Genomic DNA, 72,089 nt, shown 5'->3' with positions numbered 1-72,089 from the left:
GTTAGTTAGGTGCAATCCGCAAAAAATGCATTCAATGGTAAGAACTAACTCTAGACTATGAGGAAAAAAAAAAAGGTGACAGAAACAAAGCATCAGCAAGATTCCAGCAGGGTTTGATTATTCACAAAACTCAAGCGCAAGGTTATTAATTTGGACAGCAAAGGACTCATTCACAAGTCACTATCTCTCTAATTCCAAAAACAAATTTATATTTGGATCGATTTTCTAAGAAGTAACGCTAGCCAGCAGTACTTTTTTCCTTTCCACTGATTCACTGTAGCTTTTATTTGCCATAAATTTTGGGTTTGTTTAGTCATTTACTTCATCTGCTATCTGCCAGACACTGCTGCTTTTGTTATGAATTATGATCCATTTTTGGGATAGCTAGGCATTTGCAAACCTTTGTAAGTTAAACTAGGGAGTAAAACATTGGTAGATTTGAAGTAAAAGCCTAAACTTGTGCAGCATGAAAATTTTCCGACTGATTTTTATACAGGTGGTTTTAAGTTAAATAATTAAGAACAACATTGTTGTGCGTATTGGGTTTTTGGAATTTTGACCCATTTAGCCTTTTCCCATTTCCATAAGGAGAAAAATTCCAGAACAAACACAAAATTAAGTTTGAGTCATCTAAATCTAATAAGCACTGTTGTTGAACGGTACAGAAGGCTCTGGTCCCAGGAGAGGAGAGGCCATTCATACACTTTGACATCAAAGAGCTTAACTGGAAGTTGGTGTTAAGTCGACTGTCACTGTGGGTATCAGAAAATATGATGATGGCCTGTGAAATATGACTTAAATAGCCTGTATCCTTACCATCTTAATTGAATAATTAATGATGGCAGCCTGATAGGTAATAAGAGTAAACACAGAAATACCGTAACTTCATGGTTGATTGTTTTAGATGTAATGTTTTGCAAAATATTACATTTTTCTTTTTATCTCTTGAATTGTTAATGATAGTAGAATATTAAAAAGTAATCAGTACTATACATGGTTTTTGTTCAATTATTATTATATAATAAAAAGAGATGTATCATTGTAAATATTGACTATTATTTTTTTTTTAAATTTGGAGAAAGAAGATTCGAACTCTATTCTTTAAGTAAAAAAATCATGTATCAATCAATAAATCAAATACTCGAATGCATTTTAACTTATCATTTCTTTTGATGATATTTGATTATAAGCATAATGATATATATAAAAAATAAAAACAACTAAAATAAATAAAATAATTATATCACGTGAATTACTGTAAAAGTAATATAACATAAGTCACAAAGTTCATATGTTAATTTCATTTATGAGATTTTTTGGAAAATTTGGTTTGATATCTCGAATATAGAGATAGTTAAAAAATCTTTCTTCTAACCTTTCGTTAAAGTATGAGTGATTTTTTTTTCGAAAATTTTCTTTTTCATAAAAAACAAGCGAGGGTGTCACGAAACCCACTACTACACTACATGTTGTGGGTAATGTGTTTCTCTTGTTATGCGCATATTACTCTTACTAACTGTTTTCAATATGCACGTGTTTTTGTAATATGCGCATGTTACGCCCAAATTACCATTCTTTTCTAGTATATAAAACGTTTTGACAAGTTTATCAGTGTGACACACTAGAATTTCAATATACTCCCCTCTAACATATCCTCTCTCTTTATTCTCTTTCCAAGTGCTCTCTTTTACTTATTCCTATCCAACGTGCTTGTTCTCCACTGCTATGTCAGTACACTTTCTCTAATTAATTTGTATCCCGCACCTTTTGTTATAAGTGCTCAACACTTCAAATGCATCGCACTTTATTTATTATAATATTATATTTTTTTATTGAAAAAACCCTTTACAATCGCCAATGTTCAAATTGCAATAATTTATATAATATATTTTTTTATTGAAAAAACCCTTTACAATCGCCAATGTTCAAATTGCAATAATTTATATAATATATTTTTTTCCAAATTAGATGAAAAAATTATGAAAAGAAAATGCAAGCACAACTTCATTAGTCCTTCAAATGTATATAAAGGAGCTCCCTTTGATTCTTAAAAGAAAAGAAAAAAAAAATGACAGCAAAAATGAGGCGTTTAATGAATGCATAAGTCCAAATCCAAGTCTCCAAAGCCTAGGATTAAATGCACAGACAGCAACTTCCAGACTGTTTTGGTCGTATTTTCCGTGAAAAACGATTTTCTTGGAAAATGGGGTTCCTCCATTAATGTGTCATTATCTCACTAATTACCATACAATGGACCATGATTTAATGGGTTTTTGAAATGCACGTTGTTTGGTTTCCTCCAAGCTTTGGACAAGTAAAAGCCTGCAGAGCAAATGGCTACGAGGATGAGTTTGTTTGTCCCAAGCACAAATGATCTGGTGCAGATGGATCCATTTTTGGCACAGACACCTTCATATTATTGAATAATACCACCACCATCCATTTATGAACTCCGAAATGATAGAAACACTAATTAAATCATTGGAGTGGATTATAAAATTTGATATATACATATTATCATAAATGTTTGCGATCCATCTCAAAATCAAACAAAATATTAAATTAAAAATATCTTGATATTAATAATATATAATTGAGCGTGACAAATTATTATCTTCAACATACTTAAATTAAGATATTTTCTTAATGAACAAGCTTGCTTAATTAATGTAATAGCCTAACAGGTGGATAATCAACATCTCTCTTGAGGTACGTGGATATATTGATTTTGCAACTCCAACAACTTTTGATTTTGAAAAATCGAGAGAGGAAAACATGGCAAGAAATTTTGGGCCCGTTGCATTAAATAACTACTTTTCTAGTGCTTTTCAACTCACTGTCTTCTAGGCCAAGTCAAATTCATAAATACATGAATGGAGAAAAGCAGCCCGCTGCCCTCAATATCCAAGCTAGGATCCTATTTTGTTCTAAATCTTACCCTAGCTTGTATTAATTACTTTTATTTTACTTTGCTAAGTGTGAGGATTTATTTGTTTTTTCAATTAAAAAACAGAGCAGGGCACACGGTTTAGAAGCTTCGGCGCTGAGAAGAATCTTAGGCTATCAGCCCTGAGATTGAAGCCGAAATTCTTAAACATTGAGCGTTGACGATTACGTTATTTTTATTTTATTCGGGATTAAAAAAAAATCATATTGAAGAGCAGATCTTTGGATTCTCACATGTCTTTAAAAAGTTGTCATTTAATATTGTTCCTAACTTTTTATTGCTTTTAAATTAAAAGGCTGGTGAAATTTATGAATGCCATTTAATTACCACTTGAATGATGGATACACCTAACAAGCTGCAATGGTACTGCTATGAAATTTGAATTGGCCGCTAAAACTAATTTTCTATCTTTATTTCTGCAAAGCTTAATAAATGACTTTGCAGAGTTGCAAGAGTTTTCCCTCTAAACGAAGCTCGGAGAACTTGGCCAATTACACCCTATCAAAGATTTTTCTTTTTTTTTTTTTTTAAATTCACCATATTCAATTACAAAGTCTAAGGGAGTTTGGATATCTATATATATATATATATATATATATATATATATATATATATATATGTATGTATTTAACATTCTGGATTACAATACTATGACAAATCTAAATTGTGATACTTAAGTAGATGATCAACGCGTGTTTTATTTTTGCTTTAAGTAAATTAATAATTAATAAATGCGGGAAATTAGAGCACCTAAAGTGTTGAATCCTTGTCTTTATTTTCATGTATGAAAAATTGATGATGTGCAATACATGAAAGGGCACGGCGATCCTTCTCTGTGTTAGTGTTGCTTAGCCTCAACGTACACTAGCTAGCAAGTACCAAAATCGAATATACTATCTAATTGAGGTACATGATAGATTGCATCTCAAAAATAGATTATAATTACGTAATCTAGTGGTTTATGTTTTTTGTTTAACAAATTTTAAAGGGAAAAAAAGGAATGTAGAAAAATCAATAACAAGTGTAAATCAGCAGACATGACATATGTAAATTTGATAAGAATCACAAATAGTACTATTTAAGGAAACACTGAATCATATATCACTTTCAACGATAAAATTAAAGGAATGACCAAATATCTGGTTTGATAATACCACGGCCCGCTCCTCCCCTTAGTCTTACCACCACTCCTTTTCCCTCATGGCAGCGACATTCCCCTTCCCTCACTAGAGAATATGTGCAAATCTTGTTTTTTCTCATAACATTTAGTTCACTCGAACGAGAAATTAAGCAAGAAAAACAAAGCAAGCAGGGCCTATTCCCATTAGGCAATTCCATGAGGAGCCCCACGCTTGCTTTGTTTCTTTCTTGCTTCTTCTTTTCTTTTTTAAGGAAAAGGATATTAACTTTTTAATTTGCTTTATCTGAAAATGTTTCTGGAAGCCATTAGAAAGCTGAGTGAGTTGCATGCAGGAGGGAGGCCTTTCTTTGTTTTCATTCAGAAATTTTGGAGCTGCTTTTTCGGTACATATGAGGAACGCAGGAAGATCCCACCTTTGGGATTTTTTTTTTTACTTTTTTTATAAAAGATAAATTCCTGCATGGTTGATTATTTTGATTCTCAAAAATTAGGAAAATATATATTCTCAAATTTGTAGGTTAGAAAGATAATATTGCTGCAGCTGCAAGGATACGAGTGTAGGACCATGCCGAAGTCCGGGCTGGAATTGTACCTATCAGATGATAATGACTATCCATTTTGAAATCAACGGCTGTGATCTCTCCATCGTATGTCAGGATTTTCCCAGCACACAGGGGTACTGCCAGGTGAAATGAATCGAATGGTGCATATTGCTCAATCGTAGACGCAACACGTGTGCTGATTTTGTTTGGCAGATACCTAGCTATCATCACCCTCTATCTTTTTCCCTACAAGATTTAGAAGGAATGCCTAAAACTTGAACGGAAAATTTAAAAATACAAATTAAGAGAAATGTTAATCTATATATAGCAATATTAAATAATAATTTAATTATCCCTATAAATATCCATTAACCAGACTCTTAATTCAGTTATTAGCTAAGATAAATGCATAAATTATCCCACATGGAAATCAGGAGCAGAATACCGTTGATGCAAAGCTCTGGTAAATTTTCTTTTAATTATTGTTATTTTTTTTAAAAAAATAAAGATTGATTACTTTTACCTTATGATATAAAAAGTTTGTCTCATGTTGATGACAGACAATGTTATGTTCTTTCATTAAACAAAAAGGTTTCCCAAAAGCAGAAAAAACAAGCTTGAAATTGCATGGAAATTTCCCTGTACTCTTAAAAGTTGTATTTCCATTAATTGCGGAATGCAACATGATGGCATGTGCATTGTCTAAACATTGGTCTGGACTAGTGTTTGGTGAGATAGAAACAAGGGGAAAGAAAATTTAAGAATGAGAAAAGAATCAAGAAAAGAAAAAGTTCACTATCATTTCTAAAATTTAGTGGGTATACACAATATTTTCCGATATTGAATCAAACATCTAAAGATGAAGAAGCATCATCTTTATCTTCAGTGATCTCCTTTTCTGCCTCTAATAATGAAGATAAACAATGACTGGTGTTATCAATCTCTTCCTCAGCTTCTAATGAAGATACACAAGGAGTTGTTGAAGAATCCTCAGAGGAAGAAGAAGTGTAAAAAGATAAAGGAGAAGAAGGAGAATGAGAACAATTGGAACAACAAGGAATTGCCGTAGACGAGAGAGCAAGACCTACAAGCAAATCAACGAAGGCACCAACGATGTAGCCATGATTGCTTTTACCATTTACTCTCAAATACCAACACAAAAGCTCTTCAAGACCTCCCCAATCTTTTAACCCGTGAGCTTCCACCATTTCTTCCATGGACTTCCTGAAATCCGCGAATGGATCTTGAGACTCCATTGACAAGACTACACTCTCTTTAAATGGTAACCCGCTTGGCTTAGCCTCTTCCAGGATTGAACTAGTCTCTCCTGGCTCGAAAAACAGCCTCTCTGACCTTAAACCACGAATGACAGTCTCAACAGGATCACCCCCAGACTCGTCAGATGCTGTTGAAAAGCTTGCTGATTCAGAGGAGTTGGAGAACCATGACTCGGGCGTTTCAGCCTCAATGATGGCGTCCAAGTAAGCTGAGTTGATGGTCTTGAAGAGGCTGTCATCTGTTCTGAAAGAGAGAGTTCTGGGCTGGTGACAGGAAGGCCATGGCCAGGAGGATTTTGCTTGTATGGTGTTCTTGGAGAGGAAAGGGAGCTTCATCTTCTTCCCCATGTGCACTTTGTTTTTGATATTGGTTTTGTATGGGAAGGACGTTATGATAAATACAAAAGGAGGGGGCCGGTGTTCATATTGGGTTTTGGAGTGTGAAATATGTGAATTCTTTTATGTGGCATTAATGGGTCAGTCAGAGAGCTGCGGGCTGTGGGGAGGGAAGATTTAAAAGGGCTTGATGAAACAAGTGGGAGGAGAGAGACAGAGAGGAGATTGGTGGGGTACTCTCTCTCTCTCTCTATATCTTATACGTCTATTAAACTCAATATCATCTTTCAAATTTATTGTTTTTCAGTTGAACTCATTCAATACATTATCGTACTTCTTCCACTCTGTATATTTGATTCCGATTGCTTCAAACTCACGAATCCAAAATTTATCGTCTATGCAGCCAATTTAATTTTATATTAGACTATATTATATTCTATTATTCTTATTTCAAGTGCAACAAAAATCACTTTGTTTTCAATTTTTTATTTTATGATAACATATTATTATAATTATCTTTTTATAATTTGGAAGTGTTATAATTTTTTTTAATTATCAATACTGCAAAACTTTTTTTTCTTATACCTACATAACCAAATAATCATTCCTTCATGAATTCTCCTTCAAAATAAATATATTTTTTCAGAGTATTATTTGGTATTTCTCTACATAGACCAAATTAATTTATCCGTAGAAAAAAAATACTTTACCATAATGACAAACTATAAAAGATATAAAGAAACCAATTAGTCACTTGAATATTTTAAAGTTTTGAAAGAAGACGGTGGTATCATCCCTTTGTTTCTTCAGTTTGTCTACGTTCTTCTTTTACTTTTATTATATTTTATAATTTTTATTAGATGCTCAAAACATCTGATGGAGAAGAAGACAACTTTTTGGTTTATAAATATTGATTTTTCCGTTGTTTTTCAAAATTTTAGTGGAACTTATATCAATAAATTAATTAATTATAAAATCCAATATTTATATAGTATACTTTATTATTTTGCAAAACAAATCACTTTTTTTTGTTGTAATCATACCTTTCCCCTTTTCAATATTTATATAGATGCTACACACATTTTATTTTATTTTTCAATTTCAAGTGGGGACAAAATATAAAAAAAATAATACTAGAATTTTAACTAGTTTTTATAAGATAAGAAAAGGGACGTTAGGATTAGGAGCAACTGCCCACACCCTGTGGGGCTAACCTAGCTAGCTAATTAGCATGTTGTCCTTTCGCACGAGTGCTGTACTCTCACAAGTCTTTAATTAAAGGGGTGCTTAATTTGGGATAATGAGCCATTAAATTAAACCACAACACTAGTTATTATAGCCATTGGCCTATACATGTCTTTATTCTCTTTTCTTAACCTATAGTGACAAGTTGTAAATCAAACCCCTTGCAACTATATGGATGATAAATCCCAACTAAACCTTCATCATTTAGCAAATAAGCATGAGGAAAATTAGCTGTCTTTCTCAGACAGCTAAATTATAATTAGTCATAAATGCTCAATATCATAGGGAAGAAGATAAGGATGGGGTAGCTAATAGGGAGGCTTTGTTGTAACGTCCGGCAAATGTTTTGTTTGTTGGTTCGAAAGGGAACAAAAGGGATATACCCCCACCTAGGAAAAGTCTTAATGAGAAAGAAGGAGGTGTGCATCTTTACATGTCCTAAGAGCAGAAAAATAATTACCCGCCCCCAAATATCATATAGCATGCCATACACATATTTATTACATCAACATTTAAATGTTGGACATTTAATTTATAACTCATAGTAACATAGCTAATGGTCATTTCAGTATTTGAGCTTGTTACAGAATTAATATATATATATACACATATATTTATGCGAGGTGTCTACATATATAGAATGTCAAATATCTAATTTGGTATAAATTTATAAAATTAATGTCTCTTATTTTTGAGATTCATATAGTCGTTGTAGTAAACATCAAATTAAGCTACATATGTAGACTGCTTTAGGCCAAAGCTAGACAGACATCAATATTTGTTGTTGCAAGCGTATTTAATTAATGCAGGGTTATTTTAATTAATTTATATATGTTAACATTATGTTGCTTTTACCCAAAATAATTATGTAAGCTTTTCTCTAGACGTCGTAGGCTAATATTTGTCATGTCCCTAGGCATATCGACAGTGTGCAAGATGATCAGAGGCCATAAATTTTGTCTGCAGTTTTGGACTGCTGTTTTATTGCTCTTAAAGTCCTTGAAGCAAGGCATTTTGAGAAATTAAGTTACATGGAGTGTATTTGGAGGGAAAGAAAGCAAAAGTTCAAACCAACTTAAACAATAAGAAACAAAAATAATAAAGATATATGCTGGCAGGTATGGGGATGAGAATCATGTGTATGTGTAACTCTCTGTCACGTGCTTCCTTCTGCTTTCCAGTGAAGAGATTGGGACCTGAGAGAGACTTTTCTTTGTTTCTTCGCCATTTTATGGATTGCTCCATTATATCTTCTTTACGGTGAAAAACAGCCAAGAAAAATTAGACTTATAATATTCCAGCTTCAAACTTTCAACTCTAAACTTCGTATAAATGTACGCCCGAAGAGAAGTAAACAGATCCATTAAGAATTCATTCCATGTGTGATTTGCCCTCCTCCATCTCATCTTTCTAGCCCACAATTATTATTATTATTATTATTATTTTTGCAATTAATCTTCTAAATAATTGTAGGTGAGATGTTCAATATATATATATATATGTTATAAATGCTTAAGTTGTATTCTTAATTGCTATTAAATTATATGGCCTTGTATATATCCCAAAAATGGCACTTTAAATGTTAAAACTTTATCTCGAGTTGGAATTTTGAGATAAATAATATGAGATTTATATATGAGAGGAGAAAGAGTCATCTCTTATTGTGTAGTTCAAAAACCTTTACTTATTAAAAAATTTGACTTCACACATATTTATGTTTTGGTTTTTATAAATCGACTCAAAGTTATCTTTTATTTTTTAAATTATTCACCATTTTAATTATTTGTTTTAAAAATACTTAATAATTCTTTCTTGTTTAATTCTACGTATATGTACAATCCAGCTCAGTTACAGAAATAAAATTTTCAAATATACCCCTGTCATCTTCATCTATAACCTGAGAATTTTAATAAGACACCTAAACACCTCAACTTGGACAATAATAAAGACCTAATCATGAAGACCATGATTGGGTGGATGACATGATATTATATTATGTACAATATTGTTGCATAAATATGCATATCTATATAATCAAAGGGGACCATATGCATGTTCTATTTAATCTTATTACTGGTGGTCCATTCCCAAAACTTATCCATACAAAATCTCAAGTTGTAATGATGAAACTTACTGGTAGACGTTTTTAACTGATAGTAAGGTCTGAGGCAATGGAGGATTAATTCAACAGAGTACAAAATAAGGAATGGATACCCCACTCTGGCCTCTGCCATGCTTCACACACAACTCTTGTGGCTTGTGGCGCTACCTTAACTATGCAATTTTTGTTGCTTCTGTACTCAATAATCCTCCTTATGCTTCTGGTTTGCTTTTGAAACCAATTGCATCAAGCGATGGAGGGCACTAATTTCTACCCTGAAACCCAAACAATATTTTGAGCTAATTCTCAATGGCTTTCCAAGCAACAAGATATAGGAAATTAAAAGAGTCCAAAATTATGTTACTGGAACAAGATATCTGAAAAATAATAGCACAAGCTAATAGCAGATTGAAGTATGTTTTATGCAAAAAAAATAAAAACCAAGCCCTAACATTGCATTCAAATGGATGATAAATTCAAGATATTATCGTGTTCTAAAAAGGAATTACTCTTAATAATTTTTTACATTCGATTGAACTATCATCATCATGGGTAGATGACATACGTCCGCTATAGATATCAATTTTTTGCTTGATTTAATGTATATTATTATTGTTATTGTAAATGATCTATCAAAGTTTTCTCTTTCTTTTTTTTTTTTTAATGAAAAAGAACTATCAAAATTTGTAGTCCTTCAATTAAAAATCTTCACCTAAATTAATAACTTTTTATTTTTGACCGCATGACAAAGAACGTATAAAATGTTGGAATGTCGTAAATTGCGAATAATCCAATATAAGATGATCGTTTTCAAAGAATATTACGATGTCTGACCACGATGTTTCTTGTTTTTAGTATTTGTAGTGGACCTTAGCCAAATCAATGTTTCTACGTCGTCTGCTTGACCCTAAGGCCTAATGGAAAACAATTTTATATAATAATTGTAGACATTTCATTTTGTTAGGGCCTCTTAACGAAATTTCAAAATAATGTGTTCGATTTATTTATTTATTTTCCTTTGTTTTTCTAAATTTGATTGTACTAATTTCATTTTGGGCTTTGAGAATCCAGTTTATTAATTGGCCCAAAAGCCCAACTCATTAATTGGGTTTAAAGGCTCTCAAGGGATATTGGGCCATTTGGATCTTGGGCTAACAAGCCCATATTGAAATATCATATCAATAATAAACAAATAAAATACAAATATAAATGCAAAAACAAACAAAAAATAATAAAACAAGGAAAAAACAAAGAAAGGAGTCCAATTGCCATGGCAACTATCAAAGCCTCTGATTAGGCATGGTAATTTTAGACATAACACATTAACATGACACGAGAAGATACGAAGTTAAACAGGTTTGGATTTAAACCTTAACGTGTTTCGTGTTTAATCGTATCTGACACATTTAAGACACGAAAATTTTAGTATCTTAACGTGTCAGATACGAGTAACACATTTAAAACACATTTAAACACTTTTAATTAATCGTATTAGTTATATTATCTTGTTTAAATGTATAAGCGTGTTTAATCGTGTTATCGTGTTTAAATGTGTATACATGACACGCTTATCAACTTGTTAAAAATTAATACTTAAAGGTTGTTTTAGCCTTACTTAAATAATTTTAAATAATTATTTTAATAAGATTTTTAAATTTTATAAAGATAATAATGTAATTATGTCATGCCTAAATCTTAATTTTAAATTTTGTTTTGTTATATTTGATGTTCTTGTTATTTTGTTTTGTTATAATTGTTTTTATAATTATGGATTTTAAATTTAAATAATAAAATTATATTTAATTGAAAATATTTTTATTTAATCATATTAATTGTATTAATCGTGTTATTAATCGTGTCGTGCCATATATTGACACGTTTAACAAACGTGTCATGTCGTGTTATATGGTTATTAAACGTATACGTGCACGTGTTTTAGATTTAAAATACGAATAGTATTCGTGTCGTGTTCGTATTTAATTTTAACGTGTTTTGTGTTTAATCGTTTCTGATACGTTTAAGACATGAAAACATGAATTGCCAGGTCTACCTCTGATAAAGATCAAAAGCTCTTAACCATTCACCTAATGGGGGCTAAACATCCATAGCCCTTTTTTTACGGTAACTGCCCAAAGAAAGTTCCTAACAATTGTTTATGATTATTTCACTAAATGGATGGAAGTGAAGCTTGTTGTCGCAACCATTGAATGGGTTGTAGACTTTTTGTGAAAAGTAGTAAAATGTAGGCTTGACTGTCTAGAACCATCATAGTTGACAATGGACCCCAACTTCAGGGATAGAAAATCTTGAAATTCAATGAAAACTTTCATGTCATCTTCATCCACAATTTAGTTGCACAATTGTAGTGTAATGAGCAAGCTAAACTGGTGAATAGAGATATACTATCAAGGATAAAGAAGACATTAGAGGATGCCAAAGGCTTATGCATCGAGGAACTGCCTAAAAGTTTTTAGAATATCTTAACTGTTAAAATCTTGGAAAGATTAGGGTTTTTTGGTGCAAATAGGAATTAGATGGGATTCAAGGAATTGACAAAATTGATTTTAAAATGAGTTTTTCAATAGACAATATTTTTAAAACTTTTTTCGCCTCCACCACTCGGTATGTAAAAAGAGAATTATGCGAATAGTCTTAGGGATACAACGAAGCCAACGTCTAATTTTGTATTTGCACTTTATGAGAGTAGACCGCTAAATATACTTGAGTGTTTGCAAAGTTGTTTGGCCTTAGAGTCTATTTTTTACAGCAAGTAGATTATAAGGAATTTGAATTCTTTTAATAGATGATGGGAACTCAAGTGTTTATGTTTTTTTTTAAGAACATAACACTTATATCTCTCTTGATTTTTCTCCTCTTGTCTTATTTGTTTTAGTGTGTGAAAATGGTTAGCAATAAGTCCTTTATATAGGTTTGTAAGTGTCTTTTCTCAAAGACACAATCCTTTCATCAAAACACATTTTTGTCTTAAAGACCCTTTTAAATTTTCCAAGATACAATTTGAATAAAGGTATTGTTTCAATAATTATTTTATGGAAAAACAACTATTTATTCCATAAGACATAATCTTTGAGCTACAATATGAAAAGTTAACTTTTCATATACAAATTTTTGAGTAGTGATGTTTTTCTTGTTGTCTCATAACTTTTGGATTTTAGAGGTATTTTTTCTAACTTATCACTTTATTAAGAGACATAACTATTCACATGAAAATATACTTACAATCTAATAGTCACACTATGTGACATAACCTTTGAGCTAAGATAACTTTTCATATGAAGAGGCAACCCTTTATTTTAAAAATACACCAACTATCCCCCACCATTTTCAAAATTTTCATATGCCAACAACTTTGGGAATCTTACGCATAAATGAAGGTATCCTGTAAATTTGAACCTTCACTTAGTGAGTGTGATTGGTTCTAGTCTGAATTGAGTGGTTGATCAAGAATTGAATCATTAATTCTTCATTTAACTAGTCAGGTCACTAAACACACACAAGATTCCTTGCTCACTATGTATCTAGTTTTGCCAACACTTTTTTTATGACCTTGTGCTTTGCATCTCTTCATGAATGCTATCAAAGTCAAGCCTTTAGCTCCTAGAAGTGGCCACACTTCCACTCACATAGGTAGCCCCTATCGAAAATACCTCATAATTATAGTACTTTAACATATACATATTCTGGGTTAATTAAGAACTTTTGTTCAACCTTACTTTACACATTACGAGAACTAAACACTATGCACATCTGGATGGAAAATATAAATTAGTGCTTCCAATCATACATGTGTTATAATGGTCAGCACCCAAGACTTGCAAGTTAGCCACAAGCATCGAGGTTAGCTCCCACCATTGGAGACTTAGTTGATAGGCTTGAGACCTATCCATCTTGAGGTTTTTATTACCAAGTCCTTTTTTAAACCTTTGGTAAACAGATCTACTAAATTTTCACAAGACCTCACATAACTTATAATGACTATACCATCACTAATTCTTTTTCTTACAATGCTATGTCAGAGTCCAATATATCAACTCTTTCCATTGTATGCTTGATTGTATGCCTTTGATACTGTTGCTTTATTGTCACAATGTATCAAGTTTAGTGCCATTGGTTTAAGCCATAATGGAATCTTATAGAATAAATCTCTTAACCATTTTTTTTTTGGGTGGCAAATGTTAAGGCGATAAATTCAACTATCATGGTGGAGTCTGCTTAACAAGATTATTTCTTAGAGCTATAAGAAATAACACCTCCACCAATTGTAAAAATCCAACCACTTGTAAAAGCATGATCCGTTCTATTTGAGTTCCAACTAGCATTTATATACTCTTTTAAAACCAAAGGAAAACCTGAATAATAAATGCCATAATTCATTTTAAGTACCTTAGAACTCTATGAATAACATACCAATATTTTTTACTTACAAAGCAACTTAGCATCCCAATCGCAAAAGCAATCTCCAACCTTGTAAACATCATAGCATACATTAGGCATCCAATCACCTTTGCATATTCATTTTGTGCTATTGGCTTGTCTTTGTTGGGTACTAGCCTTAGATTAAAATAAAAAAGCGTAAACATTGGCATACAATCTAACTTACCATACCTCATTACTATCTTTTCAATATATTGAGATTGAGATAATGTTAGGCCGTTATTGTCTCTTATTATTTTTATAACAAAAATAACATCCACCACATTTATAGCTTTCATGTCAGAATTCTTTGAGAAGAACCCTTTTGTGTCTTCCACTTTTTTCAAGTTGGTACCAAACATTAAAATGTCATCCACATATAGGCAAATGATGACACCGTTACCATTATAGAACTTACTATAGACACATTTGTCATATTTATTTATCTCGTAACCATTAGCTAACACAATCACATCAAACTTTCAATGCCATTGTTTAGGTGTTTGTTTTAATCTATACAAGGATATTACAATCTTACAAACTTTCTTTTCTTGACTAGGAAAGACAAACCCTTCGAGTTGTTCCATATACACCTCTTCATCTAATTCACCATTTAAGAATGTCGTTTTAACATCCATTTAGTGAATTACCATATCATTGTCACATATCATTTTCTAGAGGGGTCATGACTAGCACTAGGACTTATGTGGGTATAGCCCATTAGACCTTAGTAAGCCTCTTTTCATCATTCAATCATTAGTCATGCACAAGTGGCTCATTGGCCATCATCATCAAACATAGCATAAGTCGTTATAGCATAAACAATCATAGTCAATCGTAGGCACATGAATGTGGACTTCTTAACATAAATTGTGTGTACACTTTCCATTCATAATACTTGTACCCAATACAATTTATAAAAAGTACTGTAAATGCACCCTAGGTGCTCATACTGTCATACAGGCTCTCAAGCCAACAATCATAATATTCACATAATATCATAGTAGTAACTTGCCACATAATGGCTTAACATTCTAGTATAAATAATTAGTTATAAACATAAATAAAGATTGACTCATCAAGTAAGACATAGTTGACTCTTTAGGCTTCAAGAAGGCTGCTAGGTCATTTACCCAAAGGAAGAATGGATCACGATCTCGTGACACGGACTGCTAGCACAAGAGTGTGATCACTTATTTGCAACAAAAAAATATAGAAAAAAATAACGTGTAAGTCATAAAGACTCCATGAGTAGATACGGGAAATGGACATGTCAATGGGTTAGAGCTTTTGCACAAATAAGCATTTATATAGCCATGCACGTATGATCTTTCAAATACGTATAAAAAACTTGTAAGAGAATAATCATGCTTTCAAGCAAGTTTCATAAATTCCTTGGAAACATGTATCAAACCTTTAACTCATAGAGTATCTTGTTCAATTGCATTGAAAATATTTCTTAAACATTTACAGTCTTATAATCCTTTGAAAACCCAATTTGAGAGAAAAGCATTTGTAACACATTCACAAAGGGCTAGCTAATCCATCAATTATCTCCTATCATGGAAGCAAGACTTATTTTCTAGGGCTCATCAACCGTGCACTTGGAAGTCAAGGAATTCAGACTATCTGATTCCAAATCTCATATATCAACCTTACCTCTTACTTTTGTAACAGACTAAGGAACTTTGTTTTGACATTTCATGTCAAACCCTGCTTTGTAAAATAATTATAATGTCATTCATATGCTCGATAGAATATTTGTATATTTAGGAAGTTTGAGAAATCGTTAAAAGACGATATTGCCCCTAATGGTACCATTGAGTCGATTAAATCTCAAGCTATACTTCAAATAGGAATTTTAAGGTGAAATTAAGAGTTTCACAGTTCAGGGATGACTCAAAATGGTAATTCGGAGTTCAAGGATCAATTCGAAGTCAAATTGGAATTTTCACTATCTAGGGGCAAAATCGTAATTTTTCCATCCGCGGATAAAATTTGAGATTTTGAGAGAATTTAGATCACATTTGACAAATTGGAGAATGATATGAGTATAAGGGATGAAAAATATGTTTATGGGCAATTTTTCAGTTTTTAGGGTAAAAATGTAATTTTTCACTTTACGGGGGAAAAAGTGTAATTTTTAAAAATTTACTCCACCAAAACTTTGGAAAAGTCTAAAAATTTCATGCAAGACATGGATAAGTGAAGAGGATTGAGTGGTAGAAAAAGAAAGTCAAAAAGATGGCTAGAAAAAAATAAAATAATAAAATATTCAAAAGGTAAATAAAATAATAATATTTTATTAAGCCTATTAAAAGGCTTGAAATTCCAGAATTCTTCATTGGGAGGGTCAGCCAAAACCAGCAGGAGAGAGAGAGAAATAAGAACAAACCCTAGAGTGAGAAAATTCAAAGAAAAAGTGTGATTTTTTCAAGGAATCAAGTGTTTAAAGGTATGATTTTTCAAGCTTAGCTTAAGATTTATCATTTTCATGCGTTTCTCCTTATTTTCCGTGGTTAAATTATATGTTTTGATGATGGATTCAAATCTGATCATATGGGTTTAGAGAGAGAAAGTTGTTAGATTAATTTGATTTTGAACTATGTTAGTGTTTAGTGTTAGTTTAGCATGTTTATGAGTAAAACAATAAGAAAAATATTCATTTTCTCCATGAATTTCTCTAGGCCGAATCTAGCCAATGGTGTGTGAGGATGAGGTTGACTTTATTTTAAGAGACTTAGATGGAAAAATGATGAATTATGAGGTTGGAAATTAAATGGGAATTTTTGGTGCAAAAAATTGAAATTTTTACCCACTAAGGGTAAAACGTAATTTGTGGTCCGAACTGATAAATTGGACCACATTCACAATCATTGAGGTATTGTGGATATAATTGGATAATTAAAATTGAAATGGATGAAATTGGAGTTGAATTGGAGATTTTAAAAATTTACACCGTGTATAGGCGAGCTAGGTTGGACACTGTGATTAAGCGATTGTCCAAACATTTCACACCCTATCTAGTGCATACGCATGGATAAGAGCCTGAAATAATATATATTGATTTGACACAAATTATTGAATTTTTTGTGTCATGTATTGTGGATAGGTGGTGAGCTATCTGATACGGGTAAAAGGCTACACCCGAGGATCGAGAATAGGAGTATATCTACTCCTAGTACAGTGAGTAAACTTATTATCATCTTAATTATCTAGAGTAGATTTATTTAATTGTGTGATTTTATGAAAAAATAATTTAATTGGAAAATTATTGTGTTTTATGAGAAAATAAGATTTTATAAAATAATTTTATAAAATTTTTGAAAATTTAATAATGATTTCAAAAATAGAGAAATTGGAGACCTATACTATGATTGTGTTGGTTATCCATGATTTTACATTAAATGGCTTATGATAAATGTGGGTATGACTGGTTATTTTTATGATTTAAAGAATATGTGAATTGCTTTGATTTGCCTTGAATGTGTTAAGTGAGCCATGTTATACTATTGTGATTTTATTGGTTGGAGGATTATAAAGTGGGCACTGCAGTGACGGGGGTTCCGTGGGCCAACTTAATTAGAAGGGCACGGTTCTCAATTATTGAGCTCACATCGATTGGAGAGGCGCGTAAGATAACTCCCGAGGTAGGATTTGAGTACACTTCACGCTAGCAACCACGTGAAACTGGGACTCAGTCAACGCCGAGGAACGGCTGTGTTGTCAGAGGTGAAATGTAAAACCCGACCCTATAAACACATGCCATGACATACATGCACTGAGTAGCATGTTATTATGCTAGAAAAGTCCCTAAGAATAGACGAAACCCGGTATTGTACCTAACGGTACACTTGAGTTGATTTAATCTCGAACTAGTTCAAATAGGAATTGTTGGATGAAATTTAATATTTTACAGTCCAAGAATGACTAAAAATGATTGTTCGGAGTTCGAGGGTTCATTTGGAGAAAAATTGGAAATTTTGATGTTTAGGGGCAAAATCGTTATTTTGCCACCTAAGATAATAATTTGATCATGGAGTGAAACTTTTGACCAAGATTAACTATTTGGAGTATAATTTAATGATAGGAAGTGAAAAATTTCAATTCCGACAATTTTTGAAACATAGGGGCAAAACGGAAATTTTATCATCTCGGGGTAAAAACGTAATTTTCACCACCCAAAACTTGTCAAAATCATAGGATTTACTTATTTTTGGTATGAATAACTATGGTATTTCAAGTGGTGAAAAATAGAAGTTTAATGGATGAAATTTTAAAAACGGGACAATGGGAAAGTGACACATGACACTTTTTAATGATTTAATATTATTTTAATGAAAAGTCAGCCCATTTAAATCCCATATTAAGTGATGGCCGGCCATAAGGAGAGAACAAGAGAGAAAATAGAGAGGAAAGGAAGAAAAGGGAAAAACCAAAGGAAAACTAGAAAATTCAAAGGGGAAATCGCGTTTTTCGGCCGTTTACGCGTCTAACGGTAAGATTTTTCGATTTTAACTTGATTTCTACCTTTCTTATGCCTTTGTTTCCATTTAGCATGCTTGAGGAGAGAGATCAAAAAGTGATATCAAGGGCTGGACAAAATTCAAGGGGGAGGAATTTGAAATTTTTATGTTTTGATTTTTAGTTAAATTGATAGTTTTAGTAGTTAAATGTGTATAGAAATCAAATTGGGCAAGAAAGCATGAAATTTTCACAATACCCACCCTTGGCTGAATGTTCAATGATGTACAATGATGATGAACTGATTTTTATTCTAAGAGATATGAAGAGAAAATGATGAAAAATGATTAAATGTGATAGAAAAACAAAGTGGAAAATTAACCGAGTTAATGTCCCATTTTTGGCCGAATTTTCGAAAGAGGAAAGTGAGCTGATTTTGATGATTTTAGAAGGTTATTGGCTGATATTTAATGGTTAGAAATGTTGGAGAGAAAATGGGACAATTTAGAGCTAAAATGAAGTGCGTTAGCAATTTATCGGGTAAAGTGTCAAAAATAGGTTAATACCGCGTTTAAGCCGTTTTAGGCTATTGCATTTCATACCATGCATTAGTATAGGATTTAAGTCAATTACATAGTCATTTAGCATCAATGTGGTGAATTGTGTAATTTTTGTAATGTGTCTAGGAGGAGAGCCTTTCGGTAAAGGCAAGGAAGTCGTACCTGACGAACAGTGATCGGGGCACCTAAAAAGCAATTAGTTTGTACAAACGGTGAGTAAACCTATTATTATTGTAAATTATCTAGAGTTTATGTTTAAATGCTCTTCATGGATTTTATGAAACGAAAATGAGATTAAAATGAGATTTTTGATGTTTTAGAAATAAATGTGACAAATAAAAATATATTGTGTTGATTATGAAATTGAGTAATTGGAGGCTGTCAATTATTTTGAAATATATATTTTCCTATGAATGACTTATGATATATGAGAATATGTGGCTATATGTTATAATTGCATTGAGAATTTATGTAAGTTGTCGTTTACTATGTAGGTTGGGTGAATAAATAAAAGTCACGTTAGACTGTCGAAATTTTATTAAAATTGGTGGGTTTAGTCACTATAGTGTTGGGTTTTCGTGGACTGCCTATTAGAGGGGCACGGTAAACCCGGTTATACAATTACTCCGGTAGTAGAGGCGAGGAGGGTAACTCCCGAGGTAGTGTTAGAGCTCACGTCGACCCGCACGTGAATGTGTAACTTGGCCAATGCTAAGGAACGACTTGTTTTAAAAATAGAAAATGTGTTTCACATGTAAATATCTTAACAACCTTGGCGGACTCGGTTAGATGCCTCAACCAAGGTATCCCCGAGGATTAGTTTTGGCTTGAGCCTTGTTTTTAAAAAAAGTCAGAAGCCTTAACAACTGTTTTGATAAATTACAAATATTTTATGGTTTAAGAAATAAATTGAAAACCTTATGAAATGGTTTGTAATTTGTTGCTTAAACATGCCTCAATGTTACTCGCCTTTAGATATTTATGATAATGTCTGTCTACTCATTGGGATTGAAAAATCTCACCCATCTCCTTTCCAAATATTTCAGGCCTGTGGTAGCTTGTAGATACCCAATTTTGTCGAGGATTTCAATTGACCCCTCTATCTCACAGACAGTAGGTTACTATCACCAACGCTTGGTGTATTTACGGGCCACTTGTCATTGTAATTATTATTGTACATTATAACTTTGTAAATTATTGTATGTATGAATTTATTTTCCTTCCAAGTTACAAATATTACTTACACGTGTTTCTATAAATATTATTTTATATAAAAATGCTATATTTTTGTCTTTGATTTACTTGAGTCGAAAACGACTGAAAATTGTTTAAAATTGATATATAAGCCTTGCGGGATTCCGATTGGTATTCCAGGTAATGAGTATCAATCGGGACGTCACAGCGGTTGTCATTCTCCCGAGGGAGTTTTCGGGTCATGATAATTCAATTGGTATCAGAGCTTTTGGTTTAAAAGCTTATGGTTTTGAAAGAAGTTTCTGATTTTTAAAGTTCTTGGATTTAAAGTTATTTTAAAATAATTTACAATGTTAGTGTGGCCCAATTAAGATTAGTTAGTTACATGTAGTTGCATATAGAGTCTTAAGTCGTCTAAACCAATTTCATTTTTCTTGTAGATCATTATGCCTCCTCGACGTGAGCTACCACCTATCACTAGATCTATCAGTAGGGGAAGAGGTCGCCTCAGACAGAGTCGGTAGGATTCCATAGAAAAGGAGTCGGTTGTGTTTTCTTTTAGAGCAGTTCCTACTGCTTAGTCTATTGATATTCCTGTACCTCCTCCATCACCTGTTGCTGCTCCTGGCGCACTTGTCATGTCACTTGAGGTAGCTCAGGCATTAGCAACTTTTCTAGTTACTTTACGAGCCAGGCTCAGGCTGGTCCAATTCCACCCGCTGTTTCTCCTGTAACAACCCCAGTACCACCACCTCCTATTCCACCTCAAACACCGGATGTCTCCATTTCTAAGAAATTGAAGGAAGCTAGACAAATAGGTTGCGTCTCGTTTACTGGTGAGTTGGATGTGACTGCAGCTAAGGATTGGGTTATGCAAGTATCAAAGACACTAGAAGATATGAGATTAGATGATGAGATGAAATTGATGGTGGCTACACAGTTATTTGAGAAGAGAGCCCGTACCTGGTGGAATTCAGTAAAGCCTCGCTCTCCTATACCGCTGACTTGGACGGATTTTCTTCGAGAGTTCGATGGTTAGTATTACACTTATTTCCATCAAAAAGAGAAAAAGAGAGAATTTTTGAGCTTGAAACAAAGGAACATGACCATTGAGGAGTATGAGACTCATTTTAACGAGCTGATGTCTTATGTACTTGAGTTGGTGAGATTGGAGCAAGACTAGGTAAACTACTTTGAGGAGGGACTCCGTAATGAGATACGAGAGCGTATGATAGTGACTGGTAAGGAGTCGTATAAGGAAGTTGTGCAGATGGCCTTACAGGCTAAGAAGCTCGTCACTGAGAATAGATGGATCCGAGCTGAGTTCACAAAAAGAAGGAATTCGCCTACGTTCCCAGGTCAGTCTTCAAAGAGAGGCAAAGATTCGACATCTACTGCAGGAAGTACTACCTCAGCATCTGTGGCATCCACTAGACCTCCATCTCAACAGTCACAGTCGAGATCTTCTAGATTTGATCGGCCAGTGATGAGTAATCAGAGGGGGACTTTAGAAGGATTGGACAGATGCCGTAATTGCGGAGGATTTCATGTTGGGTCATGTAGAAAGCTTGTAATATGTTTTCAAAGCGGCCAACAAGGGCATATCCAGAGAGATTATCCTCAGTTGAGACGGGGTACAATAGCTACTTCTACTCCTCCGACTCGTCTTAGTATACCACGAAGAGACACTTCGGGATCACAGTCCAGACAGAGCCTAGTGATACAGTTAGGCATGGGGAGTAATACCCCAAAGCAGCCATCTTCCAGATCGCAGCCTTAGATTTTGACTAGGATTTTTGCAGTGATTGAGGATGAAGCCCGAGTTCGACCTAGCACAGTGACAGGTACTATGATTGTGTTTGATAGAGATGCACATGTTTTGATAGATTCGGGCTCCGATAGATCATACGTGAGCATATCATTTGCATCATTCTCAGATAGGAACCTGCCACCATTAAAGGAAGAGATTATAGTGCATACTCCTCTAGGCGAGCGGTTAGTAAGAAATACGTATTATAGAAACTGTGGTATTAAAGTTGGGGAATAAGAATTTATGGGTGATTTAATCCATTTGGAGATTCGGGACTTTGATTTGATCTTGGGTATGGATTGGTTGTCCACTCATCGAGCAAAGGTAGATTGTTTTAAGAAAGAAGTGATTCTCCAGAGTTTAGAGGGAGCAGAAGTTGTATTTACGGGGGAGCGTCGAGTATTATCGTTTTATGTAATCTCGGCCCTCAAAGCTTTGAAATTGGTGCGAAAGGGATATTCGGCATACTTGGCTCACGTGATTGATATATCGAGGGAGGAACCTAAGTTAGAGAATATCCTCGTAGTAAGTGAGTTCCCTGATGTATTTCCTGATGAATTTCCGGGACTTCCTCCCAATCGTGAGTTCGAATTCACCATTGACTTACTTTCGGGTACTGCCCCTATCTCTATTCCTCCATATAGTATGGCTTCAGCAGAGTTGAAGGAGTTAAAAGTACAATTGCAAGAGTTAGTGGACAAGGGTTACTATCACTAATACTGGGTGTGTTTATGAGCCACTTGTCATTGTAATTATTATTGTACATTATAACTTTGTAAATTATTGTATGTATGAATTTATTTTATTCTCACGCTACAAAAATTATTTATGTATAGTTCTATAAAAATTGTTTTATAAGAAAATGAAATATATTATCAAATATTTTTATTTAGTTTAATTAGCCAACTTTTCACTCTAAATGAGTGATTTAGATTATAAGAATTTATTTTTAATCGACAGTGGATATTTTTCTACCATACGTTGTATTTTTATCAGGTTTCGAAATTTTTTGATAAAAATGACCAAAATACCCCTATGTGGCGAAAATTTTATTTTGATTGTTTTCGATCTAAAATAGTTTATTTTTTTTTAAAACTCGATATTTAACAACAATTGCTCACAAGAAAAGCAAGAAACTGATTCGTTAGCCTTGCAGGGTTCCGATTGGCATTCTGGATAATGAGTGTCAATTTGGGACGTCGCGGCGGTTGTCATGGGCCCAAGGGAGGTTCCGGGTCGTGACAGTACACTTCGGTTATGTATAGATTATCGACAGCTTAACAGAATGACCATTAAGAACAAGTATCCATTGCCGAGGATTGATGATCTTTTCGATCAATTACAGGGAGCTATAATGTTTTCTAAGGTTGATCTGAGGTCTGGGTATCATCAGTTAAGGATTAAAGAACAGGATGTACCCAAGACAGCGTTCAGGACTTGGTACGATCATTATGAGTTCTTGGTCATGCCTTTCGAGTTAACTAACGCACCGGTAGCTTTTATGGACCTCATGAACAGAGTGTTTCACCCTTACTTGGACAAGTTTGCTATTATGTTCATTGATGACATCTTGGTTTACTCGAGAGATAATGATGAGCACGCTACCCACTTGCGTATAGTATTACAGACTTTACTGGAAAGACAGTTGTCTGCAAAGTTTTCGAAGTGTGAGTTTTGGTTATAGGAAATGGCATTCTTGGGACACGTAGTATCGGGAGTTGGAATATATGTTGATCCTAAGAAGATAGAGGCAATTTTACAATGGGAGCAACCTAAGACAGTGACAGAGATTCGTAGTTTCCTAGGATTAGTCGGTTATTATCGGAGGTTTGTTCAGGGGTTTTCCTTAATAGTAGCTCCTTTGACTCGTCTAACTCGTAAGTGAGTTGAGTTTGAGTGGGATGATATTTGTGAGAATCGATTTCAAGAGCTAAAGAACCGGTTAACCTCCGCTCCCGTTTTAACACTTATTGTGAGTGGTAAGGGATTTGTAGTTTATAGTGATGCCTCAAAGTTGGGGTTGGGGTGCGTACTGATACAGGATGAAAAAATTGTGGCTTATGCTTCTAGATAGCTAAAGAGGCATGAAGCAAATTACCCTACCCATGATTTAGAGTTAGCAGTAGTGGTGTTTGTTTTAAAAATCTGGAGGCATTACTTGTATGGTGAGCATTGTCGGATATTTACGGATCATAAGAGTTTAAAATATTTGCTCACTCAAAAGGAGCTTAATTTGAGGCAAAGGCGATGGTTGGAGTTGATAAAAGATTATGACTTAGTGATAGTCTATCATCCGGGAAAGGCAAACGTTGTAGCTGATGCCTTAAGTCGTAAGTCTTCATCGTCTTTAGCTACACTTCAGAGTTGTTATTTTTCAGCATTATTAGAGATGAAATCTCTTGGGGTCCAGTTGAGAAATGGTGAGGATGGATCCTTATTGGCAAGCTTCATTGTGCGACCTTTGTTACTAAATCAGATCAAGGACATTCAAAGGTCTTATGAGGAGTTAAGAAAAGAAATTCAAAAATTGACCGATGGGGGAGTTAGTGAGTTTAGATTCGGAGAGGATAACGTCTTGATGCTTAGAGACCGAGTTTGTGTTCCTGAGGGAAACCAGCTGAGACAGGCGATCATGGAAGAAGTCCATTCATCTGCCTATGCATTACATCCCGGAAGCACCAAGATGCATAGGACTATCAAAGAGAATTATTGGTGGCCGGGTATGAAACGAGACGTAGAAGAATTCGTAGCAAAGTGTCTTGTATGTCAGCAAGTTAAGGCGGAGCATCAGAGGCTAGCAGGTACACTTCAGTCTTTACCTGTTCCCAAGTGAAAATAGGAGCATGTAACTATGGATTTTGTTTTGGGACTACCGCGGACACAGAGGGGAAAGGATGCGATCTGGGTGATCGTAGATCTGTTGACTAAGTTCGCTCACTTTGTAGCTGTCCATAGTACATACTCTATTGAGAATCTGACTCAGCTCTATATAGATGAGATTGTGAGGTTACATGGAGTTTTCGTTTCTATAGTGTCAGACCGAAATTCTCGATTCACTTCTTGATTCTGGCTGAAATTTCAAGAAGCTCTCGGAACTAAATTGAAATTTAGCACTGCTTTTCACCCACAAACGGATGGTCAGTCAAAGAGGACTATCCAAACTATGGAGGATATGTTGAGGGCTTGTGTCATGGATTTTCTTGGGAGTTGGGATAGACACTTGCCATTAGTGGAATTTGCTTACAACAATAACTTCCAGTCTAGCATTAGTATGGCACCGTACGAAGCTTTATATGGAAGGAAATGTTGTACTCCACTTTGTTGGGATGAAGTGGGTGAAAGAAAGTTAGTTAGTGTGGAATTGATTGATCTAACTAATGACAAGATCAAGGTTATACGAGAGAGGCTAAAAGTAGCCTAGGATAGGCAGAAGGCCTATGCAGATAAATAGAGAAAAGACTTGGAGTTTGAGATCGATGATAGAGTTTTTCTTAAGGTTTCTTCGTGGAAAAGTGTGATTCGATTTGTGAAGCGGGGAAAGCTTAACCCGAGGTATATTGGACCATTCCAAATCATTGAGAGAATTGGACTAGTGGCCTATCGGTTAGAACTACCTCCGGAGTTAGATTGGATCCACAATGTTTTCCATGTCTCCATGCTTAAGAAATATGTACCAGATCCCTCTCACATCCTAAAAGCACCTCCGATCGAGTTGCATGATGAATTGAAATTCGAGGTGCAACTTGTGAGTATCTTGGATCGAAAGGACCGAGTATTGAGGAACAAGAGTATTTCAATGGTCAAAGTGTTGTGGAAAAGTGCTCGAATGGAGGAAATGACATGGGAAGTAGAGCATCAGATGACGAACCAATACTCGCATCTATTTGTTGAATCTGGTAAGTGAAATTTTAAGGTCAAAATTTTATTTTAAGAGGGGTAGGATTGTAAAACCCGACCCTATAAACACATGCCGTGACATTCATGCACTGAGTAACATGTTATTATGCTAGGAAAGTCCCTAAAAATAGACGAAACTCGGTATTGTACCTAACGATACACTTGAGTTGATTTAACCTCGAACTAGTTCAAATAGGAATCGTAGGATGAAATTTAATATTTTACAGTCCAAGAATGACTAAAAATGATTGTTCAGAGTTCGAGGGTTCATTTGGAGAAAAATTAGAAATTTTGATGTTCAGGGGCAAAATCGTCATTTTGCCACCTAAGATAATAATTTGATCATGGAGTGAAATTTTTGACCAAGAGTAACTATTTGGAGTATAATTTAATGATAGGAAGTGAAAAATTTCAATTCCGACAAATTTCGAAACATAGGGGCAAAACGGTAATTTTATCATATCGGGGTAAAAACAGTAATTTTCACCACCCAAAACTTGTCAAAATCATAGGATTTACTTATTTTTGGTATGAATAACTATGGTATTTCAAGTGGTGAAAAATAGAAGTTTAATGGATGAAATTTTAAAAACGGGACAATGGGAAAGTGACACATGACACTTTTTAATGATTTAATATTATTTTAATGAAAAGTTAGCCCATTTAAACCCCATATTAAGTGATGGCCGGCCATAAGGAGAGAACAAGAGAGAAAATAGAGAGGAAAGGAAGAAAAGGGAAAAATCAAAGGAAAACTAGGAAATTCAAAGGGAAAATCGCGTTTTTCGATCGTTTATGCTTCTAACGGTAAGATTTTTCAACTTTAGCTTGATTTCTACCTTTCTTATGCTTTTGTTTCCATTTATCATGCTTGAGGAGAGAGATCAAAAAGTGATATCAAGGGCTGGACGAAATTCAAGGGGGAGGAATTTGAAATTTTTATGTTTTGATTTTTAGTTAAATTGATAGTTTTAGTTAGTTAAATGTGTATAGAAATCAAATTGGGCAAGAAAACATGAAATTTTCATAATACCCACCCTTGGCTGAATGTTCAATGATGTACAATGATGATGAACTGATTTTTATTCTAAGAGAAATGAAGAGAAAATGATGAAAAATGGTTAAATGTGATAGAAAAATAAAGTGAAAAATTAACCGAGTTAATGTCCCATTTTTGGCTGAATTTTCGAAGGAGGAAAGTGAGCTGATTTTGATGATTTTAGAAGGTTATTGGCTGATATTTAATGGTTAGAAATGTTGAAGAGAAAATGGGACAATTTAGAGCTAAAATGGAGCGCGTTAGCAATTTATCGGGTAAAGTGTCAAAAATAGGTTAATACCGCGTTTAAGCCGTTTTAGGCTATTGCATTTCATACCATGCATTAGTATAGGATTTAAGTCAATTATATAGTGATTTAGCATCAATGTGGTGAATTGTGTAATTTTTGCAATGTGTCAAGGAGGAGAGCCTTCCGGTAAAGGCAAGGAAGTCGTACCGATGAACAATGATCGAGGCACCTAAAAAGCAATTAGTTTGTACAAACGGTGAGTAAACCTATTATTATTGTAAATTATCTAGAGTTTATTTTTAAATGCTCTTCATGGATTTTATGAAACGAAAATGAGATTAAAATGAGATTTTTGATGTTTTAGAAATAAATGTGACAAATAAAAATATATTATGTTGATTATGAAATTGAGTAATTGGAGGCTGCCAATTATTTTGAAATATATATTTTCCTATGAATAGCTTATGATATATGAGTATATGTGGCTATATGTTATAATTGCATTGGAAATTTATGTAAGTTATCTTTTACTATGCAGGTTGGGTAAATAAATAAAAGCCACGTTATACTGTCGAAATTTTATTAAAATTTGTGGATTTAGTCACTATAGTGACGGGTTTCCGTGGACTGCCTATTAGAGGGGCACGGTAAACCCGGTTATATAGTTACTCCGGTAGTAGAGGTGAGGAGGGTAACTCCCGGGGTAGTGTTAGAGCTCACTTCACGTCGAACCCCAAGTGAATGTGTAACTCGGCCAACGCCAAGGAATGACTTGTTTTAAAAATAAAAAATGTGTTTCACATGTAAATATCTTAACAACCTTGGCGGACTCGGTTAGATGCCTCGGCCAAGGTATCCCCGAGGATTAGTTTTGGCTTGAGCCTTGTTTTTAATAAAAGTCAGAAGCCTTAACAACTGTTTTGGTAAATTACTAATATTTTGTGGTTTAAGAAATAAATTGAAAACCTTATGAAATGGTTTGTAATTTGTTGTTTAAACATGCCTCCATGTTACTCGCCTTTAGATATTTATGATAATGTCTGTTTACTCATTGGGATTGAAAAATCTCATTCACCTCCTTTCCAAATATTTCAGGCCTGTGGTAGCTTGTAGATACCTAATTTTGTCGAGGATTCCAGTTGACCCCTTTATCTCACAGACAGTAGGTTACTATCACCAACGCTTGGTGTATTTACGGGCCACTTGTCATTGTAATTATTATTGTACATTATAACTTTGTAAATTATCGTATCTATGAATTTATTTTACTTCTAAGTTACAAAAGATTCTTACACGTGTTTCTATAAATATTGTTTTATATAAAAATGCTATATTTTTGTCTTTGATTTATTTGAGCCGAAAACGACTGAAAATTATTTAAAACTGATATATAAGCCTTGCGGAGTTTTGATTAGTATTCCAGGTAATGAGTATCAATCGGGACGTCGCGGCGGTTGTCATGGGCTCGAGGGAGGTTCCGGGTCGTGGCATGAAATGTGTTTGTGTGTGTGACAATAAACAGCCTTGGTGGTCTTGGTAAGATGCCTTCGTGGGGTATCCCCGAGAATGAATTTTTGGCAAGGGCCAAGTTTTTGAAAAGTACATAAGCCATGTTGAGTAATTGGATGAAATCTAATTATTTATATAGGTTGGGATGAATTATTTTAATTGTCTCTTATTACTTGGCTTTAGATTATTTTGATGATGTCTGTCTACTCACTGGGATTTTATAATCTCACCCCTTTTTCCTATACATTTTTCAGGCTAAGAATAGGTAGTAGACTGTCAATTGCATCGAGAAGTAAATTTCGGAGTTGCATCCTAGAAAGCAAGGTTATAGACTTAAACTTTCTCAGTTATTTGGGGGCTCACGTGTCATTGTAATTTAAATTGTATACTCTAGTTTTCTATATTACAGTATGTATAAATTTATTTTATTTTTATGTTTAGAAAATTAATTTTTGATGTTTCAAAAATATAGATATATTGTTTTACATTAAAATAGATTATTTTAATTAATATTTTTATTTTATTTTATTATTCAAAGAAAAAAAAAGAAAAGAGAGAGAGGAATGGAAAAACTGGTACAAAAGCCTTGCGAGGTCTCGAAAGGCATTCGGGGGAAGAATGTTTGTCGAGGCTTCGCGACGGTTGTCACAGGCTCGATGGGAGTTCCGGGTCGTGACATTTCATGAATCACACTAATGCAAACAATACACATCACATTCATTGAATAAAAATTAACTATGTCATTAACATTCATCAAATAGTGTTTACGATGAAATTACCCCTATTAACCATAGGCCTTACGGTATAACTCCTATCAGCATGAGTGCACACAAATGGGGGAATGGAATCATCGCTTCACTGCCCTTTTCTTTTTAAGAGATGATAATGGAATATCCTTCATTACCTTATAAGATTTATGATGGAATAACCCTCGTCAACCATGGGCAGCAATTATTCAAAACTCATGTTGTCATTAAATGATCAATACATAAATCACAATCATTCATTAATCACATTACGTGCATTTGGCATCATATTAAGCCTTCATAACAAGTGGTATGTGAAAATTACCTAAGATACTTAGCATTTTAGTATTCAACATTGTACTCATTCTCATATCATGGGCTATGTGGAAACTACCTCACATGCCTTAACATAATTCACATTATAAGCCTATTTTCATTTAGGTGGTATGTGACATTGACATCACATACATACAAATGTAGTCATTCATAACTCGTCTAATATTTGGAATTCATCAATCACATAATCATAGAAATTGTAGCCTGCTTCAAGCATTTCATGCACATCTCCTAAAAATGGTGGTTTGGTATAAAACACTTGAAAAGACTTGTCCCATCTTATTGAAAACTATTACATAGTAGGATATTTATATGTATAATTTGCAAACAATTTGAAAAATTATTTGTTTTAATTACATAATAATCGTCGTTCCTTCAAATCATTTAATCATACTTTCAAAAAAAAAAAGTTAAAAACCTTGAAACTTAAATCTTTTGAGAAACCATTCTTCAAGCGGTAGTTCATCATGCATAATCTATCATTTCCATAAAAATTATGCTCACTTACATATTAAAATACTTGCAAAGGTGTATCTATTCATCTATTTGAAGAGTCGACTTCTAACTACGATTAAGACTCCTCTTCGACGTTTTCTTTGGAGTTTTCAATTGTTTGTAACATTCAACAACCATGACAATCAATATCTAGACTTAAATTTTGTAATACCCATTCTAAGCATTTTTGAAACTAATCAAATTCAACTAAAACTAATTTTCTATCTTAAATCCACTATTACTTTTACATAATAAATATATAAGAACCAACAAATAATTTATCCTTACCTTAGGTGAGCTTTGTTGATAAGTAAAATCACAAAACCTTGAGCTTTAATAATCCACAGGAAACTTTGGGCACATAAACCATATTTTCAGAGTCTAAAGATCAAGATTTAAAGGTTCTAAAGTTGAAAAATATAATTATTTTCATAAAAACCCAAAACCAAATCTTAACTCTTCAAAAATGGAGATTTGGATTGAAAATGAGTTTGAAAGAGTCTAGGTTTGAGAAATACCTTGCCAAAATGACTGAGAGTTGTCAACCTTCAAAATATGTGATGTATTTATAGTTTAGAGTGTAAAAATACCATTTTACCCTTTTTTTTTTGAAAATGATGCCATCTATCGATAGATCGGGGTCATCTATTAATTAATGGGCTTCAAGATTCTTTTAAAAAGTTTTTGGGTTGCTATCTATCGATAGTTATACTAGATCTATCGATAGATAGCTATCTATTGATAGATGTTCTTAAATCCTCTTTGAAAACCTTTTTTACCTTTATCTATTGATAGATGAAGAACATCTATCGATAGATAAGTTCTTGTAAGCAAAAATAAACTTAAAAACTTGTCCAATTGGACTTCTTTTAACACCAAACTTTGCAAATCATCTTTATGCATCAAAACATGAATTTTTTCAAGATCAAAACTTAGTCTTGAATGTTCAAAACATGATTATGCATGCTCACATAAGGATTTCTTAACTTAACATCATATATCAAGGTGGGATTTCACACTTATGTATAGATGCAAGTGCTGTAAGCAATCTAAGTGTAGCTATTCTTGCTACCGATGCAGATGTATCAAAAAAATAAACATCTTCCTTTTGTTTAAAGCCTTTGGTCATTATACTTGCTTTAAACTTATCAATGGTTCCATTAACTTTCATTTTCTTTTTGAAAATCCATTTACAACCTATTAGCTTGAAACCTAGTGGAAGGTCTACCAATTTCCAAGTTTTATTTCCCATTATTGAGTCGATTTCATCCTGTATTGCTTCTCTTTAAAAGGAAGCATCTCGAAACCTCATTACCTCCTCATAAGTTTGAGGATCACTCTCAACTTCTACATTAAAGTAGGAAGGTAAGTATTCACATGTTTCTTCTCTTATACCTTTTACTAAGTATATGAAGAAATTAGATCTATATGTCTTTGCCTTTCTTATTCTTTTGCTTTTTTGAAGCTTAATATTTTTCTTACTAGTTTTCAAAAGTTTATCATTCTTCGTACTAGTTCTCTGGGTTTTAGAATTGAATTGAACATTATTTCATCAAAGATAACATCCTTTAAGTCCATGAATGTATTAATGGAATATGAATCATTGGGCTCTATCACCATGAAACAATATATTTACTATGTTCAGTATATCCTATAAATATACATTCAATTCCACGTTCACCCAATTTTTTTTTTTGATTTTAGAACTTTTACTATGGTTTGATATCCCCAAATTCTTAAATAATTAAGGTTTGTCTTTTTTCCTTTCCATAGCTCATAAGGAGTAGTTTTACTTCTTTTGTTCGGGATTTTATTTAGTATTGGCAAACCGTTACTAATGCTTCATCCCAAAATTCTTTTCCCAAACCTGAGTTAGAAAGTAAAGCATTGACCATTTCCATAAGAACTCGATTTTTACATTTTATTATGCCATTTTGTTTCGATGCGTATGGAGCGATAATCTCATGAATAATACTAGTGGAATTGAAATACTACGAATTATAATATTCACCTTCTCTATCATTTCGTAAAAATTTGATAAGTAATTCATAATGCAATTGAATTTCATTTTTATAGATTCTAAATTTCTCCATCACTTCATTTTTAGCATGCAACAAATAAACATAACAATATCTAAAGAAGTCATCTATAAATATTACGAAGTATTTCTTTCCATCAATAGATTGTATTGCATTGAAAGGCTTATCACTGAAGGGCTTTGTCAAATTTTTTAATTGACTCTCTAACATTTGAGTGGTCATGATGTATTGCTAGATACCGCTCATGATCTATAAATATAAATCAAATATCAAATTGATATTTGATTAGGATTTGTATTTATTGCTAATATGTTAGAAGTCTAATGGTCACATACATTAAGTGACATGATTGAGATTAAATAAGGATAATCAACTAAGTTAGACTTAATTGGAATATACCAACATAAAGTGAAAAATTAATTAAGTTCACAATGACTTAATTGAATTTAAATTCAACTGTTGTATCTAGGGTTACAACTTAGTTTGGCTATATAAATATGTTATGTTAGCCAACTAAAAGATAATAAGCCTCTAGCTACTTCTTATCCGTTTCATAAAAATAAGAAAAAGAAAGATAGTTTTTTCTCTCTGATAAAAATAAGATTCGGCAAGAATTTTTTTATCTTTTTGTTTTAGAAACAAAACTTGCTAGCACAAGTAAAATCTTACTTTTGAGAAGATCTTATTCAGTCACTGTGTGGATTACTGTTAAAGGCCAAACAATTGAGTGGCTGAAGATTTGACAAATCCTAAAGGTGAAGAAGCAAAGATTTCGACTACAGGATTTTAAATTATCTTCTTTTCTTTTTGGGTTACTTGCTTCATCATAAGCAATTTTGAATTTAATTGGCTCTTGATTACGATATCTAGAGTAAAGTATGTAACTCTTAAACTTATGAATGTTCGTAATTAATTTAAAAGTACATGAAAATCACAAACATTGATGTTGTAGGATATGATTATTCTATGATTAAATGCTAATTTATTTTTTTGTTGTGTTATATTTTTAATTTCATGTTTGAGCGTGAGGTCTAGTCCCAACAGTGGTAGCAGAGCCTTTGTTTGATATTTTTCATGTAATTTGCATGCTTGATTCTTGGTGATAATCAATACGATTGATTTGTGTGTTAATTTGGTATATATTGGTTTTGAAGGTTTTTTTTTTTAAATTTAATTTTTCATTTTAATTCAAATCTAAACAACTTGTGTTTAATCCACTAAAACATATTTTAAAAGGTCTAAAATCATGTTTAAGTGAAGAATTAATGAATGGATTAAAAGTGCAATACCCCATACTTTGATATGGTGATAAATAAAGTTAATCGAATGTAAATTGAGGTCAATTAAAATGTTTAAAAGTGATGAAAGACGAAAGGAGTAGTTTAAGATAAAATATTTCGTAAGTGAAAAAATAATAATAAAATAATAATAATTTTATCGGAGGAGAATTTGTGAGAAAAAAGGTGATTCGGAAGTCAAGTGAGGCATAATAAGGTATTTTGGGTACCAAGGAGAAAAGATAAAATTTTTAGAATAAAATAATATTTTATTAATGAAATAATATTAAAATATTAATATTTAGCCGGATGTCGAAATCAGTCATGAAGAAGGATCATATGGTTGATCCAAGTGGGGACGAAGATGACAAGCCTGACTCTATAAAAATATTTGTCATGACATACATGTGATGGATAACATGTTTGCATGCTAGGACAATCTCGAAAAATTTACAAAAGTCGGTATTATACCTAGAGGTACAACAAAGTTGATTTAAGCCTCGAACTAGATCAAATAGAGAATTTACAATGAAATTAAGAATTTTAAAGACTCAGAATGGTTTAATATGGTGATTCGGAGTTCGAGGATCAATTTGGAGTCAAATCGAAATTTTTGCTATCTAGGGGTAAAATGGTCATTTTTAGACCTGGGGACAAAATGGGAATTTTTAGAAAAGATTTTTGGCCCCATTTGACTTATTGGAGTATGATTTGAGATTTAGAAGTGAAAAAAATTTTAATTTCGGTATAATTTGGAGTATAGGGGTAAAATGGTAATTTTACCATCCTAGGGGCAAAACAGTAATTTTCCACCACCAGGATATTTTTCCAGCACATGGTCATCTCTTATCCTCATTTTGACCATTGACTAATTGTGTGTTGGAGATAAAAAGGATTAAAATTTTTAAAGTTTTAAAAACGGGCTAATGACATGATGCCACGTGTCATACGTTTATTAATTTATTATTTTCTTTTTTAAAAGGCACAAAATCAGCCCATCTTCCACCCCATGGCTGGCCAAACCAGCAAGAAGAGAGAGAAAATAAAAACAAAACCCTAGAGAGAGAAAATCAAAGAAAAAGTGTAAATTTTCAAGGAAATTAAGTGAAAAAGGTGAGATTTTTTCTATTAAGCTTGAGTTTTCTTATTCCCAAGCATTTCTCATTATTTTTCATGATTAAATTACATGTTTTCATGATGAATTGATGGCTGATCAAAATGGGTTAGGAGAGAGAAAGTTGTTAGATTAATTTGATTTTAAGTTATGTTAGTGTTTTTAGTTAGTTTTGCGTATTTAGGAACAAAACAACAAGAAAAGAATTTATTTTCCTCAATTACCATTATTGGCCGAATTTTCTAAGGGAAGATTGGCTGATGATCTTGATGTTTATTTGAGGAAATATGATGAATAATGATGAATTATGAGCCTAGAAAAATAATGGGAATTTTCGGAGTAAAAATATGAATTTTTACCCACTAGGGGTATTTTCTTAATTTGCTATCGGGACTGATAAATTGAATCTCATTCACAGTCACTAAGGTAATTTAAGTATAATTGGAGTGTAGAAAGTGAGAAAAATTGATTTGGAGTTAAATTTGAGATAATAGGCCGAATTAGGTCAGCACCGCATTTAAGCGGTAGTCAGATAAGTTGTATATCATATCATGCATATATACCGAGCCTGAATTGATTTTATAATGGTCAAGCATTGATGTGGTGAATTATGTATTGTACATTGTGGATAGGTGGTGAGCAAAGTACACTGGTACAAGTACAGAGATTGTGCTTGGAGACTGAGATTAGGAGTACATCGACTCCTAGAACTGTGAGTGAACTTATTATCGTCTTAATTATCTAGAGTAGTTTTATACAATTCTGTGATTTTATGAAAAATGGGTTTAAATGGTAAATTGCCATGTTTTAAGAGAAATTGTGATTTTATAAAATGATTTTATAAATTTTCTGAAAAATCAAATATTGGTTTTGAAAATAGAGTAATTGGAGACTGTCAGCTTGTGTTGTAAATTTATGGTTTTAAATTGAATGGCTTATGACAATATATGAGCATGAATGGCTAAACTGATTTTGGTTTAGAATTATTTGTACTGTGTATTCAGCCTTGAGAGGCTAGGTTACGATAAATTGCCATGTCTTGCATATAAAAAGATTTTATAAATCAGGTGGTAGATAAAATAATCCATAGCTACTACAGTAGTGGGGAATTCCGTGGACCAACCTATTAGAGGGGCACGATAAACTCTTTTATATTCTTACTTCAAACGGAGAGGCGCGTAGGGTATCTCCTGGGGTAAAGCTTAGGGTTCACTTCAAGCCAAACCACCACGTGAAGGGGAACTCAGCCAACGCCAAGGAACGACTGTATTTTTCTCAAACTAAAAATATATTTTAAGTGTATACAAAAAATTTTAACAGCCTTGGTGGACTCGGTTGGATGCCCTGCGCAAGGTATCACCGAGTATGAGTTTTGGCACGAGCCAAAGTTTTAAGAAATTCATAAGCCAAGTTTATTACTCGATTTATATGGATTGATTTTATTTGATTGAAATGAGTTGAAAGGTAATGAAATTACAGTATGATGACTTATTTCAATTGTCTCCATTTACTCGACTTTAGATAGTTTAGATGGTATCTGTTTACTCACTAGGATTTTATAATCTCACCACCCTCATTTCCTTACATTTCAGGCTCGGGGAATTCCATAGTTAGCTAACTTTGACAAGGACCTCCATTTGGACTCGAATCGGTAAAAGCTGTAGGTTTCCAGCTTCCGATGCATTTTGGTTAGATGTGGGCCCACGTGTCATTGTAAAAGAAATTTTATGCTTTGGTTATTTGCTTTATAGTACATATGAATATAATTAACTTTTACGCTATAAGAATTATGTACCGATAGTTTTATGAAAATTATTTTACAAGAAATAGTTTATTTTATTGAATATTTTTATTATATTCAAATGGTCAAATTTTCACTTCAAATGAACGTTTTAGATATTTAATTTGTTTTTAAATTATTAAATATATATTTTTTGCTTACCTACTACATTTTTAGTAAGTTTCGATATTTTTGACAAAAATAACGAAAATGCCCCTGTGATCCAGAAAACAATATGTTATGTTCTGATTTGCAAATGATTTGTAATCCTTCGAATTTTGATATTTGATAACTATTGCTCACTGGGGAAGTGCGAAAGCTGATACGAGAGTCTTGCGAGGTTTCGATCGACATTCGGGGTGAAGAATGTTTGTCGAGGCCTAGCGGCGGTTGTCACGGGCCCGATGGGGAGTTTCGGGTCGTGACAAAAGGCTTGTAAAGTCAAGTTAAAACTGAATAGTTTTGAGGTGTTTTGGAGATTAATGTGCCGATTATTTTTTCTAACATTGGGTAAGTGTTATGAGCAGTTTTTAATTGTTAAAAATTAGTTTGATCAAATTAAATTACTATATTTTTCGGCCAAACTTGATTTAGTATGAGAAAAGTTCATAAAAATCATGTTTTCAATTTCCAAAACAATAAAGATTCAATGCAAAAAATTTTGGGCAGTTATGATCGGTTTTGGTGGCTTAATTCTTCATGAATTTTGTATTTAATTGTTAAACACACTTGTTAAAAATTTTTAGCAGCTTTTCATGAGTTTGACTCATGATTTATGGAGTTGTAAGAGCACTTAAATGCCATTAATTTTAATTTTGGATGATTCACAAAGAATAGGAAATTGTTTTCTACTTTAAAAGTAATTCCTAAAATTAAGGATAGAATTTTAATTTTGGGTGACTCATAAAGAATAGGAAATTGTTTCCTACTTTAAAAGAAATTTCTAAAATTAAAGGTAGCATTTTAATTTGAAAAATTCATAGAAAATAGTTTCTTACTTTAAAAGAAATTCTTAAAGTTATGTGATAGCATTGACCTTTTCTTAAAATTTTGGTTTGACTAGAAGTTTTCAAAATTTATTAAGTCACCATTTAGGTAACTTTAACAATATACAATTTAAGAAATTAATCCATGTTCTGAATGTTAGAAATTCAAATGTTATCTCAGATATATTTTAAGAAGTTTGCCTAAAATAATGAGGTTTTTAAAATTAAAAGGAGTTTTAATTATGGAAAAATTAAAATGGAAAGTTTTATTTCAATGAAATTCTATTTAAGCAAAAGGAGTAAAATGTTTACTTTAAGCGTTTTGAAAATGGAAATTTCTTAAACACTAAATTGAAATAAAATAATACCAAATAATTTAAGTCTAGCACTTTAGTTGAGTTAATTGGTGCTTTGCTCAAATAACACACAAGATCACCAAGTGACATTGAGCTTGCATTTATTTCTATACTTTTGATTGTGATTATAAAGCATGAGGATGATTATGGACTTAGACCTTAGAAAATTAGGTCATGACTGGTTAAATTTGTTGGTCCCAATATATGTACTAGAGGTAGGGGTGAATAGCACAAATCGGCTTTTGACAAGATGAAGAACTAGTTTTCAAAACAAAGAAAATAAAAATAGAGTAGATAATGCGCAAGAATTTAGAGTGGTTCGGTCCAAGACCTACATCCACTACCTTGATTATCCAACCAAGGATTTTCCAAATAATTTCACTAAGAACCGGTGAAATTCACAAGCTTTCACCAAGCTTTACAATGGCTTTTACCAAGCTCAGCCAAAACCTTTCACAATAGTTTTTCATAGGCTAAACTAAAATCCAACACCTAACTTTTTGAGGCTAAGTTAGAACCTTAACACATTCAAGCAAACCTAGCTTGAAACAACCACTTAGAGTGACTCCCTCACTTTAAGAATACAAGAAGAGAAGTAAAAGAAAGTACCTATGATCACAAGATTGATCTAAATGGTATAAGATTGAGTGCAGAATACAAATACAAAAGATTGACGTTTAAGTGCAGAAAGGTGCAGAGGAGATTTTCTGGTTTTTCAGCTCTATATGACTCAAATCTCTTCCAAAACTTCCAAAGAATTGATTTCTAACTGTTGAAAGACCCTTTTATGCTTGGAGAAATAGCTCTAATGGCAGTTTGACAGTTTATGGCCGTTAGAAATAGTTGAGAGCTGGTTCTAGCCGTTAATCTATCTTTTAGTGCTCTGATTCAAGTTGCAGACAAAGAGCTCTTAGTCAACTAACATTCTTCTTGGTCGACTAAGTTGGTTCTATCTTCTGGTTGCAGATTCTAGCAGAGAGCATTTAGTCGACTAACTCATTTCTTGGTCGACTAAGTTGGTTTTGTTTCTCAACATTTTTCAGCTCGCCAACCCTTGATTTAAATCTTAGCTGACTAACTCTCAATTGATCAACTAAGGGACTTTTGCCTTGTTGTTCAATTGTGACTTCCTTAGCTCTATGCTCTTTGATATTTGTATTTTAATGATAGATTATTTGTTTGCATATAATTTTGTCTTGCACACTTAAGTAAAAATATTAGACACAAATGAAATGGGAATGTTTTATTATCATCAAAAACTAATGAAGCCAACAAAATTTATTTCTCATGGTATTTATTTTAAAATAGGGTATGTGCACCTTGCCTTATCTCTATTTTCTCTAGGTTATAAAATTATTTTCTCACCTAACTCCTCTCGAATGTAACTCGAGATTTCTTGATTATAAAATGTAATTAGTTACATCAAAGTGTAAAACTAGGGTTAGATAGAAAAATTTTTGTAACTTGAAGATGGAGATCCTAAGGCGTCATGGAGTTTTAAGGGGATTACAAGCAAAGCTTGAAGATGATGTTTGTAAAATCTCTTAGGAATTTGACTCATTAATTTCCTTAATGGCTAAGGAAATTAAAATTAGTAAAGTCCATAATCATCCTAGTAGTTGGCATATGATAGATTTATGTTTCAATATATATATATATATATGATATATGTGAAATGCGATATATGCTATGCATATCAACAAAGTCAAATCAATGAGACCTTAATTAATGAATTAATAAATAAAATCCGTCATTAACATATTGAGTTAAAAAAGGTTGCCTTTCACCATAGAACAAAATAACCAAGCTGCTCTTTTAATTGGAGGTTTGTTAAGTCACTTAAGGCCAAACTTTTACATGAGTACGTTTGAGTTGTTGGTGGGTCTTACTCAACTAGTACCATGTTGATCGGATATGTCACACAAGATTGTATAGTATTAGAGGCATAGTTAGGCAAAATGTATATGTTACATTTAGACGAGGAGTTGTCACCTAATTGATCTAAGAGTTGTATAAGATACAATTAGTAAGTTCAGTTATCTACCTAATTTGTTTCATTATGGCTTGTTGAGTCACTCAAGGTCATGGTGGGATGAACGAGGTCCTAGCTCAATAGGAAGTTTAAAGGTTAAATTTCTCAAAATATTAGAGGAAGGCTATTATTTTGATAAAATATTGAGAATAATCATATAAGATTCTAAAACATTGTCTTTATGATTACATAATTTGCGTTTATGACTAAGCTTTATACATGTTGATTTATGTAGGATATAAATCGATCATGACAAATAGTTTGTCACTTAGAGGCATACTTGAAGCAAACAAGTTGACAGGCCCAAATTCATTGACTAGTTTTGCAATATCAAGATTGTCTTGAAACTAGAGAAAAAGGCTTATGTCCTAAATGGTCCTGTTCCTAAGGAACTTAGCGATGATGCTACAAATGAGGAAAATGAGGCCTATAAAGTTTATATGGATGACCTTGACCAAGCCACATGTGTGATGTTGGCTAGTATGGCTCAAGATCTTGAAAAACAACATGAAGCTATGAATGCCTTGGATATTATCCTAAATCTTAAAGAAATGTTCGATAAGGAAAGTCGCACAAAGAGATTCAACATTTCAAAGGAATTATTTTGATGTAAGATGTCTGAGATAAGCCTAGTATGGCCTTATGTGCTTAAAATGATAAGATATATCACTCGACTTGAGCAGTTGGGGTGGGTTATGGATCATGATTTGAGCACAGACCTTGTACTCTCTTCGCTGCCAGTGAGCTATTAACAATTTGTATTGAATTCAACATTAATAAGATTGAGGTGACCCTTTTAGGCTTATTGAATATGCTAACACAGGCTAAGAACACCATTGTGAAGGAGAAGCCTTCAATTCATCTTGTTTTTTCTATGAAAAATAGAAATTAGAAAACAAAATTTTATATGAAAGACAAAGGTGAAAAGGCATTAACTTCGAAAGGTATGAAGCCTACTAGAGGAGTGAAGAAGGACACAGACAATGACAATGAAAAATGCCATTTCTGTGGCAAATCAAGGCATTAAAAGCACAATTGCACAGATTATCTTGAATCCATCAGAGGGAAGAAACAAAAAGAAACTTCCACATCAGGTATGAATCATATAATGATTTATTTTTCATTACTTGGTATATGATACCTTACTCTTTATTAATGGTTTTAATATGTATGACATCTTGAAGGAACTGATAACAAGGAGTAGTGAAGAATAGGACCATGAAGGCGACAACCTCAGTTGATGGTGATCAAGGTTGTTGGCCTATATTAGATTCTGGAATAGTAAATAATTGTAGAATATTAAATGTTTTCATGGCATGATTGCCAAGATAAGATGTTTTGGTTTTGGGCATAAACATGATAATCAATACTAAGTCATAAGATCGTTGTTATATATTTTTTTCTTTTGTCTATGAATCAAAAAGGAAATTAATTAGATGACTTAGATAAAATTGAGTTTTAACTCAATGAATTCATAATTGGATTATGAACAAATTTAGTTAAGGAGAATTGTTATTGAGATTAAATATCTAAATTACGATTGCTTAAAACTAAATAACAACTGATTATCATATTGAATTCATAAGAAATGAATCACAAAGCATTTCAAACCCAATTAATCGCATGAACTAACCTTTGAGAGGATTTCATCCTATAACTGATGATGAACGACTTATGATACGTAAGTATACATAAAAGTTATGGATATAACAAAAGAAAGTAAATAAATTTACTTGGTGAGTTTTCTATACATGATAGAAATAGTGGGAGCTAATGATGCTTTAAAGGTCAAGGGTCTTGAAATTATGAAATCCAATAGATAAGATCTATGCACAAAGTTTGATGTAATAGGATGCATAAAGATGCATAATTCATCCGTTAAATACAAACCATTAGTAGAATGCATATTGATGCACTACTCATATATATCGAGTCTACTAAATGATCCAACATGAATGATTGGATAATAATCTCTATTCAATGTAATAAATTCAAAATAGTTGAATACATTGAATAAGATAAACATATTTTGTGTAAATCATAGGGTTCGTGGGAGTAAGATAAGTTACTCATTAAAAGTGTATAACATATATTTGCTAGTCTAAGAAAAACAAAATGGGACTAAAGAGTTAAAGCCTAAAAGGGAACTCAACAAAAGAATGTAGGATGACATGTTAAAGGAGTTTAACATAAAGAGAATCATAAATGTTAAAAGTGACATAAAGTCATGATTGACCAGTTGTATTGGAATGGTCCTAAAATAAGAGATAACTGCATGATAATATCTATAATCGGATACAAACCTTTTGTTTAGGCTACAAATGGAGAGATATTTGGATCATTGGTTTAATAAACCAATAAATGATTCAGAGTTGTTAAAGTAACAATAAGAGCCATAATAATAGAATCAAGGTCTCGTTGCGATTTAAATTAGTATTTTGATTATGACAATGTAGATTGTAACATATTCCCAAATATTGCAATTTGAGTTGTCTTAGTAGAGACATAGTTACTAAGCGAAAGAGTTGGATACATTAACAATTGACTTAAGTGCAAGTGGGAGATTATTGGTATATGCTTTAGAGTGAATTGGATTAATCAAGGGATATATTGTCATTTAATGCATACTTAATCACATAACAATATATGATAGAAGTTTTCCTTCACGCTAGTGCAATAATAAACAGTTACTAAGTACTAATTGGATGAAGCCCATGGAACATAAAGGCCTTGCAAGAGAATTGTAAAGTTGTTACAATTATGAGATTACTATGCATCAAATCTATGTTCTTAAAATTGTTTCTGGTTATTGTATTGTCAAGACAGGGCATTGACAATGCTCAAAGACTAGAACATGTTAAGCTTCTTTACGTGGGAAGTAAGCAATTGATCTCATAAATTAAAGTATATGGGATATTCGAGGATAACATGTGGGTGCTTGTTAAAAAACAAGTTCACTGAACATGACCTGTTATGAGAACTCTATTTAGTATTTCACTCAAGTGTCTATGGAATATGTTCTCATGTGATAGTTGTGCAACTAGTCTTTAGACTTGAGACATCAAGTCATATTGTATGGGGAATGACATACTTAGATTTCACCCTTTGGGGTTTAGAAGTGACCAAATGCCTAAACAGGGTGTTTTTGGGTATGCCATGAAGCATACGAAGGTGGATAAGTGGTCAAAAGATGATTCATCACCCTAAGTGATATGAGGAGATGTATCTCACTTGTTCTCAATTCTAGATTAACTTGTATAAAGTTTTTAGCCAAAGCATGATGAATTTGAGGAAAGTTAGTTTCCTAAATTCATAAAGTTAGTTGTGAATTATGAGAACTAATATGGAATGTTATAAGTGGACACTGAGCCATGCTTTATGACATATTCGAGATATTTGAAGAAATGACCGTATTGCACTGAAAGGCTTATCACTAAATCGCTTTGTCAAATTCTTTAATTGAATCTCTAACATTTGGGTGGTCATGATGTGTTGCTAGATGCCGCTCATGATCTATAAATATAAATTAATTATCAAATTGATATTTGATTAGGATTTATATTTATTACCAATATGTTAGAAGCCTAATAGGTCACACACATTAAGTAACATGATTGAGATTAAATAAAGATAATCAATTAAGTTAGACTTTATTGGAATAGACTAAAATAAAGTGAGAAATTAATTAAGTTCACAATGACTTAATTGAATTAAAATACAACTATTGTATCTAGGGTTATAACTTAGTTTGGCTATATAAATATGTTATGTTAGCCAACTAAAAGATAATAAGCCTTTAACTACTTCTTAGCCATTTCATAAGAACAAGAAAAGAAAAATAATTTTCTCTCTCTGATAGAAATAAGATTCAGCAAGAATTTTTGGTCTTTTTGTTTTAGAAACAAAACTTACTAGCACAAGTAAAATCCTACCTTTGAGAAGGTCATATTTGGTCACTGTGTGGATTACTGTTAGTGGCCAAATACTTGGATGGCTGAAGATTTGACAAATCTTAAAAGTGAAGAAGCAAAGATTTCGACTATAGGATTTTAAACTGTCTTATTCTTTTTTCAAGTTACTTGTTTCATCATAAACGATTTTGGATTTAATTGGCTCTTGATTACGATATCTATAGTAAGGTATGTAACTCTCAAACTTATGAATGTTCATAATTAATTTGAAAATTTCATGAAAACCACAAATATTGATTCTGTAGGATTTGGTTGTTTCTCTGATTAAATGTTAGTTTATTTTTCCTCTACGTTATATTTTTAATTTCATGTTTGAGTATGGGGTCAAATGCTAGCAGATGTCAATTTTGTACTTGACAATCTTGGAATAACAATAATTTTTTACCCAAAACAAATACAAGATACCTTTTAACAGAAGAATTAAGTTCAGTACACGGTCTTCTTTGGATTTAAATGATGCGCATGTATGAAATGATATACGATGCAATAGATCATCAATATGCTTCTAGAATGATCACAAAAAATCAATCATTTAAATCACAAATTCAAAGAATCATGCTTTATCCAGAGTGTGATTCAAGAATCAGCTTGTCATGATTAGAATTTATCAACCATATTCAAGTTATGATATATTTGTTATTCAAGCAAATACAAACAATAAAAAAGAAATCAATCAATCAAAAATTCATCCTTCATAAGCAATCAAATTTTTTGGTGTAGATGTCACTTGATTTTGCTGCATGCTAAATCTTTAATTTTTTTCTCGTTAGTTTGATTCCAAATGCTTATAATCTTCATTTCTTTTGATCATTTGTCTTGGACTACTGATCTTTGATCTTTACATGCTTTTAGTTTTGATAAATGACCTTAAGCATTTTTCTTCAACCTACAAAATAAAATCAATTTTTGACTTTGGTACCAAAGCTTTCTTAGGTCCATGGGTGTTAGTCTTTCCAAATTTGGTTTTACTTAGAACGCTAAATATTTGAACAATTCTCCCTTAGGCAAATTTGGTTCTTTTTGGAATCCATACCTTTTTGACAATCTTTTCTTTAGGAGAAGTCTTTTTAAGAGGGCAGAAATATACATAGTGACCAATCTTATGACAGTAATGCTTAAATGTGATGCACCATGTTTTTCATTTTCCTTTTAAAAGAAGGTCTTGATTTTTGTCTCTTTTAGTGTTTTATCATATCTTATACCTTCTTTATCAAAGAAAGCCTTTTAAGTTTTAAGCATTTCATTAAGCTTTTGTGAACTCATATTCAATTTAGAGAATGATTCATTTAATTGCTCATTTTTCTTTTTCAAGACACTTACTTCATCCTCTAACTATTTGTCTTTGTTTTCTAACTCAATTTTTAATTTATTGAGGCAATCATTTCCAGCCTTGAGTTTAGAAATAGTCTTTCTGTATTTCAATGTCATGTGCTCAAATTCAAAAGCTAAATCATCATATGCATTTGAAGTGTATCAAATGCATATGAATCATCATTATAGTTATATGAGCAGGAGGCAATATTTGAGGAACATAACTTGGAGTTTTCAACTCACATGAAACATAAGTTTGCAACTTCTTCCTCTTCCTCATTTTGTGATTCATCATTATCACTCCATGCAGTAATGATTGCTTTCTCCTTGAAGTTTCTTAGGTGGCTTTTCTTTAATTTTGGAAATTCGTATTTGGTATGACCAAGCTTTTTGCATTCATAGTAAATGATATGGTCTTTTCCATGATCATCTTTTGGAATGTCTCTTCTCAAATTTCTTCTCTGTACATCTCTTTTAATAGGTTTATCATCTCTTATTCTTTATTTACTTTTTAAAAATCTATTTAATTTTCTAGTCAATAGAGCAACCTCTTCATTGTCTTTTTCTTCATTATCACACTCAATATTCCTTTCATCATTTTCTTGAGAAATTTTAAAAGCAATGCTCTTTCTTTTCATATCTCCTTTAAGTGCTTCATCCCTTTCTTCTTCATGTCTAAGGGTCATCTCATATGTGAGCAGGGATCCTAGAAGCTCATCAAGCTTGAGAACATTTAAGTCTTTAGCTTTTTCTATAATAGTAACTTTTGGTCTCCATGACCTAGGTAGGCAATGGAGGATTTTCTTTACTAATTGTGCATTAGGAAATTCCTTCCCTAAAGCCTTCAGTCCTTCAATGATTTTGCTAAATCTCTCATACATCTACTTGATGGATTCTCCATCTTTCATCTTAAATAGCTCATAGTCAAGTATCAACATAATAATCTTTGATTCCTTTACTTAACTTGTGCCTTCATAGCAATTCTCTAATGTGTCCCAAATTTCCTTCGCTAAAATGCACATTGCTACCCTATTGAACTCACTTTCACTAGGAGCACATAAAAATATTGTTACAGCTTTGTGGTTTAGTTGTATTAACTTCTTATCTTTGCCATCCCATTCAACTCTTGTTTTTACATATCTCTCACTATCCACAATTTTACTAGGAACATGAGGTCCTTCCTTAATAATATCCCATAAATCTAAACTTATGGACTGAATAAAGTTTTCAAACCTCATCCTCCAAAATGAATAACTTTTACCTATGAATAAAGGTGGTGCTATTAGATGGGCATCTAAGAAGCGGACTTGTATTATGTATTCCACAATAGAATCTGAATTTTTAACATTAGGAGCTATTGGAAAGGAAATGAAATGGCAGAGAAATTTGTTATTAGGTATAAAGTTGTGGCTACAACTGATGCCACCCATTTCCATATATTATGATAATGAGGCTATAATGTGTGTAGACCACAATAAGATTTATAATGAAAAGTCTGGATACATAAGTCTGCGACATGCGTACATAAGAGAATTAATCTCAAATGGCGTTGTAACAATAATTTATGTTAAATCTTACAAGAATGAGACGGATACACTTACTAAAGCTTTCCTAAAGAGGTTGGAAAATCAACATCTAGAGGAATAGGGCTAAAACCCTTGACTTAAATGCTTTAGTAATGGAAACCCAACTTTGAGTTAGCAAAACTATCAATAAAAGTTCAATTGGTAATAACAAGTTACTATATGTTGTTATCATGTATTGAATTTTAATATTATATAACCTAATTCTAGAATATTCAGTGTGACTGTTACGAGGAGAAGACGAGCAAAAAGCTCTTATTGAAAATGTTAAATGCCTGTAGTAACAAGGGCATAATGATGAATTCTACCTATATGAATATTGAAATGGTACCGCTTCAAACAAGTGGTAAAAGAATTTACTCTTTTCAATTACCAAATAAATTATTTTTTAATTATTAAACAGACCCTCAACGAGAGATAAGAAGTTTAAAATTATATAACTATTTAATATTGAATAGGAATAAGAATTCTAATCAAACAAAGAAACTCAACAATATGATTCTAAACTCAATCCCACAATTTTTATTGTATTTCCTTTTGTATATGGGAAGAAATTATATAAGTTGTTTCGACTTTATAATGAATAGTAATAATCATATTCAACAAACATCTATGTGATCGAAAAAACCAACTAAATAGATATATAATTACATATTTCTATTTCATAGCAAATATAATTGTCATAGAATAACCAACCAATTATTACCTTGTTTGCATCTCAAAAGCAGGGGATGAATCACATGCAGAGTGTTTTTCTCCCTCTATTGTATTACTTTTTTGTGATAAATTTCGTAAGGTTGTTTGTTAAGGGTGCAAGACACGTGGCCGTCACAACTAATACTGCACAATGTCAATCTCAATCTATCACTCTTATCATTTGACCGAGATGACATTCTCAGTCTGCTTAATCTAAGCTTAGCTAAATGCCCAATTAGGATGGGTTTCTCAATCCAGAATGTGGAGAATATCACATACGTTGAGAAGAATGTAGGGATTCCAATCCACTTTAGGACCAGAAAAATGCAAGCCAATCCAGGAATAGGACAACACTGATAGGACCAATTGGTCCTATGGGCCATGGCTTGCATTATTTTTGGCTGTGATGGATTCCTTCATCTTTGCAACTAGCCAAAATTATATATCAAGATCAAAGGCAAGAATCAAGGGCTTTAAATTGATTCTTACTGCAACTTGTACCATATGTTACCATCTTAGGACACCAGATTGCAAAATAGTTGACCCACAATGAACAGATTCCAATCCAACTCTCAGTTCTGGCTGTCCCTCCCTAGCTGGTGGTGTGAAATTTTCTACAACCATGATGTTCTACAAATTACACGTAGCAAAACCAAATATCTAATCCCAACCTTGTAAATTATGTACCTGGATTCAAAGAGCAGACCAAGCACATGATCATGAAATTCGAGGGTAAGTAGCTTTTCATCCCTCAAGGCAGGCTGCAACTTGTATTTAAAGTCTCAAAATGGGAAATAAGTGAAAAACTTGCAAGTAATTCTTCATGTACAAATCGACGGACATTCAGCTCAATCCGAAGGCATGTTTTCATGATATCGGTCCCTGGGTAACTATAAATATCAACACAGATACCCTGAAACAACACCTAACCGGCCCAAACAACACCCACAACCACAAAAAACAAAGACACAGTGGACATGCATAACAAGTTGATCAAAGCAAACAATTCACAGATCAATGATTTAAATGCAGGGGTATAACCTATACAAACAAAAACTAATATTTCTCAAGGCTGCTGGCTGAAGAAGACTATATCTGGTTCACAGCACAAATTTAGCTGACACTAGATTTTTAATTTAATAAAAAAATGCGATTGTGTGTATACAAGGAAATAAGTGCCCACCCCCCACTTCAACAAGGCATGTGATCCATGTTATTGCTATTGCTGGGGTATCATCAAAGATGATGAAGGTAAGTTTTGAACATCAGCAAAGATATAGAGTTGCTCCTACAGCCCTGAAGAAACCATTGCACCATCTGGGACATTTCACCAACAAAGAACCCTAGATTTCAACTTCAATAAACTATATTCACAGCACCAACATTCTTTCCAATCCGTCACTTACTTTGGTACAACAGGCAAAGAAAACATGTTCAGCTCTTTTTTGGCCAAACCACAACCTTCTATCCCTAATCATCAACCATCCAAAATCACAAATTCTGAAAGACCCTTCCCTTTATCTGAGAGATCCACAACCTAAACATTTTCTCTGGCAAACAAAAAGATCCTCCACGAGTATCATATTTTCAACTGCTTAAAGCATAGTTCATCAACATGTTTTTCTTCTTTCCAATGGACAACATCCTACAAATCCACACTAAAGCCGAAAGCCTTATAGTGACTTCTATTGCAAGAATCAGTTGTTTGGCAAAAATCATAAAGTGCAAGCATTTGCATTGGAATTCAGATTTACTGAGTCTGACCTTCGGAAGCAAGTACATCAGTTAAGAATCATATATCTACATTGCACAAGAACTATTTCTCCATGTTATAACACTATGTTGTGCAACATGCATTAAAGATCACAAAATAAACATTCGTGAGTGATGAGCTCTACATAAGCAAGCATAGCAATAAATAAATTCTTTGAGATTAACCATAAAAGCTTTAATTCTCAGCAACCAAATTCAAAATGCATTAATACTATTGACAGAAGAAAGTCAAGTCTAACTATGTGCCTAACTGCCGTAGTCAAATTATAATTGTTAGACTAAATCATGAAAACATCCGAAGCTCATTTTCTGGGAACAAGAGATATATAACAAGCTATAAGCATCATGATCAAGACAGTTCTGTTCATTGAATTGATAAAGTATACCTGTTGTAACTGTTAGCTATGGGCTTATGGCAATGTTCAGTGTATCATATTCTAAGTATAGCAATTTTAACAATTGATCATGATGAAGCATCAGCAGAGAGCAGCTCAAACGCAATATTACTTAGGTGCCACAGAGGGCAGCATGTGCAAACCATAGACCACAAGAAAGAGAACCTACTGTAATTGGTAAGACACTGAACTTTCAGAATTTTCTATCAGTGAAAGAAAATCCTGATGACACCGTTAACAGTGGAATCACACAAATTAATTTACCTCCCTCATATTTCTTTCGATCAAGAGAGAGCGAGAGAATCATTAGTATACTTCTAAACTGGAGGCAATGCAAGCTCTTTAACCACATACAGTTGAATTCACCGTACATAAGATCAACCATCAAAGTGAGATGAAAATGAGTGAGAGTTTCTCTATTTCAAATGAGGGAATCAAAGATATTTGCTTTAAGGAAATGCCTTTGGTTAGGTTGCAGGACACAAATGCAAAGGATAAGCATCGACTACAAGCAATCAACTAGATTGAACGAAACAATCATAAAAATAAATAAATAAACCTACCTTGCATAAGCATGACAATTACAAATGCCACTCCACTAATAGGCAGTTATAACAAAATAAAAAATAAAAAAAGAATTGTAGCAAATTACAGGTTACAAAGACAGCCATTTTCAGAGAATAAGGCAAACGTCTTGACCGTTTAATTCTGAAATGTTTGTCACATTAAATAGCAAGAATGCGTGTGAGTGTGTATTGAAATGAATAGCAAAGTCATGGCTCAACAGGTATGACGCTTTCTCATTAACATAATACTAATAATAATAATAATAATAATAATAAAAATGTTTGAGTTGAGGCTAAAATCAATTCTCAATGGTCAAACCTGCAATTCGAGCCAATCTATTATATGCCGTTTTCAGCTCTAAGTGAAGAAGTGACACCGCAATTGCATATATGAATTAGTTTCAACATCTTCAGATAGCTGATCTTTTAGCATAATTTACAATCTTAGCTAATGAAAAGTAGCACATGACACAAGACTGTCTCTGAAGGTGCAAACCTGAATATGAATGGTTTTATAGCAGTATGGGAAACACATATCAACTGGAGCATGAGCACTTGAAGCACACTGCACAAATATTACAAATCAAGATTCCTAATTGTTAGGGCAACCCTCCATGCTTTCCTTGTGAAGATTCTTCTTAGATTGGTACACTCTTACCTTATCTTCTCTGCTCTCATTTTAATCTTTATTTATATCATTGCTCTCCATAGGAAAAGAACCAAAAACAGTTCCAAACTAAGTTCAGTTAGAAAAATCCCCTTCTTAATATTCTTAGGTGACTAACACCAAGATGGTTTTTTTTTTTTTTTTAATTGGGGAAAGGTGGATTCAAACCCTACTCTTTCTCTTGCCATTTCTTACCATTAAAATAACCAGCTAACCACATTAAACAAGAAATATAAATTCGCGACATGAGAAATATGAAATTAAAAGAATTAAAATGAAGTAATTTTAATATTGATGATTGATCAATAACCCACAAAATGTGTGTACAAGAATCTAACTACCTAAACACAATTGCCCAGAAAATCTACAAAAGCAATGAGTTTTCTTTCAAACATGAAGACACCAACACAAATTCATTAATGTTCATAAAGAGTCAACTTCTAAACCATAAAGAACATTAGCATACTTCTCAACCGAATCCTCCTTCCCAAAATACCTTTTCTTGACCTCCAACCACGCGTCTAACGTCAGTAAGCTATCGGAACCAGCCTGATGACTCTTCCCAATCACGCGCTCCACTCCCAGTGCTTTACTCGCACGGTCAAGTCCTCCGTATAATCCAGCGCAGAACCTCATCAAGTGTTTGACATCGTAGACTCTGTCTCCAAAGAACATTCGCACGACGTTCAAGAAATCAGTGAGTTGGTCCGGTAATAACTCACCTGTTAAGCATTTCACAAGGTATCCGAAATCGTACGCGCAGTGGAAAGTCACCCACGTAACAGCGTCGTTTAAGACGAGTCCCGATGACATCATGAGTTCCGCGAACCGGACCGAGTCGATCCCTAATTCTCGGTTCTTTTCGAAATCTATGCCTTGACGACGAAGAAGCTCGACGGAATCGTGTGCGTGGGCATCATTCGCAACATTGAAGTCTTTGAAATTGAATTCCCAAATGTACTGGTTTTTTGTACCAAGATCTGGTAAATTTCCGTTGCCGTCCGAAAAAGTAAGGCCGATTTGGATCAGCTTGAGTAAATCGACGTTCGCTTTGAGGCTGACGTAATGCGCCCTCGCGTCACCGGGCCGTGCGTATTGGCCTCCGCCGCCGCCCCCGGGGGAAATCGGTCTGACAACAATACCGGGGAACTCGGTGTCCATGGAAATGATCGGAAAGCCGTCAATTACGGATCTGATTAATTCGAATTCAGACTCCAAATTGTCGGACCAAACGGATCGGATCACGACCGACCCTCGTGGAGGAGGTAGTGTATCTGACATATTCTTCAATCTTCTTTAGGGAAATCTGTCGCCGATCCTATCAAGAAAACGAAATGTTCCTCTTCTTTTCCTTTTCTTGGATTTAAATTCTGATTTCGATTTTTTTAGGGTTTGAATTTTTTTTCTTGGGGGGGGGGGGGGGTGGGGGAGGACAGGTCGAAAGAAAGAAGACGTGAAGGGAGGTATTTGTAGTAAAGGCGGTTTATTACTTATTTTGTTTTTAATGAATGATTAATTAATTATACACTGTTCGGATAAGGAAAGAAATTGGAGTATTTTTTTTTTTTTTCAAAGGAAAACGAAAGAATTGCCGTGCTTCTTGTTCGGCTGCTTATAGAGTTGTTAAATGTGACATGACATATTTTAGGAAACTATTAGCGGCTATTAAGCCTAATTCTGCAATTCCTTGTTTTTTTTTTTTTCTTGGCAGAAGCAATTGTTCCTACTTATTAAAAAATTTATTATCTGAATATATCATAAATAATTATATAAATTTTTCAAAAGAAAATTAATACAATATTCTTTTCATTTTAAAATTTTTTTTCTGTTTAAAAATAGATTTAATTTTGATTTTGATATTTTTATGTTAAAATTTTTAGATAACATAATATAGATGTTAATATTTTCTAATTACAAAAAAAATAAAAAAATCAGATGTTTAAAAATTAATAAAAAAGACTTTATTTTAATATATTTAAAAAAAACAAATAAAAAAATAAAATTAAAACATTTTAAAGAGAAAAGAAGGAGGTGTAACCCTTTGTGGGAAAAGAAAGGTGGGGTTTGAAAGCAAAACCATGAAGAATGAATTAAGGTTAAAGACAATAGATTGAAGGGAGCTAAGGTTTGACCCTTGATTTGGACTCAACAGGCACCCAACCTGGACCAAACGTGGAAACCGTGCGTTACATAACCGCACAATTTCCAAAGTAAATAAAAACAAAGAGGAAAAAAAAGCAAGTTCCATTCCATTTTCTTAGCAATTTGCTTTCATTGCTTTTTGTGTTTTTAGCTGACTCCTAAAGGAAACGTACAAAAGTCTGCGAGGGAAAGGAGTTATTAATGGTCGGTTTGTTTTTAAAGTGACGAATCCAATGGGGGAAAGAAGGAAAAAGCGAAAACTGAAAAGCATAAGTCATCCACCCACAACTTTTGCTTTGCCAGTTTGCTACTTTTGAGATGCATGGCCCTTGCTTGTAGCTGATTGATTAAAAGAGTTTCTGATCACTTAATTTTTAAAACATTTAAGATTATATTGGATTTTGCCGAGACTAACAATACAAATCAGGCTCATCCTAGTAAAAACTTTTCATAAGAAACCACCCACCATTTCACAAGAAAACATCATAAACTAAAATGACCAGAGAACCTAGAAATAACACAGCAGGACCATTTCTTCTCCTTTTTGCTTGGTTGTCAGAATAGCTTGTGCCCAGAAAACAATGTATAAAACACAAGGCACAAAGTCTCCTCAATTAGGACTTCCGTCTCATTTGAAGCTACGGCACACGACACAGGTCCAAGAAGCGGGCTGCATTGTTGCATCATAACAGGCCTTGAGTAAGCAACCGAAGCAGTTTCAACCGCCGCATTTTCACAATTCCTGTATTCCATCTACCCCTTTTTCATCTTGGGAGAGAAACAAAGAGATTTTCTTTATTTATTTTTTATCATTCTTCTTTTTGGTACATAAGAGGTATAAAATGATCTATGAACAAGAAAAATCTGAAACACGACAGATATAAAGGAAAATACAAAGGTGCAACTAAAACAATACTCAAAAGGGCATTTTTAATATTTGACACACAGATAAAATCCCATTAATCAAACAGCATTCCCTTCAACAGAGTTCGACAAAAAAGGGTAAAGAAGATGAAGCCAAGGAGACGTAATTGGAGAAGCTTTTTGGGGCATTCCCCATTATGTTCTTAACTTAAACAGGATCAACAAGCATTACAAACTATATATTGCATACCACAATGCAATTAGATCCAGGATATCTATATGATCTTGAGAGCTAGAAGTAGGTACCCTCAGGAGGTTGGACCAGCTTTCGGTTATGTGGGGCCGCCATCTCCTTTTTCAGTTGCGTCAGTATGTCCTCCATTGTATACTCCCTCTGCCAATTTGCAAGAAGTCCAAACTTCTTTGGTTCCACCTGTTGCCATCGGATACCATCAAATTCTTGTCACTAGGTTTTCTGTCATCATACTCATAACAATATAAAAATACAGTTGCATAAATCAGGATGCCCTGGATAGTTGGAATACTTTTGAAATTATTAGTACCTGAGTTTCATTCTACATAAAAGCCAAAAAAAAATAATAATAATAAAAAGCAGGTGGGGGGGGTAGGGGTTTGTTTACTAATTTACACAACAGAACAAGCTAGTGAATGGTTAAATAACCACTCAATGATAAGCAGCAAAAGATTAACCAACAGATGATATGAAATAAAAATAAACTGATCATTTGCACCAAAAAAGAATGTAAAATTAATAGTATACCACTCCAGTTTCATGGTTAACACAAGTCATGTTAATCCTTGAGTGAAAACGGACACTTGGAGGCTTCTCTGGATAATCTTTATCACAGAACAGCTTCAGCTGATAGATTCGACCTTCGTGTACAGTCTGACAACAGGAAAAATAATAATCACGACAAAGAAAGAAACAGAAATACATGTACAGAATGGTAGTGTTAAAAATCCATCAGCAAAACCAATTGTTCACTTCAAAAGCAAGAGATCAGGGTAATCCCAAAGACAAGCACCAGGATACCACAATGCTAATTATTTGTAAAAAGAAATATGAGCAAAAATAAGATAGTAGGGTAATCCTTTATATAAATTTTAGCCCCTTGGCTTAATAACCTTAAAAAAATCTGAGAAAAAGTTTAAGTTCTCTGTTTTTTGTCAAAAGCTTGGTTTAATACTCAATGCTTCAGAAGATTCACAGATGATTGTCCACACAAACACATAGTTTCATCTAAAGGAACAATATCAAAATATATAATTTGTTGACAGAAAAATAAGCAATTACATTGTGAGGACCAATAATGGTGCCAGTCCAAGAGCGCATGTAAATGTCATCTCCATCATCCATTCCATAGCTGACAGTACCATCTCCAATACCTTTTTCTCCACGTTCAAGCTCCTCCAGCAATCTGAAGTTCCGAGGCACTGCAAAAGGAACTTATACTACTCAATAATACTCATGATCTATTATGCTAATAGCATAAGAATTCCTAGCATTGGGCTTATTGCCAAACAATTTCCATCTCCAAAGTAAGTTGTGAAAAGTAATTAATCTGAGTGCCATAAGATCTCTTCCATTTCAATCATGTTAACATTATTTTTTTGAAAGGATCATGTTAACATTATTACCAACTCATTGCCTAAGCATAATCATATCAGACCTGCCATAGATTAATTATTTGCCTCACTTAGATTCAATGATCATGGATGAGCCAGCTCCCAGATATTCTTATATATCAGATTAAATCGGGACAAACTTGCACTAGTTACATTTTATTCTAACTGCAATTATTGTAAAATATTGACAATAATCCCTAGAGATTCAATAGTAATGACACTTAGCAGTGTACATATTTATGGCACTATATCACTAAGCAATTATATTTGGCACAAAGTTCTCACAGTTTCAACCTGATTTGATCTGGACTACTTATTTTTTTCTAAGACATTAATGGACATTTAGAGAACATCCTAAGAATCCGGTTATTACAATCTCCTCCAGCTCAAAGTTCACAGTTAAACCTCTACAAAGTTTGACAGTCCAGGTAGTACACAAGGGAAAAAGAAGTGACATCAATAATGACAAGAATGACTTGTCTCTGACGTACTTGTATTTTAAAGGACTCCCAAAATGTGTAAGCACCAACAAAATGAGTAGTTATGAAAAGCTATCTATAAACAGATATGTCTAGTCCTCTGATATGGTAACTGTTCGATTAAGGTACAGATAATTTACCATGTACTCCTATAATACCTTAAAAGAAGATTGTGAAGTCACCTATAAAGTCGAGGACTACACAACTTTCAGTAAGATTACAACTCTTACAAGCCTAAAGCAGCAACACTTTTATACATCAAAAGAACTCCATAATCATCAATGCCTTTATTGTAAAATAGTGACAATAATCTCTAGAGATTCAATAATAATGACACTTAGCAGTATACATATTTTTGGTACAATAAAAATAAGCAATTAAATTCGGCACACAGTGCTCACATTCTCAACCTGAATTAATCTGGACTTCTTAATTGCTTCTAAGCCATTAATGGACATTTAGAAAACATCCTAAGAGTCCGATTATTACAATCTCCTCCAGCTCAAAGTTCACACTTAAACCTCTATAAAGTTTAACAGTCCAGGTGGTAGACAAAGGAAAAAGAAGTGACATCGATAATGACAAGAATGACTTACCTCTAATGTACTTGTCTTTTAAAGGACTCCCAAAATGTGTAGGCACCGACAAAATGAGTAGTTATGAAAGGCTACCTATAAACAGATATGTCTAGTCCTCCGATATGGTAACTGTTGAATTAAGGTACAAATAATTTACCATGTACTCCTATAATAACTTAAAAGAAGATTAATGAAGTCACCTATAACATCGAGGACAACACAACGCTCAGTAAGACTACCATTCTTACAAGCCTAAAGCAGCAACAGTTTTCTACACCAAAAGAACTCCATAATCATCAATGCCTATATTGTGTAATTGTAAGAGGAAAAAAGTAGCAAAAACACAAAGACATGCACAATATCCATATTCTTTGTGACAAGATATTACACGCAAAATATATTCAAACAGCTACTAGAGCTCAAATCATCAAACATTCATATAAAATTTTCAGATAGCAGATTTCCTGAGGCGTTTAGAATTTGTTATACATAGGGCATGTCAGCAAGGGAGAGAGAGAGTAATTTAAATGATAATCATTCATAAACCATAACAGAATATTCATCATGAAACTAAACATCATAAGATAGCCCAAACTAAATACCTTAAATTGCTAAATAGACACTCGAGCTAGGCAAAAAGATTTATATTTACATCGACTATAAAATTAATGAACACAAGCCGAAAACCAAAAAAAAAACAAAAACAAAAATTTACAGCTACCCAAAACCTTAAATACATAATAAACCCATAGACCGATAGCAAAATTGAGGGAACCCCATCAATTTCTTTATCCATTTAAATTAAGCAAACCCAAAACTAATATGTAATCATATATACGAAAGAAACGATGAAACAACAAAATCTATGAGACCCATGAATAGAATTTAGGAATGATTAATAAAAACGCAAGATCAAGTCGACAAACAAAGGGAGATAGAAATAAAGAGAGCGGAGAAGGGGATCGTAGGGCTAACCCACGACACTCGATCCTCCTGAGCCAAGCGTCATGGGTGGTTCACTGGAGGCTTTTGTTTGATGGGTTTGGAGAGATCTGATCGAACAGAGAGAGAAAGAGAAAGATATTTGAGTGAGAGAGAGAGAGAGACAGACAGAAAAAGAGAGAGAGAATCTGGTGAAAGAAAGGCGACTACAGGCAAAGGTAGGGGATGGGGAGAATAAAGGGAAAATTTTATTTTATTTTATTTTTTTTGGTCAGAGAATTAGAAATACTATATGTAATATTTTTTAGGTAAAGATTTAAAAACCTCCCGTAAAAGGAAAATGAAAATGAGTAAGAATATAACACTAGTGGATTTGTATTTGGTAACACTCGATTTCATCCTCTAGCGCTGCTTAATGGGCTTTGCACTTTTGGGAAAACATGGCCATCACATTTTTTCTTTTTTGTTTTTACCCTTTTCTTTTTACGCCAATAGTACTTAATAAATTGCACATGAAGTGTTATACAAACAAGAATTGAACGTATTAGTTTCTTTATTTTGATTAAAACAAACAATTTTTTTATTTAAATCTATCATAGAAATGTTTTTTTTCTATATGATAAAAATCAATTAATTAAAGAATAGATAATGGTGGTTTCTTTAGATTGTAACTCCAATTTGAAAGTAATTCAAGTAAATCTTAAATTTATTATAAAAATTCAATAAAATAAAGCAATAAAGTTTGTAAAAGTAGTTTAGACCTATAAATGTTTCACAGTCTTTGCTTCCAACTGTTAATAATAAATCAACATTGATAAGAGAAAAATTAGACTTGAACTATTCACTTAAATGTAATTCAAATAAATCTTAATTTAAGGCAAAAGTAACCTTTAAAGAATGCCGAGACAGTTGCTGATATGAGTCTAGTATCTATTTTTCCTCTAACTTTTCTTGTAAGGCCACCACCATTTTGTTTAATACAGAAACCATTCTTAATATCTAGGTGTTGATAATTTTGAATATTAATGGGCTTCCTCTTCCCACCTTAGCAACTAAGAAAATGTTCAAAAATTATTTGATATTGATAATAGATTGTACGGGGATTCTTCTGGTAAGTAGAATGAATGTGTTGCAATAAGTATTTGATATTGCAATAAGTGAAGCAGGATGCAGTTGAGCCAGCAAAGCAAAGAGGAAGACTATAGTAGACCTTGAATCGTAAGTACTTTATGCTTTGGTGGCAAGTGGTGAGAAATAAGAAAATGTGAAAAAAACGATGGAGGATGAGAAGAACTGAGTAGAGAAAGTAGTTGAAATAGCTTTTAAAGAATTTTGAGGATAGTCTATACTAGATTTCTAATAATTTATCATTACCTCCAAACCTCAAAGGCTCTCATATTTATACTAAATATAAGCACTTTCTTAGAAGTAGTTGGAATAACACATTCAATCACGGAAGAACATGCTTGTCATGGAAGAGCAGTTAAAGAATGACTTATGGGATATTAAGAGAACGACCATGTAGTTGGGTAATGGATGTAAGTTTTGGGCAATGGAGTAGAGACACTTAATAGTGTGCCACGTGTATTCTCAAGGAAGAAAGAAATAAAAAAGGGTAAAGCACATGTATTTCAAGGAATTATTAAGAGGAAGTCCTCTTAACTATCTTCATATCTAAGCCACCAAGCCAAGCTCTCTAGAACATCCCAATCGTGAGAATAACTCATGAACTCTACCACTCGTTTTGAGTTACTTTCACTTCCCTGTATGAAATAGATGTTCCATGCTTGTTCCTTTTTTGTAGCACAACAGTTCAAGAAATAATAGTTAGCAAAAATTGAGCATCTACATTTTGCCCCTTATATACAAATTCTTATAAGAAGTTTTATGTATAAAACAAGAAGATGCACATAGAATAAGCAAGATAATGCTTTTATATATTTTTTGTTGTTTAAAGAATAAAGAATTACTTGTAGAGTTATGTATTTATTTATTATTATTGTTGTTGTTGTTGACGCATTACGCACTTGGGAACTTCTTTAGACGCTTTTGCGCTTGGAACGCCTTTAGGCACTTTATCGCTTAGGCCGATCCCGAGAGCATCTGCGCTTGAAATATCTTTGGGTGTTTTCCATGTTTGCCCCCTACATGAAAATTTTATTTTCAACAATAATAAAAATTTCATGCAAAAAATCACATCAATTGTTTTGTTGAATTAAAGTCTTACAACTCTAGCTTGAAGCAAGTCAATCAGTACACCAAAGAATCTTGATCTTGCCATCAATCTTCAAACCCTTGATTATGGGTTGGAAAAGAACTAAAGAATGATAATGCAAAGAATGAGAATGAAAGGAATGATGTAGATGGCGTTCTCGGTGAATTTACAATGAGACTTTTTTTTTTAGATGTTTGTGAAAGGGGAATTGGCAATTGACATTTCCTTAAAAAAATAGACTATTTCTCCTAAAAGCAATGATTGTCCAGGCTTAGTGAAATACAAAAGATTGATCAATGTTAATATGTCATATTCTCATCTTCTAAAAATAAGCCTTGTTGTGTTATGTAAGCTTATGATGGAGTTTTTCCCATAGACTAATATGCTAGCTTCGATTTTAAATTCTAAAGTAAAGTAAGATTTAGATTTGATTTTTTTTTTGTAAGCATGATAATAAGAATAAAAAGCTTTGCTAAGAAAATTTGAAGTGTTAGACTCATACTAGGAAAATAATTCTTTAAAGTCTACTCGGAACGTTTCTGGCGCTTCTGCGTTTGGAACATCCCTAGGTGTTTTCGCACTTGGAACACCCCTGGTGCTTTCGCCTTTGGAACAACCCTAAGCGCTTTTGCCCTTAGAATGCCCCTAGGCATTTCCACGCTTGGAACACCCCTAAAACACTTAGCGTAGTTTTTTTTAGCCCCTTGCATTAAAATTTTATTGAAAATAAAAATTTCATGCATAATTGGAATATTGGATTAATATCAAACATGTGCAAATGAATCTATTGATTTATATATATATAAAATCCTTTAGATAATAAAGAGATCATAGCCTTTTAATGATAGCATGTTGGATATTATAAAAATTAATTTGACGAAACTACTTCATGCCGCTAATTTATAAAAAAGGTTAGAGGACCTGAAGCCAACTTTGTTAAATACGACAAGGTGATTTAAACTTGGATAAAGTACTTCAATATTGCAAGCATTTCCCAACAAAGCCAACATTTGGAATCTATAGAAGGAATTGTTTAGGCTTTGAATGAAATAGAAACATAATGTTTAATTTTTTTTAAGGTATTTGTCTAAGTTTTCCTTAACTCTTTTTTTTTTTTTTGTCTCTAGTAAAAAAGCAAGCTACATTAAGTATTTAACGGTTGCACTGTATATCAGTAGAAATTGAGACCACATGCTCCACATATAAGCACTCAACCACATCCATCATCTTATGACCACCCATCTGTAGTGTAGGCGACATCGAACAAGGAGCACCCGAATTTCTCGATTCACTTTTAAAGGCATCAACTAGTTTTGATGCTACATCTTTAACATTTTGAAGATGCCTTCAGGTAACAAAACTCTTTAGAAGAGAAGATTTCCTCACGTGATAAGCAATCAGTTGAATGTGATCCATACTTATCTTGGAAGCCCTTTTATACTACAATGCTGGATCTGGAAGTGGTGGCTGTTAAGCTAGTTTTTTGTTTACATCATCCACAAGTAACTATTGATTATCTACCTCCACAACTGTCACGACCCGGTACTCCCTTTGAACCCGTGACAACTGTCGCGGTGTCCCGATAGTCACTCATTACCCGAAATGCCAACTGGAACCCTGCAAGACTTTAATATCAGTTTTTCATTTTCCTTGTGAGTAACCGTTGCCAAATATCATGTTCTAAGAGGTTTTAAGTTGTTTCCAACTTAAAACAATAAAATAATAATAATTTTCGTCTCACAGGGGTATTTCGATCATTTTTCTCTGAAAATTTTGATACCAACTAATAATGTAGTATATAAGTGCAGAACACATATTTCAAAATAAAAAATAAATTTAGATGTTTAAAACATTTGTTTAAAGTAAAATCATGACTGTTAGAATAAAATAAAAATATTAAACAAAATATTATATTTTCTTTAAAACAATATTTTTAGAACATTGCGTAAATAATTTTTATAACGTAAAAGCAAAATAAATTCCTACATACAGTAATACAGATAACTAGAGTATGATATTTAATTTACAGTGACATATGGACCCCCAAATGACAAAAATGAACGAAGGCTGCAAACCTACAGTTTTTTAGGAAGTAAAGCCAACTGTAACTTTCTACGATATCAGCTATCTACAGCTTATACTGAGCCTGAAATGGGTGGAAATGAGGGTGGTGAGATTATAAAATCTCAATGAGTAAACAGACATCATCATAAACATCTAGAGTTGAGTATATGGAGACGATAAAGTAAATCATCGTAAACTAGGTCACATCATTAGAACACATTCCATTCAAAATACGTAATGAGGCTTATGAATCTCATAAAAACTAGGCTTGTGCCATAAATCCATCCTCGGGGACACCTTAGCCGAGACATCCTACTGAGACCGGCAAGGCTGCTAAAAATAAATTTCGTACACACATAAACATATTTTTTGTTTGAGAAAAACACAACCGTTCCTTGGAGTTAGCTGAGTTCACCATCATGTGGTGGTTCAGCGTGAAGTGAACTCAAATATCACCTCAGGAGCTACCCTATGCACCTCTACAATCGAGGTGAGCACATATAAATGGGGTTACCGTGCCCCTCTCATAGGCTGGTCCATGGAACCCGCCTACTGCAGTAAGTTAATAATTATCCCACCAATTAATAAAATTCAATAACATGATATGACAATTATTGTAATTCACAGCTTTTTAAAGCAAACAAACAATCTATATTTCAATACAATTGCTAACCAACCAATCATGCCCGATTTATCATAAGCCAATCAACTTAAACAATCAAATTGCAACAAATAACAGTCTTCGTGTACTCTATTTTTCAAAATCATTATTAATTTCAAAACAATTTATAAATTAATTTCATTGAAACACATTTATTCATGAAACATGAAAATTTACCTTTTTAAATCCCTTTTCCCATAGAATTCATGAAATCATCTAAAAACCACCCTAGATAATTAAAATGACAGTAAGTTTACTCACAATGTCTAGAGTGCGAATTTTTGAAGTACTCTGACTACTGGTCCTCGGATGCAATTCTCTTGCCTTTATCGGAGGATTCACCACCTTGACACAATACAAAATTGAGAAACTCACTACATTGGTACTAAATCGAAATTAAACTAATTTAGACTACTAATACATGATATGGAATGCAAAATGCACGAGTAACCATCTAAATTTCGGTACCGACCAAATTCGTCTTATCACCCGATTAATTACTAACGTGTCTAATTTAACCCCAAATTACTCCATTTCTTTTCTAATACCTCAATTCACCAAACATTATTCAAATAACACCAATTTCAGCATCAAAACCCTCCCATTTCTTCATGGAAAAATTCGGCCGTTACAGTGCACTAACACCGTGATTTTTCCTACTTAATTTTTCTCACCATTATTCATCATTTTCTAAGCCATTTCTCTTGAAATAATAATAATCCACCACCCACACACATCAAGGAAGATTTGGCCAATGAAGATTCATGAGGAAAGTGGATTCTTTTCTTGTTGTTTTGCTTCTAAATATGCTAAACTAACTAAAAACACTAACATATCTTAAAATCAATTCAATCCAACATCTTTCTCTCTCCATACCCATTTTGAACAGCCATGAATTCATCATGAAAACATGTAATTTAACCATGAAAAATAAGGAGAAATGCTTAAGGAAAATAGATTTCAAGTTTAAATTGAAAAATCCTACCTTTTTCACTTGTTTTCCTTGATTTTCCACACTTTTTCTCTTGAAATTCTCCACCTAGGGTTTGCTCTTCCTTTGTTTCCTTCTTTTCCTTGCTTGGCCGAATATTTGGAGAGATAATAGGCTGATTTATGCTGATTTTTAAGCTAAATAATAAAATATTCTAAGCTTGACACTTGTCATTTTCTTATTGGTCAATTTTTAAAACTTTAAAAATTTAAACTTTTTATCTCCATCACATATATTTTCTCACTTATCCATCACATATATTTTCTCACTTATCCATAACATAAAAAGTCAATGAATGAATTCTATGAGCATGACAAGTGTTAATGGTGTAAAATTACAATTTTGTCACTAGGGTGACAAAATTACCATTTTACCCCTATGCTCCGAAAAATATCGAGATTACAATTTTTCACTTCTCAACCTCAAATCATACCCCAATAAGTCAAATATGATCAAAATCTTTCAAAAAAATTCCCATTTTGTCATCGAGTGGCAAAATTACCATTTTACCCATGGATAGTGAAATTTTCAGTTTGACTCCAAATTGATCCTCAAACTCCAAATCACCATATTAAATCATTCCTGGACTTTAAAAGTTTCAATTTCACCCTAAAATCTCTATTTGATCTAGTTCGAGGCTTAAATCAACTTTGTTGTACCTCTAGGTATAATATCGATTTTTGTAAATTTTTCGGGACTCTCCTAGCATGCAAACATGCTATACATTACATGTATGTCATGACAAATATTTTATAAGGTCAGGCTTTACAACACTACCCCCCTTAAAATAAAATTTTGACCTCAAAATTTCACTTACCAGATTCCAAGAAAAGATGTGGATATTGGTTTCTCATCTAGCGCTCGACTTCTAACGTCATCTTTTCCATTCGAGCATTTTTCCACAATACTTTCACCATTGGAATGCTCTTGTTCCTTAGCACTCGATCCTTTCGATCTAGAATACGTACGGGTTGTACCTCGAACCTCAAATCTTCATGCAACTCAATCGGTGGTGTCTCTAAAATGTGGGAGAGATCGAGAACATACTTTTTCAACATCGAGACATGGAAGACATCATGAATTAGATCTAACTCTGGGGGTAGTTAAAGTCTGTAAGCCACTGGTCCAATCATTTCAATGATATGAAAGGGTCTAATGTATCTCGGATTGAGCTTTCCCTGCTTCGCGAATCAAATCACACCTTCCATTATCCAATAAATACCATAAATTATCACAATAGTTTAATCAAATAAGATTTAATACTTCAAAATTTTCAAATTATTACCTTTCTAAGGAGAAACCTTAAGAAAAACTTTATCGTCAACTTCAAACTCCAAATCTTTCCTTCATCTATCAGAATAATTCTTCTGCCTATCTTAAGCTGTCTTTAATTGCTCTCGGATAACCTTGACCTTATCATTTGTCAAATCAATCAATTCCACATTAAACAATTTCCTTTCTCCCACTTCATCCCAACAGAGTGGAGTTCGGCACTTCCTTCCATACAAAGGCTCGTATGGTGCCATCCCAATACTAGACTGAAAACTGTTATTATACGCGAACTCCACCAATGGCAAGTGTCTATTCCAACTCCCAATAAAGTCAATGACACAAGCTCGTAACATATCCTCCAAGGTCTGAATAGTTCTCTCTGATTGACCATCAGTCTGTGGATGAAAGGTAGTACTAAATCTCAATTTAGTTCCGAGAGCTTCCTAAAATTTTGGTCAAAATCTAGAAGTAAATCAAGGGTCTCGATCTGACATAATAGAAACTAGAACTCCGTGTAATCTCACAATCTCATCTATAGAAAGTTTCGCTAGTTTCTCAATAGAATTCTTGCTATGGATAGCCAAGAAATAAGCGGACTTAGTCAGTCTATCCATAATCACCCAAATAGCATCCTTCCCGCTTTGTGTCCGTGGTAAACCCAATACAAAGTCCATTGTCACGTGTTCCCACTTCCATTCCGGAATCGATAAAGGCTGAAGAGTACTTGACGATTTTTTATGCTTCACCTTGATCTGTTGGCATGTGAGACATTTCGCTACAAGCTCTACTATGTCTCGTTTCATACCCGACTACCAATAACTTTCTTTAATAGTTTGATACATCTTGGTGCTTCTAGGATGTAAAGCGTAGGCAGAAGAATGAGCTTCTTCCAAAATAGCTCGTCTCAACTGATCATCCTTAGGGACACAAATTCTGTCTCTAAGCATCAAAGTACCATCATCGCTGAGTCTAAACTCACTAGTTTCTCCATCTTGCAGCTTTTGAACTTTCTGCTTCAACCAATCATCGGATTTCTACAATTCTCTGATTTGATTCAATAATGAAGGTTTCACAACGAAACTAGCAAGTAGGGTTCCATCCTCACCATTATTCAACTGGATCCCTATAGATTTCATCTCAAGTAACATCGAAAAATAAAAACTCCAAAGTGTTGCTAACGGCGATGAGGATTTACGACTTAAGGCATCTGCTATAACATTTGCCTTTCCCGGATGATAATCAATCACCAAGTCGTAATCCTTAATCAACTCCAACCATCGTCTTTGTCTCAAGTTAAGCTCTTTCTGGGTGAGCTAATATTTCAAGCTTTTATGATCAGTAAAAATCCAACAACGCTCACCATATAAATAATGTCTCCAAGTCTTCAATGCGAAGACTACTGCTGCTAACTCCAAGTCATAGGTAGGGTAATTCGTCTCATGCTTCTTCAACTACCGGGAAGCATAAGCTATTGCTTTCTCATCTTGCATTAATACACACCCTAATCCCAACTTAGATGCATCACTGTATACCACAAATTCTTTTCCATTAATAGGAAGTGTTAAAATGGGAGTGGAGGTTAACCGGTTCTTTAGCTCCTGGAATCGATTCTCACAAACATCATCCCACTTAAACTTAACTCCTTTACGAATCAAATAAGTCAGAGGAGCTGCTATCAATGAAAATCCCTAAACAAATCTCCGATAATAACCAGCTAAGCCAAGAAAACTACGAATCTCTGTTATCGTTTTCGGTTGCTCCCATTGCAAGATTGCCTCAATCTTCTTGGGATCGACATAAATTCCAGCTCTGGACACCACATGTCCCAAGAAAATCACTTCCTTTAACCAGAACTCACATTTAGAGAACTTAGCATAGAGTTGTCTCTCGCACAAAGTTTGTAATACAATGCGCAAATGTGCAGTATGTTCATCATCATTGTCAAGCCCAATCCTAAATTATCTACCATGTTACACGTGAGACTGATAGAGTGATTGTATATTTGAACAGTCCCGGAAGAATATTTAAAAGTCGATATTGTGCTTAGAAGTATAAGTAAGTCGATTTATACCTCGAACTAATTAAAATAGGGATTTTAAGGTGAAATTAAGAGTTTCACAGTTCAAGGATGACTCAAAATGGTAATTCGGAGTTCGAGGATCAACTTGGAGTCAAACCGGAATTTTCACTATCCAAAGGTAAAATGGTCATTTGCCACTTAGGAACAAAATGTAAATTTTAGAAAAGAGTTTTGGCCCCATTTGACTTATTGGAATATGATTTGAGTATTGAAGTATGATTTGAGGTCTAGAAGTGAAAAATTTTCAATGTTCGGTATTTCTGGAGTATAGGGGCAAAATGATAATTTTACCATACTGGGGGCCAAATGGTAATTTTGCACCACCAACACTTGTCAAATTTGTGGGATTTAATTATGGTGGGAATGGATAAAGATGGAATAAAGGTGTGGTGGAAAATTAAAATGAAAAGTCAAAATAAAAAAAAGGGGTCAATGACATGATGCCATGTGTCATGCATTTATTAATTTATTATTTTTCTTTTTTAAAAGGCACAAAAACCAGCCCATCTTCCACCCCATGGTCGGCCAAACCAGCAAGAAGAGAGAGAAAATAAAAACCAAACCCTAGAGAGAGAAAATCAAAGAAAAAGTGTGAAGTTTCAAGGAAATTAAGTGAAAAAGGTAAGATTTTTTCTATTAAGCTTTAGTTTTCTTATTCCCAAGCATTTCTCCTTATTTTCCATGATTAAATTTCATGTTTTCATGGTGATTTCATGGCTGGTCATATGGGTCTAGAGAGAGAAAATTGTTGGATTGATTTGATTTTGATATTTGTTAGTGTTTTTAGTTAGTTTAGCATATCTAGAAGCAAAACAACAAGAGAGGAATCCATTTTCCCCATGAATCTTCATGGTCGAATCTTCCTTGATATGTGTGAGAGATGGATTGTTATTATTTCAAGAGAAATGGTTTAGAAAATGATGAATAATGGTGAGAAAATTAAGTGGGAAAAAATCACGGTGTTAGTGCATTGTAATGGCCAAATTTTTCGATGAAGAAATGGGAAGGTTTTGATGCTGAAATTGGTGTTATTTGAATAATGTTTGGTGAATTGAGGTATTATAAAAGAAATGGAGTAATTTGGGATTAAATTGGACGCGTTAGTAATTTAATCGGGTAATAGGTCGAATTAGGTCAGCACCGCATTTAAGCGGTAGTCGGATAAGTTGCATGTTATATTATGCATATGCACCGAGCCTGAATTGATTTATAATGGTCAAGCATTAATGTGGTGAATTATGTATTGTACATTGTGGATAGGTGGTGAGCAAATTACACTGGTAAAAGTATAGAGATTGTACTTGGAGACTGGGATTAGAAGTACATCGACTCTTAGAACTGTGAGTGAATTTATTATCGTCTTAATTATCTAGATTAGTTTTATACAAATGTATGATTTTATGAAAAATGGGTTTAAATGGTAAATTATTGTGCTTTAGGAGAAATTGTGATTTTATAAAATGATTTTATAGATTTTTTGGAAAATTGAATACTGATTTTGAAAATAGAGTGATTGGAGACTGCCCGCTTGTGTTATAAATTGTGTTTTAAATTATATGGCTTCTAGCAATATGTGAGCATGAATGGAAAAGTCTGTGTTTGTATCAAAATTATATATACTATGTATTCAGCCTTGAGAGGCTAGATTGTGATAAATTGCCATGTCATGCAGATAAGGATTTTATAAATCAGGTGGTAGATAAAATAAAGATTAGCTACTGCAGTGGCGGGGTTCTGTGGACCAGCCTATTAGAGGGGCACGGTAAAATCCTTTATATTCTCACCTCGGTTGTAGAGGCGAGTCGGGTATCTCCTGAGGTGGGCTTTTTGAGTGCACTTCACGTGGACCACCACGTGAGAGTGAGACTCAGCCAACGTCAAGGTATAGCTAGAATTTCGGATGTAAAGACATTTAACAGCCTTGGTGGACTCGGTCAGATGCCTAGCCCAAGGCATCCCCAGGAATGATTTTGGTAAGAGCCAAGTTTTGTGAGATATATAAGCCATGTTGATTAATTGAGTAAACTGAATATTCATGTTATGAAACATATATTGGAACAGAATATTTTAATTCGTCTCCACTTACTCGCCTTTAGATGGTTTAGATGGTATCTGTTTACTCACTGGGATTTTATAATCTCACAACTCTCAATTCCCAACATTTCAGGTTCGGGATAGCAGGTAGATAACCCATTGCATCAAGGACTTCAGTTAACCTTGTATCGACAAAATTGTAAGTTCATAGACTCGCACCTTATTGGTTAGTTAGGGGCCCACGTGTCACTGTAAAAGTAATTTTATACTTCAGTTATCTACTTTAAAGTACGTATGAATATATTTAGCTTTTACACTACAGAAATAAATTACGAATTTCTCTATAAATATTATTATATTTTTATTTAAAAAATAGAATATTTTATTAAATATTATTATTTTATTCAAATAATTATAATTTCATTTCAAATAATTATTTTAGACATCTAAATTTACTTTTAATTATGAAACATGTGTTTTTCGCCCACACACCATGTTTTTAGCGGGTTTCGATATTTTTGAAGAAAAATGATGAAAATGCCATTGTGAGCCAGAAAATAATATTTTATTATTTTGATTTGGAAACAACTATTGATTTCTTAAAACGTGAGATTTAATAATTGTCGCTTACCGGGGAGATGCGAAAACTGATACGAGAGCCTTACGAGGTTTCGATTGGCATTCGGGGTGAAAAATGTCTGTCAAGGCTTCGCGACGGTTATCACGAGCTCGAGGAGAGTACCGGGTCGTGACAATTCAATTGGTATCACAGCATGGTTTAAAGATCAGAGATTTTGGTTTTAAAGCTTTGAATTTTAAACTTTTTTTTTTAAAGTTGTTTTAAGAAATCTATACTAACATTGCATGGCCCCACGTTAAGTTAAGTTAAGTCGAATATAATGCCTGAGTTTGCATATAAAGACCTGTTTGTTTTCAGGGTGTATAGAAAATTAAGTGATTGTCGTTTGATTTCATATAGGTTTTGAAGTGTGTTGGATTACGTTTAACATGTCTAGGGGGGACAGTGATTTTGATATTTCACAGAGTGTTAGTGAAGGACCAATAGATTTCACTGTTGAAAGCCGATGGTGTCCTGAACTTAATAATCCAGAAAGAGATCCATTTAGAGTACCTACTAATGGGCTCCATCAGATTTGGGAGCGAAAGTTAAAATAAGGGAAAGTCCTAGTAACAGTGAGACTGATGAGAGTGTTGATAGTAATGACGTAAATCAAGGCATAAGAAACTTTCTCTTAATAGGAATTGAGGAATATGCCAAAGGGAGGAAGAAAATGAGGACAACAGAAGAAGAATATTATAGTGGGAAAGCATCGGCATCAGTCATTTGACATTCTTCTCTAGGCTGTGGGAGCAATGTAAGTAAATGGCAAGAGAATAAAAAGGGAAAACTTGAAACGGACTAGAAAAAGGATCAAGATGATAATGATCCTAAAGATGTTTAGTGTCTTGTTGAAGCTTGTAATACTGTAATCCTAGGCAGATGTAGTATAAGAAGGATAATAATCCCCTGTATAAAAGGCTTAAGAATTGACTTTTGTCTTGTATAATATAAACGGATGATGGAGTAATTGTTTAAATGACAGAAGGAGTATAAAAATCTTTTAATATGACAAAGGTAGATTAATAATATAAGTATTGAGGATGAATAATTATCTTAGTGGCGAAATCGATTATTTTAAATAAGTACTGAAGGTTGAAATAGGAAGCCATTAATGGTTCCAACAATTATTAGTTTTAATAATGATTAAACCTTGCAGTACTATGAATTGATCACCAGATAACGGGGTTAAGTCAAGGATTATAAATTTGAGTATGGAGGGAATTAGAAGGTGATACCGTAAAATTTTAAGATGAGAAATATAATCGGTTACGACTATGAAAATAGTGGGATACTATAAATAATGAATCATTAGGCGTGTGATGAAGTTGTGATCTATTGAACCATATGGGAAGACTGTCCTAAGGTGGGACATAGGACATGAGGATTTTTGGAGATGCTTATAAAGGGAGATATAAATTGTAAAGTATGTTTTCCCCCACAAGTTTTAATTTATTCGAGAAATTATCATGGTAAAGATATGTGAATATTGGTAGTGAAATATGCCCTAAGGGATAACTGTGGCATATCACATAGATAATATAGATATGTTGGGATCAGTATCCCGATCATGCATCTGTGATAGAAAATTTATTTTGCTAATTGTGGTATAGACTCAAAAAGGAGTCAAGCCGTTGAGAACGACAAAGGTAGTAACTCCAAAAGTAAAAGATTTATTTTAATTAAGTAGATTCCAACGACTACATTGAAACAAATTACCTTGTGGAGTATTAAGATCAATAATGTATTAATCAAAGTCAAATCTTAAGAAATAAAGAGGATGAGAGATTAATGAGAAGGGACATCAATGTTAAGTAACGAATTTGTGAATAAAGGATTACGATGATGGCATAGAAAATGAGTACTATAAAGGATTACTATGAGGATTTATAATTCTTGTATTAACTCAGTTGAATGAAAAGTGATTAAATGAAGCAACTCTTGTGGTAAACAACGAAATAGTGGAGTTGACGTAGAGTCTTATTTATAGTCAGTGACTGCAGCACCGATTACAAACAGGAGGCTGCGTAGACTCTTTATCTTGGAAAACTACCTAGTGAAATCTTAAATGACATAAAGACTCATGATTGAGAGGATTATTGCTGATCAAATTCTAAAGGGTAATAATAGATATAAGTGAAGTATTCAAGTTGAGTTGAAAATAAATACGAGGAGCAAATCAAGATTCCCTATAAAGGAGATAACAGGAGAAGTTGAGCATCGAATAAAAAGATAATACCCCACTTTTTCTTTGAGTTTGATAAGTGAAATTTTGAGGACAAAATTTTATTTTAAGGGGGGTAGTGCTGTCAAGCCCAGTCCTAAATTATCTACCATGTTACACATGAGACTGATAGAGTGATTGTATATTTGAACAGTCTTGGAAGAATATTTAAAAGTCGGTATTGTGCTTAGAAGTATAAGTAAGTCGATTTATACCTTGAACTAATTAAAATAGAGATTTTAAGGTGAAATTAAGAGTTTCACAGTCCAAGGATGACTCAAAATGGTAATTTGGAGTTCGAGGATCAATTTGGAGTCAAACCGAAATTTTCACTATCCAAGGGTAAAATGGTCATCTGCCACTTGGGGACAAAATGAGAATTTTAGAAAAGATTTTTGGCTCCATTTG

At 33.4% G+C, this 72,089-nt stretch overlaps 2 protein-coding genes and 1 pseudogene across 2 annotated transcripts; all 3 read right to left on the bottom strand.

The window, feature by feature from the left end:
• Positions 1-5,405: 5,405 nt before the first annotated feature.
• On the bottom strand, positions 5,406-6,474 carry LOC18598361 (transcription repressor OFP13). The gene has a single exon (XM_007027856.3). It carries the CDS (start codon positions 6,253-6,255, stop codon positions 5,476-5,478), a length of 780 nt encoding a protein of 259 aa, XP_007027918.3. The 5' UTR covers positions 6,256-6,474; the 3' UTR covers positions 5,406-5,475.
• A 44,655-nt stretch (positions 6,475-51,129) lies between these two features.
• LOC18598360 (putative CCR4-associated factor 1 homolog 11 pseudogene) lies at positions 51,130-52,304 on the bottom strand (annotated as a pseudogene).
• A 1,612-nt stretch (positions 52,305-53,916) lies between these two features.
• LOC18598359 (ubiquitin-conjugating enzyme E2 variant 1D) lies at positions 53,917-57,771 on the bottom strand. The gene is made up of 4 exons (XM_007027854.3): positions 57,555-57,771; positions 55,191-55,330; positions 54,657-54,782; positions 53,917-54,308 (listed from the first exon to the last, which is right to left on the bottom strand). The coding sequence occupies exons 1-4, from the start codon at positions 57,586-57,588 to the stop codon at positions 54,168-54,170; spliced, it is 441 nt and encodes a 146-aa protein (XP_007027916.1). The 5' UTR covers positions 57,589-57,771; the 3' UTR covers positions 53,917-54,167.
• Between the last annotated feature and the right edge of the window lie 14,318 nt (positions 57,772-72,089).

The sequence above is a fragment of the Theobroma cacao genome, chromosome 5 (assembly GCF_053813885.1).
Source record: "Theobroma cacao isolate CCN51 chromosome 5, ASM5381388v1, whole genome shotgun sequence".
NCBI lineage: Eukaryota > Viridiplantae > Streptophyta > Magnoliopsida > Malvales > Malvaceae > Theobroma > Theobroma cacao.
Note: the sequence above shows the minus strand (reverse complement) of the source record. Positions and strands in the feature narration are given on the sequence as shown.

Coding starts and splice junctions, on each gene's coding strand:
- LOC18598359 (XM_007027854.3), bottom strand. CDS start 57,588: ATGACGCTTGGCTCAGGAGGATCGAGTGTCGTGG. Junction 55,331..57,554: donor AGGAGGATCGAGTGTCGTGG/GTTAGCCCTACG, acceptor TTCCTTTTGCAG/TGCCTCGGAACTTCAGATTG. Junction 54,783..55,190: donor CCATTATTGGTCCTCACAAT/GTAATTGCTTAT, acceptor TCCTGTTGTCAG/ACTGTACACGAAGGTCGAAT.
- LOC18598361 (XM_007027856.3), bottom strand. CDS start 6,255: ATGGGGAAGAAGATGAAGCTCCCTTTCCTCTCCAAGAACACCATACAA.